Source organism: Rhinoraja longicauda, chromosome 7 (genome assembly GCF_053455715.1).
Source record: "Rhinoraja longicauda isolate Sanriku21f chromosome 7, sRhiLon1.1, whole genome shotgun sequence".
In the NCBI taxonomy this organism is placed as follows: domain Eukaryota; kingdom Metazoa; phylum Chordata; class Chondrichthyes; order Rajiformes; family Arhynchobatidae; genus Rhinoraja; species Rhinoraja longicauda.
The window spans coordinates 72187720-72259808 of NC_135959.1; the positions used below are offsets into that span (position 1 = coordinate 72187720).

General features: G+C 46.0%; 1 protein-coding gene and 1 pseudogene across 2 annotated transcripts; both read left to right on the forward strand.

Moving 5' to 3' along the window:
* The first annotated feature begins 22394 nt into the window (after positions 1-22394).
* ufm1 (ubiquitin-fold modifier 1) lies at positions 22395-53405 on the forward strand. Of its 2 annotated transcripts, none has more exons than XM_078403177.1 (6): positions 22395-22486; positions 26529-26585; positions 28458-28515; positions 41039-41078; positions 42011-42043; positions 53031-53405. In XM_078403177.1, coding segments are annotated over exons 1-6 (258 nt in total). In that variant the 5' UTR covers positions 22395-22484; the 3' UTR covers positions 53099-53405. The 2 variants fall into 2 exon arrangements, with proteins under 2 accessions (XP_078259303.1, XP_078259302.1); XM_078403176.1 differs by lacking the exon at positions 22395-22486 and adding an exon at positions 23299-23614.
* On the forward strand, positions 33730-36567 carry LOC144595401 (ubiquitin carboxyl-terminal hydrolase 35 pseudogene; annotated as a pseudogene).
* Positions 53406-72089: the final 18684 nt, after the last annotated feature.

Genomic DNA, 72089 nt, shown 5'->3' on the forward strand with positions numbered 1-72089 from the left:
GTCAATGACTCTTTAGGTAAAGAACTTCAATAGTCAATAGTCGTTTATTTGTCACGTACACATAAATGTGTAGTGAAATGAAACATTACCCGCAGTTGAAACATTAAGACCAATAAGAATAATCAATAAAAATGCAATAACACATACAATCATACACTAACACCAAACAAAAGTAACATCCATCACAGTGAGTCTCCTCCAGTCCCTTCTCACTATGATGGAAGGCCAGAATGTATTTTCTCTTCCCCTGCCGTCTTCTCCCGCGGTCAGGCTGTTGTCGTTGCCACGTCGGGGCGGTCGGGGCTCCCGACATTGGAGCGCCACGCCGGACGGTGAAAGGTCCACGGCCTACTCCAGGCCACGCCGGACGGTGAAAGATCCACGGCCTACTCCAGGCCACGCCGGACGGTGAAAGGTCCACGGCCTACTCCAGGCCACGCCGGACGGTGAAAGGTCCACGGCCTACTCCAGGCCACGCCGGACGGTGAAAGGTCCACGGCCTACTCCAGGCCACGCCGGACGGTGAAAGGTCCACGGCCTACTCCAGGCCACGCCGGACGGTGAAAGGTCCACGGCCTACTCCAGGCCACGCCGGACGGTGAAAGGTCCACGGCCTACTCCAGGCCACGCCGGACGGTGAAAGGTCCGCGGCGGGCCAACCCAAGCCCCGCGATTCGGGGCGGGTGAACACGCTGCCTCTGCCGGTGTTCCCGATGTCGGCCCCCACCCAGGGGCCTGCGGGCTTCCGACATCCACGCGGCCCGCGCCGGAGCCTCCGGAGATGAGTCGCAGCCGCACCCGCAGCATCCGAAGGCGGCCAGCGCCACATGTGGTGAGTCCGGGCCGCGGGCTCTGCGAACCAGAGCCCTAGGTGGTCCCAGGTGCATGGCCGCTGGTAGGCCGCAATGGGAACGGAGACACCACACAGAAACAAGTTCGTGTCTCCGTTCGGGAGAGAGAATTTTTTACAGTTCCCGTTCCCTCCCACCCCCCCCCCCCCCCCCCAAACATAACATACAAACACTACACCATATTAAAACTACAACTCATACAAAAACAACAAAAAACACAAAAGACAGACGGACTGCAGGCAAGCCGCAGCTGCGACGGCAGCGCTGGCTCCTCCTTTCCCCTCAAATCTCAGTTAAAACTCCTCCCTCTCCCCTTTAATCCATGTCCTCTTGTTTTTGATACCATGAGAAAAAGATTCAACACAACTCATGTTCCAAAACGTCATATGGTTTGAGAAATAGTTCTGATCCTAGTCTTAGCTTGCAAAACTTGCAGATGACAATATCTGGAAAGAGCTACCAGAAGACGCTATAAAAGCTGATACAGTTACAACTTTTAGAAGGCATTGGACAGATATATGCAGAGGAAGGCTTTTGAATGCTATGAACTTGGTCAGCATGGACAAGGTGGGCCGAAGGGTCTGTTTCCATGCTCCATGACTCTAGGTAACAGTTTGTTGCCAAGTTACACTCATTTCCTTTGTCTACACGTGATCTATATCTCGTTATTTTCTGCACATCCAATGGTTCAAGCGTTCTTTATTGTCACAAATGACCAGCACAGTGAAATTCTTTTGCACAACCACAAATGCACAGTTGTCATATTTTGGCGCACTTTAGAAGGAAAAAAAACAAAAGTCCAGCCCACGTTTTGGAGGTATCGGTGTGACTATCCAAAAGCCTCTTAAACGCCACTATCGTATCTGCCTTCACCACCACCCCAGGCATCACGTTCCAGGCACCCACCACCCTCTGAGTAAAAAAAAAACTTTACCTGAAAAGCAGAAATGGAAAAAAGCGGTCACCCTCATTGCCACTAAAGTTACGCTGAAAGATTGAGTTTTGTCCAAATTGCGGTCAGAAGCAATTGGCGCATCAGGTTTGCAAGATAAATTGCTGCAGAAGCAGGCTTCCAGTTTAAGACTTTGATCAGCACAATTCTGCAGGTCTGTCTACACCGACAGAGAGAAGATTCATGGTAACTATTCATGCACAGACAACACATCTACGTGGAATGGAGTCCTGTTTGTTCTCCTCGCAGAGCAGGCACGTCTGCTCAGTGTTGCCGGCAGCTGAGAATTCCATTTCCAATTCCCAGCAATTTGATTTTATAGTCGTTGGCATTGAGGCTACTCTTCACCTCTGGCTCACCCTTCTCCCATGTTCCCTTTTGCTTTCATCAGTGCTGGACGTCTATCCTGACACCTGTATGTATGAGATTACAATTGTGACATTTCATTTCCTTGTCCAAGTTTTTAAAATATATATATGTTTGTGCTAGATTCAAGAGGCAAAGAATCGAGTGTTTAATTACCATATGCCACGGCAAAGGAATAATGTAAATAGAACATAGGACAGTTCAGCTCCGGAACAGGCCCTTCAGCCCACAATGTCCATGCTGACCATGGTCCCAAGTTAAACTCATCTCTGCCTATGTGTGATCCACATCACTCCAATCCCTGTATATCAATCCGCCTATCTAAAAGTCTTTTAAATAGAAACATAGAAAATAGGTGCAGGAGTAGGCCATTCGGCCCTTCGAGCCTGCACCGCCATTCAATATGATCATGGCTGATCATCCAACTCAGTATCCCGTACCTGCCTTCTCTCCATACCCCCTGATCCCTTTAGCCACAAGGGCCACATCTAACTCCCTCTTAAATATAGCCAATGAACTGGCCTCAACTACCCTCTGTGGCAGAGAATTCCACAGATTCATCACAGATTCAAAAACTTTCTCATCTCGGTCCTAAAAGACTTCCCCCTTATCCTTAAACTGTGACCCCTTGTTCTGGACTTCCCCAACATCGGGAACAATCTTCCTGCATCTAGCCTGTCCATCCCCTTAAGAATTTTCTAAGTTTCTATACGATCCACCCTCAATCTTCTAAATTCCAGCGAGTACAAGCCGAGTCTATCCAGTCTTTCTTCATATGAAAGTCCTGCCATCCCAGGATTCAATCTGGTGAACCTTCTCTGTACTCCCTCTATGGCAAGAATGTCTTTCCTCAGATTAGGAGACCAAAACTGTACGCAATACTCCAGGTGTGGTCTCACCAATGCCCTGTACAACTGCAGCAGAACCTCCCTGCTCCTATACTCAATTCCCCTCGCTATGAATGCCAACATACCATTCGTTACTATGCTACCATGGTATCTGCCTCCACCACCACCCCTGGCAGCGTGTTCCAGCCACCCACCTGGACCTTCCCAGCATACGGTACAGAAGCTTGAAAGCATGCACCACCAGACTCAGGCACCCCATTGCGGAGGTTGGACTTTGTCTGTGGAACTGATGCGCTACAATGCTGAGAACTATATTCTGCACTCTGTATCTTCCCCTTTGCTCTACCTATTGTACTTGAGTTTGACAATTGTTTTTTATGTATAGTATTATCTGATCTGATTGGATAGCATGCAAAACAAAGCTTTTCACTGTACCTCAGTACACGTGACAATAATAAACCTAAACCTAGGTACAATACAATACAATACAATACAATATATCTTTATTGTCATTGCACAGGGGTACAACGAGATTGGGAATGCGCCTCCCATACAATGCAATAATTTAGTTAATTTAAACAGCAACCCAACGAAACAAATTGTAACAGTTTTCAGACAGAATAAAGTGCAAGTAGATCTGTGCCGGATCACTGTGCGATGTGACCATCCGGCTCAGCAGGACCGGTTCATAGCAGCTATGGCCCTGGGGATGAAGCTGTTCCTGAGTCTGGAGGTGCGGGCGTAGAAGGCCTTGTATCGTCTGCCCGATGGAAGGAGTTCGAACAGACTGTTGCAGTGGTGTGAAGAGTCTTTGTGGATGCTGGTGGCTTTTCTGAGGCATCGTATGTTGTAGATGCCCTCCAAGTCTGGTAGCTGTGTTCCGATGGTCCTCTGAGCTCTATGGACTACCCGCTGAAGAGCTTTCCTCTCTGCCTCCGTGCAGCTGAGATACCACACAGGGATGCCATGTGTTAGGATGCTCTCTATGGTGCAGCGGTAGAAGGTCGTCAGCAGCTGTTGGGGTAGACCAGACTCAGTTGTGGTTATCAATTTCTTTGACAATTGTTCCTGAGGCCAATTTACTCAAAGTGCTTAACAAATGAAAATTATTCCATATTGTGAACACTTACTTCGAACAGTTAAAGCAGAGTTGTCAAAATCCCCAATAATTGCCTGATTGAAATCATTCATAATTATATGCATTGATGCAAACTATTGAACTGTTCTGCGATATGCCTTAAAAAGAAAAGTTGTGAATGTTGTTTTGTTAAGCTGCAGCATTAATAGATTCACTCTGTGTGCATGTCTTTGTTAGCTTCCACATACAGCCTGTCCTGCTGGCAATTTAATCTGTAATTACTGCAGTTATTACTGAACATTCTCCCTCACTGGAACACCTTTCTTGCAGACAAACATGGTGTTTATTCTGAGATCCATCTTATCAGGCAGCACAGTGGCACCACTAGTAGAGCTGCTGCCGCACAGCGCCAGAGACCCGGGTTTGATCCTGACCTTGGGCGCTGTCTGTGTCGAGTCTGCACGTTCTCCCGGTGACCGCATGGGTTTCCTCCGGCTGCTCCGGTTTCCTCCCAAATTCCAAGGACCTGCAGGTTTGTAGGTTAATTGGCCTTCTGTAAATTCTCTCTAGTCCAAAAGTGGGATAACAGAACTAGTGATCGATTGTCGGCGTGGACTCGGTGGGCCAAAGGGTTTGTTTCCATACTGTTTCTCTAAACTAAACTAAACTTAACCAAGTCTAATTGCAATAAATATAATGCAAAATTTGGAAGCCACGAGGTTCAATAAACTTCAAACTGCCCCTGCTATTATCGAGAATCATAACAAGTACATTTGTGTATTATTTGGTATTGGTATTTTTATTGGTTTACTTTGTAAATGTACCAAGAAACAGTGAAGAGCTTTGGCAGCATGCTTATTCAGTCAAATCATATTATACATCAGTACAATCATGCCATACATAATTACAACAGGTAGTGCAAAGAGAAAATTAGCAGAGTGCAGAATATCATGTTACAGTGTTATAACACTAGAGTTACAGAGGAAATCGATTTATTCAAAAAATGCTGGAGTAACTCAGCAGGTCAGGCAGCATCTCGGGAGAGAAGGAATGGGTGACGTTTCGGGTCGAGACCCTTTTTCAGACTGGACCCCCTCCTCTTGGACCCCCCCCGTTTGGCCAACTAAATGGACCCCCTCCTCTTGGACCCCCCCCCGTTTGGCCAACTAAATACTCGCTACCCCAGTTACAGAGGAAAAGTCCACAAGGAGGTAGGTTGGAAGATCAGGACTACAGCCTTGCTTAGGGAGGGGAGGACCCATTCAGTAGACACAGAACAGCGGGGAAGAAACTGTTCCTGAATCTATTGGTACATGCTTTCAAAATATTGTATCTTCTGGCCAACAGGACAGGAGAGAAGGTGTGACCAGGGTGGAAAAGGCCCTTGATTATGTTGGCTGCTTTCCCGAGGCAGCATGCAATGTGTAGATGCGTTGATGATAGAGATGTGTGATGGACTGCTCTGTGGTGGTATTAATGATAGATTGCCACACGACATTGACCTGTAATTCATTTGATTAAGTATATAACTGGTACGTACTGGAATCTATAAAATATAATAAAGACAATGCAAGGTTGGAAGTTAAATTGTGCCAAAATGCATCAATTCAAGTTGTCATCATCTGTTTCGCTTGCCACTACTCAAATCCCCTATTCAGTATTCTGACAATAGAACGCATGTCTGATGATTAGACTATCTTAATTTCTCATTAGATATTATTTCCTATTGTCAATATTACACAGTTCATTAATTACAGTGATAAAGTGTATCTTTGGGTAAATTGAAGGGTGAAATATGTCCCCAAGGACATTATTCACAATATTGCTGTATGTGTCTTGACATTCAATTTCATTAGGAATTAGAAAACTAAGAATGTATTAGAATTGCAGTTGATTAAAACTCTGGAGAGTGAACACTTCAGGTCGGTCACAATTGCCATGTCCAGTTCAGGTCCATGATTTGTGTTTTTATGCCAGGCTTTTCCAGTTCCATCCATTATTTAAAAACCAAAGTTCAGGTGCTTAATTTGGTAAATGTCTTGTGATGGTGACTGAAGATAATAATCTGGATAGAAATGTCTAAACATAGCTTTCCAACGTATGGGCAACAAACTGACAGTTTCCAAAAAGAATCTGCGAGTCAATTATTTGAAGGATTAATCTTGGCGGATTTTCAAATTGAAATACACTTGGACAGATATAAATAAGAACAGTTTAATTAAGAGTCATAGAGTCATACAGCATGGAAATAGACTCTTCGTCCCAACCAACCAAGTTGCCCAATCTAAGCTAGTTCCATTTGCCCGCGTTCAGCCCATATCCCTCTAAACCTTTCCTATCTATGTACCTGTCCAAGTGTCTTTTAAATGTTGTTATAGTACCCGCCTCAACTACCTCCTCTGGCAGCTTGTTCCATACACCCACCACCCTCTGTGTGAAAATGTTGCCCCTCAGGTTCCTATTATTTGGGCAGCACAGTGAAGGACAGTACCTTAGCTTATGGAAGGACATTCAGAAGCCTGATAACAGAGGGGAAGGAGCTGATTTTACTTAGAGATACAGCTTGGAAATAGGGACCTTCGGCCCACTGAGTCCACGCCAACCAGCGATCCCCATACTCTAACACTATCCTACACACTAGGGATCATTTACAATTTTCACCGAAGCCAATTAACCTAGAAACCTTTACGTCTTTGGAATGTGGGTGGAAACCCTAGCACCCAAAGAAAACTCACGCGGTCAAACTCCGTACAGACGGCACCCATAGTCAGGATCAAACCTGGGTCTCTGATGCTGTGAGGCAACAACTCTACCGCTGTGCCACCGTGCCACCCTGTTCCTGATTCTGGTTGTGCCCACTTTCAAGCTTCTGTACCTTCTGCCAGATTGGAGCAGGGAGAAGGAATGACCGGGGTGGGACAAGCATTTGATTATGTTGGCTGCTTTTCTGTGACAGCGTGAAGTGTATATGGAATCAATGGTGGGGAGTCTGGTCTGTGTGATGGACTGGGCTTCATCCACCACTCTCTGCAATTTCTTGCGGTCTTGGGCAGAGCTGTTCCCAAACCAGGCTGTGATGCAACCTGACAGTGCGCTTTCTACAGTGCATCTGGAGAAGTTTGCAAGAGTTGCTGGAGCCATGCCGAATATCCTCAGTCTCCTGAGGAAGCAAAGGCGTTGGCGAGTCTTCTTGACTGTCGTATCAGTCTGGCTGGTCCACAACAGATTGCTGGTAATATTAACGGCAAGCAACTTGAAGCTCTCGTCCATCTCCACTTCGATACCGTTGATGCTGATAGGGTCTTCTACTCCACCATGCTTCCTGAAGTTGATAACTAGCTGACGTTGAGGGAGAGCTTATTGTCCTGACACCATGTCTCCTGTTTGTACTCCAACTCGTCATTGTTCATGATCCGATCCACCACACTGGTGTCATCTGCATACGTGGATGGAGTTAGAGCTGAATTTGGCTGCACAGTCATGAGTGTACAGGGAGTGTAGCAGGGGACTGAGAATGCAGCCTTGCGGGGCACCGGTGTAGAGAGTTATTGTGGAGGAGGAGTTGTCACGTGTCCTCACTGATTGAGGTCTGTGGGTCAGAGATCACGATCCAGTGGCAGAGAGGGGAGCTGATTCATAGGTCTAGGATTTTGTAGATAGACACAAAATGGTGGAGTAACTCAGCGGGGCAGGCAGCATCTCTGGAGAATGCCATTCCTTCTCTCCACAGATGCTGCCTGAACCGCTGAGTTACTCCAGCATTTTGTGTCTACCTTCGGTGTAAACCAGCATCTGCCGTTCCTTCCTACACATTTCGTCTAAGATTTTGGAGGCGAGCTTGGATGGGATTATGGTGGTGAAAGTAGAGCTATAGTCGATAAATAGGAGTCTAACATATGAGTCCTTGTTGTCTGGGTGTTCCAGAGCTGGGCTTAGGGCCAGGGAGATGGTGTCTGCTGCAGATCTGTTGCGACGGTCAGCAAACTTCCTTCAGGGCGACACGGTGGCGCAGCGGTAGAGTTGCTGCCTTACAGCGAATGTAGTGCCGGAGACTCGGGTTCGATCCTGACTAAGGGTGCTGTACTGTACGGAGTTTGTACGTTCTCCCCGTGACCTGCGTGGGTTTTCTCCGAGATCTTCGGTTTCCTCCCACACTCCAAAGACGTACAGGTTTGTAGGTTAATTGGCTGGGCAAATGTAAACATTGTCCCTAGTGGGTGTAGGATAGTATTAATGTGCAGGGATCGCTGGGCGGCGCAGACCCGGTGGGCCGAAGGGCCTGCTTCTGCGCTGTATCTCTAAATCTAAAAATAAATAAATCTAAAAACTGCTGTGGATCAATGCTTGCTGGGAGGCTGGAGTTAATCACCAGTCTCTCAAAGCCTTCATGATACCAAGATGAACAATCATATTCTGCAGTACCCTTGCTTAGGAAGGAAGTATGAGACACTCTCCGTCTTCTACAAGTACCATTCTGTGGGATTTTTGAATGCCATTGACAATTACTGCCAAATTAAACCATGAAGTTGTTCTCATTGAAAGCTGATTGGAAAGCAGTGCTTACAGTAGTAGAACAATATTTCACTTCAAAATCACATTTTTAGAAATGCAATTAACACAATTAATGCCAAAATTATGTTGAAAACATCCTTTCAACATAAAAGGCTTCATACTTTAGTCACAAGCCTTCTTGGGAAAATCTTGGGCAAAGACCTGGAGCCAGTTCTATCCGTCAAAGAAAATGAAAAAGATTGGAAAAAAAGGTTTGATATCCAAGCAGAATAAGAATCTATCAAAGGTACAGGAGCTTGAAAGCCGTGACCTCCAGGTTCAAGAACAGCTTCTTGCCAATGGGGCAGCACGGTGGCACACCAATAGAGTTGCTGCCTCATGGTGTCAGAGATCGGGTTGGATCCTGACCACGGGGTGCTGTCTGTGTGTGGAGTTTGCACGTCCTCCCTGTGACTGTGTGGGTTTACTCTGGGTGCTCCCGGTTTCTCTCACATCTCAAAGATGCAGCAGATTGTATGGGTGATGGCTTGTTGGCGCAGGCTCGGTGGACCGTAGGGCCTGTATACATGCTGTATCTCTAAAAACTAAAAATAAATAAAAACCATCAGGCTCTTGAACACTACACAACACTAACCTCAACAACTATGAGTCAAACACAAAGTGTTGGAGTAACTCAGCAGGTCAGGCAGAACAATAGACAATAGGTGCAGGAGGAGGCCATTCGGCCCTTCGAGCCAGCACCGCCATTCAATGTGATCATGGCTGATCATTCTCAATCAGTACCTCGTTCCTGCCTTCTCCCCATACTCCCTGACTATCCTTAAGAGCTCCATCTAGCTCTCTCTTGAATGCCGTGGAGAACATGGATAGTCAGGATACTCAGAACCTGTGGAGAAAATGGATAGTCTTATCCATTCTGCCTGACCTGCTGAGTTCCTCCAGCACTTTGGGTTTTACTCAAGATTCCAGCATCTGCAGGTCCCTGCATCTCCAACCTTGGCAACTTTGATATTCTACGGACTGTGCCTGTTGTTGCACTATAGACTTTGGTTTTGCATTATTATTATCCAGTTACTTAATATTAATAATGATCAATTTAACATTATCAATTATTACCTATTAATCTGTGTGTTATTGCATTAATGTGCCCGTTAAGCTGCCGCAAATAAGATTTTAGGAAAAAAACTGCAGATGCCGTTTTAAATCGAAGGTAGACACAAAATGCTGGAGTAACTCAGCGGGACAGGCAGCATCTCAGGAGGGAAGGAACGGGTGAATGTTTTGTCTCCTGAGATGCTGCCTGACCCACTGAGTTACTCCAGCATTTTGTATCCACCTGCAAATAAGATTTTCATGGCTCCGTCGTCGGTACATATGAAAATTAAACACTCTTGACTCCTGACTCCACATTTCCATGACAGCCAGCATCGGCAGTTCCTTCCTACACCTTCCATTACAGCCGCTGAAGATCGGAAGTACAAACACTCTGAGCCAGGAACATTGAGCCTCACGAATGTAAGAGAAATGTGAGAGTTCCAAGAATCCAACATTTTTATCTCTTATCTCTAGCTTTGTATCTCCAGTGCTAATTCCTCTTTATCAAGGTCTTACTAGGTTAATTCCCGGAATGGCGGGACTGTCATATGTTGAAAGACTGGAGCGACTAGGCTTGTATACACTGAAATTTAGAAGGATGAGAGGAGATCTTATCGAAACGTATAAGATTATTAAGGGGTTGGACACGTTAGAGGCAGGAAACATGTTCCCAATGTTGGGGGAGTCCAGAACCAGGGGCCACAGTTTAAGAATAAGGGGTAGGCCATTTAGAACGGTGATAAGGAAAACCTTTTTCAGTCAGAGAGTTGTAAATCTGTGGAATTCACTGCCTCGGAAGGCAGTGGAGGCCAATTCTCTGAATGCATTCAAGAGAGAGCTAGATAGAGCTCTTAAGGATAGCGGAGTCAGGGGGTATGGGGAGAAGGCAGAAACGGGGTACTGATTGAGAATGATCAGCCATGATCACATTGAATGGTGGTGCTGGCTCGAAGGGCCGAATGGCCTCCTCCTGCACCTATTGTCTATTGTCTATTAACCGCAGCATAAAATTCACATCTCCCTGAGGCACAGACTCGATGGGATCTTTGTAAATCCTAATGATATTTGCTAATCTTTCTCAGAAAACCACTGCCGTTATTAGAAATGCGTCAGGGCTCACAAAACAAAGAAAAATATTCAATGTCAATAGCCTTACTTATTTGTCATTGTGCCAATAACTCCATTCTACGCATTCATCTACTCCCTTCATGATTTTATACACCACGATAAGATCACCCCTCAGCCTCCTGCGCTCCAAGGAACAAAGTCCTAACCTGCCCAACCTCTCCCTATAGCTCAGGCCCTCGAATCCTGGCAACATCCTCGCAAAGTCTTGTCTGCACTCTCTCCAGCTCGATGTCAGCTCTCCTGCAGCAAGCCCTCAGCCTCCTGCGCTCCAAGGAGGGGTTGCAATAACTGTGCCAGGACATTGATTCTCTCAACTTGCCAGAGTTTGTCTCCAACAACTTTTATGGACAGATGGCATGATTCGATGACTTGGTTGTGTTCCGATTGACAATTTTTGCAATGCTACAAGTTGCCGTTTCTTGTTTGACAGTTCTCGATGGTTTTTTTTGAAGACTTTTAAAATAATGAGTCATCATTGTCACACTTCTAGTGTTGCTGGCCCACGCAATGGAACAGCAGGTGGCATGACTGGAGCAGGCTCACTGGAGCAGGCTCACTGGAGCAGGCTCACTGGAGCAGGCTCACTGGAGCAGGCTCACTGGAGCAGGCTCACTGGAGCAGGCTCACTGGAGCAGGCTCACTGGAGCAGGCTCACTGGAGCAGGCTCACTGGAGCAGGCTCACTGGAGCAGGCTCACTGGAGCAGGCTCACTGGAGCAGGCTCACTGGAGCAGGCTCACTGGAGCAGGCTCACTGGAGCAGGCTCACTGGAGCAGGCTCACTGGAGCAGGCTCACTGGAGCAGGCTCACTGGAGCAGGCTTGCCACCTATTAAAGCCTCTTCCATATTTGATCATTTAGAATGAATTTTATTGAATTATCGTTTCCTTCTTTATTTTTGCTCTACTGTTCTATACATCTATAACCACTAATTGACCGGTACATAGTACCCATGGGACAGACAAACCAAATGTATTGGCAGACACCAGCAACTTGGTGGCACGGTGGCGCAGCGGTACAGATGCCGCCTCACAGCACTTGGAGACCCGGGTTCGATCCCGACTACCGGTGCTGTCTGTACGGAGTTTGTACGTTCTCCCCGTGACCACGTGGGTTTCCTCCGAGATCTTCAGTTTCCTCCCACTCTGCAAATATGTACAGGTTTGTAGGTTAATTGGCTTGGGTTTGTATACTTGGTATCAGTGTAAATTGTCTCCAGTGTGTGCAGGCTTATGTTAATGTGTGGGGATCGCTGATCCGTGTGGACTTGGTGGGCCGAAGGGCCTGTATCCGCATTGTATCTCTAAACTAAACTTCCACAATTGTATCAGCATTCGATGCTCCCGATGTGGCCTCCTGTACATCAGCTGCACCAAGCTGACCACTTCACCAAATGCTTGTGCATCATGCAGGGGTGATGAAGGAGCCACATACGATAATGGCATTTAAGGGGCTTTTAGAGAGGGACATGGATATGCAGGGAATGGAGGGATATGGATCACATGCAGGCAGAGATTAGTTTAAGTTGGCATCATGTTCGGCACGGACATTGTGGGCCGAAGGGCCTGTTCCTGTGCTGTACTGTTCTATGTTCTAGGTTTATCTCTTGACAATCAGGTGCTGCATAGTCACATTTGTTGACTACCACATCATTTCAGAACATGCTGATCTGATTTCAGAAGTTCACTTCAGCCCTTTGGGGAAAGCAATTGCAGGGTTCAGAGTGCACATTTTCATTGCGCTTTCAGTGTCACCACTGACGTAGGCCAGTTTCTGTCCAGATCCCAGTTTTAGGCCACTTAGAGGGCGGTGTGTATGGAACGAGCTGCCAGAAGACACAATTGAGGCAGGTATTATAGCAGCATTTAAAAGACACTTGGATAGATACCTGGATTGGAAAGGTTGAGAGGGATATGGACCAAATGCTGGCAGGTGAGAAATGCAGATGGTGCATCTTGGTCGGCAAGGATGAGTTGGGCCGAAGGGCCTGTTTCAATGCTTTATAAATCCCTGATTTTATAAGCGAAATCTGCATGAAGGGGACATTAAAACATTTGAAAATGGAAATCAAGGGGTTTTAAAGACTGAAGGTTCCCCCTGACTATAGGGATAAAGTGATTGTGGTGTTCGTTAATCTTTTTGCACGTGATCTTTCCCTTCATTTAGATGTCTGTAGGATGTTATTTGTCCTGCTACCATTGTCCTGGTACCATTGTTTCAGGGTTCTGCCTTGACTTTGAGCCAGTACTTTAGTTCAGTTTAGCTTAATTTCGAGATACAACAAAGAAGCAGGCCCTTCAGCCCATCGAGTCCACGTTGACCATCAATCACCCGTTCACACCGCAGGGAGTTGTGGATGCAACCCAGTCCATCACACAGACCCGATTCCCCACTATTGACTCCATCTACACTTCACGCTGCCTCGGAAAAGCAGCCAACATAATCAAATACCTGTACTCATGTATACCTGTACATATGATCGATGTTTAATTGTCATATGTATTGAAAATGGAACAATGAAATTCTTACTTGCTGCAGCTTAACAGGCTTGTAAATACAATGACACACGCAATAAGCAATAATATAATAAATTATGAAATATAACGGTAGGTAACAGTAATTGTGCAAAACAGAACTCCAAAGTGCAACCAAAGACACAGTCCATAGAAGATCACAATTGCTGAGGTTAGTGTTGTGCAGTGTTCATGAGCCTGATGGTTGCTGGGAAGAAGCTGTTCTTGAACCTGGAGGTCACCTTCTTCCCAATGGTAGCAACCAAATGAGAGCATGGCCAGGGTCTTTGATGAAGCTGGCTGCCCTTTTGAGGCAGTGCCTCCTGTAGATCCCTTTGATGGTGGGAAGGACCTGTGATGGACCTTTGATGGTGGGTAAGTCAGTACCTGCGATGGACCTTCGATAGTGGGGAGGTCAGTACCTGTGATGGGCCTTCGATAGTGGGGAGGTCAGTACCTGTGATGGGCCTTCGATGGTGGGGGGGTCAGTACCTGTGATGGACTGGGCAGTGTCCACCACTCTCTGTAGTCTCCTTCGTTCCTGGGTGTTTGAGTTGCTGAACCAGGCCGTGATGCAACCAGTCAGTGTGCTCTCCACCGTACAGCTGGAGAAGTTCAATAGAGTATTTGTTGACATCCTGAATCTCCTCAATTTTTAGTTGTCAACCAATACCATAGAAAAGAAATTGGTAATTATTTTAGCATGACAGCTAGCTTTGTTCAAATAAGCTGCACTAATACTTATCTTTTCAAAATTGTTTTGATTGGCACGTGCTTTGGAAAGTTCAGAAAACATCACAGGAGATAGACGATCAACTGACATCTATTATAGTCCAAGAAACCTCACGTGCCTTTCGTCTCTTCCTTTTTCCAGGCCCCCACTCCCTCATCTTTACTACGAAAGTTCAGTCACTCTACACCTCCATCTCCCACCAGGAAGGTCTGAAAGCCCTCCATTTCTTCACTCTCAACAACTACTCCTTCGACTCCTCCCACCTCCCCAAATCCAAGGCATTGCCTTGGGCACTCGTATGGGCCCCGGTTATGCCTGCCTCTCTGTAGTGTACATTAAACAATCCATGTTCCAGGCGTACACTGGCCCTATCCCCAAACTCTTTCCCCATTACATTGATGACTGCATCAGGGCTACCTCCTGCACCCATGCAGAACTCATGGACTTCATTAACTTCACTACCACTTTCCATCCTGCACTCAAATTCACTCGGACACCTCCCTCCCCTTTCTTGATCTCACCATTTCCATCACAGGAGACTAACAACTGACATCTATTATAAACCTATTGACTCCCACAGCTATCTAGACTACATTTCTTCCCACCCTGCCTCCTAAAAAGACTCTATCCCCTACTCCCAATTCCTCCGTCCACATCCATCTGTGCCCAAGATGCGGTGTTCCATACCAGGACATCTGAGATGTCCGCATTCTTTAGGGAACGGGGGTTCCCTTCTTCCATCATAGATAAGGCCCTCACTCATCTCTTCGGTGCCCCGTACCTCTGCTCTTGCTCCCTCTCCTCCCAGTCGTAACAGGGACAAATTCCCCCTTGTCCTCACCTTTCATGCCATACAACACATAATCCTCCGACATTTCCGCACCTCCAACGGGATCCCATCACGAGTCACATCTACCCATCGCCACCCTTTTCCGCCTTCCGCAGAGACCGTTCCCTCTGCAATGCCCTGGTTCAATTATTCCTTCTCACCCGAACCACCCCCTCCCCAGGTACTTTCCCCTGCAACCGCAGGCCACGCAATACCTGTCCCTATATCTCCTCCCTCGACTCCGTCCAAGGACCCCGACAGTCTTTTCAGGTGAGGCAGAGGTTCACACACCTTCTCTAACCTCATCTACTGAATCCACTGTTCCAGGTGTGGACCTATATATCGGCGAGACCAAGCACAGGCTAGTTTCACTGAACACCTCCACTCAGTCCGCCTAAACCTACCTGATCTCCCGGTTGCTCCACACTTTAACTCCCCCTCCCATTCCCACACTGACCTTTCTGTCCTGGGCCTCCTCCCACAAATCGGACAAACAGCACCTCATATTTTGCTTGGGCAGCTTACACTCCAGTGGTATGAATATTGATTTCTCTACCTTCAAGTAACCCTTGCTTTCCCCTCTCTTTCAGTCCCTCCCCCACCCTAGTTCTCCAACTAGTTTCACTGTCCTGACTAATTTTACTGTTTGTATGCCTCCGTGTCACCTTCCCCTCAGCCAACAATGAATCATTCTACATTCCCTCATCACCGTCTGCTTTGATCGGTCGTTTTCACACCTTACCCTTCCATATCTCTGATCTCCCTCTCCCCTGACTCAGTCTGAAGAAGGGTCTCAACCCGAAACGTCACCCATTCCTTCTCTCTAGAGATGCTGCTTGTCCCGCTGAGTTACTCCAGCATTTTGTGTCTATCTTCGGTGTAAACCAGCATCTGCAGTTCCTTCCTACACAAGGGCACAGTGATTTTTTTTTTTGAGACATAAGGATAATGCTGGTTTACAAAAAAAAGACACAGTGTTGGAGTAACTCAGCAGGTCAGGCATCATCTCTGGAGAACATGGATCGGTGATGTTACGGATTAGTTCTAAAGAAGGGTCCCGACCTGAAACGTCACCTATCCATGTTCTTCAGAGATGCTGCCTGACCTGCTCCAGCACTTTGTCTTTACTTTTACGTATTAACATTACGTATTAACATATTAACATTAAAGCAGCTCCAGATCCCCTTCCATTTCAATTGTTGGCTCCCTGAGCAAGCTCCAGAGCTGAGATCAGCATCTCTCTTTATTCCCCCGATTTACTTTGGCTGCGTTGCAAAGCCCTGAAAAGATTGGATGTGCTTTGCCGTATTTCACTGCTGTTCCCTTGGTAACTGTCTTTGTGAAGTAAGCGAGTGCCCATAATAGGGCCTGGGTAAGTGTACACGGATTCTATTTCAGGCAAAACCTGGAAATAGAAGAGATCAATTGTGAAGGTGCCTGAACAAACTGTGATGGAGACCTTTGATATATCTGCTAAATTACTCTTCCAATGCCCTTTGGAAAGGATCTGGAAAATCAGGTTAATTTGTTCACTCCCCCACGCGTTTTTAATTATTTCTTCTCTGACGCGTTGCAGTAAATAGTCGAGGTTTAAGTGAACAAAATTCACGGTTGACAAAATAAAACAACATCGGAGGAAATAAATAATGCAAGAGCCTTCAATTTAGGCTCCACAGCACTGTCGACCTTCCGTGGCGTTGGGAGCTGGATTAAAGTTGCAAAAGGGTCATCTAGTACTAACATACACGTTATACAACTAAATCACAATTTAAATAAAAATTAGCAATATCTATGAGTCATAGAGCACAGAAACAGGCCCTTCAGCAGACACAAAAAGCTGGAGTAACTCAGTGGGACAGGAAGCTCGTTCATGCCCCATCTCAGCTAGTCCAATTTGCTGGTGTTTGGCCCATATCCCTCTCAACCTTTCCCATCCATGTACCTGTCCAAATGTCTTTGAAATGTTGTTATAGTATCTGCCTCAACTACCTCCTCCGGCAGCTCGTTTCATACACCCACCACCCTCTGTGTGAAGAAGCTGCCCTTCAGCTTTCAGTTTTGCGACAATTATTAGTATTACTGATTATTAATTTATGGTATTATTAACTATTGTGCATCTATTTCTGTAGAATATTGTGCTGATGGGCTTGCACATAGAACACAGAAGAGTACAGCAGAAAAAACGATGTCACGAAGCATCTCACACACTCAACCTTTTCAATCAGGAATCTTCATAGAACATAGCACAAGAACAGGCTCTTCAGCCCACAGTCTTTGCTGCACATGATGCTCAGACTAACTCTTACATGCCTGCATGTGATCCATATCCCTCCATGTCCATCACCACCCCCCGCAGCATGTTCCAAACACCCACTAACCTAAAAAAAACTTGCCCCACACATCACCTTCAATCTTTGCCCCTCTCACCTTAAAGCTATGCCCTCTAGTCTTTGACATTTCCACGCTGGGAAAAGTTTCAACCAGGAAGAGTTTCGTTGTTCCATTACTGGTATACATGATGATTAAAAATGTGTGACTCTTGGGTGGAACACAGAGTGCTGGAATAACACAGAGGATGAGGCAGCAACTCTGGAGGACATGAGTAGATGGCGTTCCGGGTGGGTCCTGCAAACCGAGGACGTGCGGGTTTGCAGGTTGATTGGACTCTGCAAATTGACCCTCGTGTGTCGGGAGTGGTTATGAAAATGGGATGACATAGAACTAGTGTGAATAGGTGATTGATGGATAGTGTGGACTCATTGGGCCGAAGGGCCAGTTTCCATGCTGTATCGCTGAACTAAATGAAATATTAAGAGGCGGGAGCATGAATTAAAGTTGCTTCGGTGGGGTAATAAAGTATAGATCAGGAAAGTTGGTCCTAAGAAATCCCACGCAAAAAGACAATAACAAATTGTAACGTCATATTTTAATGCATAAATTACTTGCTTGATGTACAAATGTTACCTGCTCTAAGTGCTCTAATCATTTAAATAGGAGTCAATGTGCACAACAAAGAAAATCATGCCTTGTAATTTGTGGAAACCAAGCACAGCTCCAAATTGTTACAGTGCTACACGGCAGAATTTAATAAAATTCGTCTTCCCTAATCACAATCACAATCATACTTTATTTGCCAAGTATGTTTTGCAACATATGAGGAATTTCATTTGCCTATTCATAATGATGCCTATTTTTACATGAGGTGGTTTGAATAAATTCAATTAAAGTGTCCATGGGCTCTGGAAAACAATGAATTGATCTCCCCACCATCGAAGGCCCATCACAGGTACTGACCTCCCCACCATCGAAAGGCCCATCACAGGTACTGACCTCCCCACCATTGAAGGGATCTACAGGAGGCGCTGCCTCAAAAAGGCAGCCAGCATCATCAAAGACCCACATCACCCTGGCCACGCTCTCATCTCGCTGCTACCATCGGGAAGCAGGTGCAGGAGCCTGAACCTCCAGGGAGGTCATGAAAACCATGGAGACTCTTCCGAGACTGAAGAAGGGTTCAGACCCCAAAACATCACCTATCCATGTTCCCCAGAGATGCTGCCTGACCTGACCCACTGAGTTACTCCAGCTCTTTGTGCCTTACTCTGTTTGAATTTGTGAATGCAAGTCACAGTTCCAGGTAACAAACCTATTTTTGTCATATTGTTGTTGAGGCACTGCTTACTGGTAGTCTGTGCAGAAGTTCTACATTTGGAGAGAATGTGAAGATGGTAACAAATAAAGCTTGTCACGAACAATATCCGTCACTTGGCTACATCTCACCATCGCATGAGGAAAGTCCGGGAATTATCCATTCAATGTTTACTGGTTACTGGATACAATATTAAACTGTGGTATTGGTGGTCGCTTACTAATAGGGAGACAATATCCTGGCTTGTACAGACTTTGTTTTAAGTATTAACAATGACAAGTGAACGTTTCTGTTATCCTTCGCACAGCTGCAGGAGTCTCTCCTACAACATTTTACAGTCGCACGTTTCTTTTTTCAGACTTGACAGCCCTGGAATATTTTAAATCAAACGACACAGAACTCTTTGGATTTGCGTTCCAGATTGCCATGGGACTGGAAATTTGCTGCATCACTTTGGTGAAAGATGTCAAAGAAAACATGGGCATATAAAGTGACTGGAAATGTGGAATGACTACTGTTAGAAGATTGCTACAGACATAGCATTAAAAAAAAAGGAAATATGAAGCCCTAAGCTCCCCTCATTAGATACTAGAAGTCACGATGCAGCTTTATAGGACTTTGGTTAGGCCGGATTTGGAGGATTGCATGCAGTTCTGGTCACCCTCTTTACAGGAAGGATGCTGAGGCTTTGGAAAGGGTACAGAGGAGATTTACCAGAATGATGCCTGGATTATATACCACCACATATACCACGAGGGGGCGCCGTACGATGGCTGCCTCGCCAACGGTCTATCTTGTCTTTTACCCAACAGTGAAAATAATTGGAGTTATTTAGTGTATAGTTCAGTTTGAAAGCTATTATAATTATCATTAGTAAGTTCTCATCTGCAGTGGAACTGGTCATCTGTTATGGTGTATATTTAATTAAGTGGTTGCCAGGCCTCCTATTAACACTTAGACTTGATAGGCACTTAATAGACACATAACAGACTTAGATAGACACTGTTGGGTTTCCATTCAAGAGAAAGTAAAGAACAGTCACCAAAACCATTCAGTGTTCCATTAAAATGGTTAATCAGCACTTAAGAACACATTCGATAAATTATAGTGAAGACGAGACCAAGTGGACCCGTTGGGCCCACACCTCTCCTGCATTGGTGCAGCACCCTCTCTTCACCTTCCCTTCCCTTCCCCTCCCCCCCCCTTCCCCTCCTCCCCCCCTCCCTAGGAGATAGATTTAAACTTTAAAATGTGAATAACTTGAAAAATATAACATCGATTTCAATGAAACTTCTTCCATTAGCACCAAAGGGACGACGGTGAGTAAGGTGGGCCTAAAACTATCGCGCTATCGTGTACCGTTTTGGCTGTAGTTCAGGAACAAACAAATGAGAATTTTAGTATATAGATAAATACAAAAAGTTGGAGTAGCGGTTATACAGCATCACTGGAGAACAGGAATAGGTGATGTTTTGGGTTGAGACCCTTCTTTATAGCATTTAGAGTAATTGAAACATCAGATATGCAGCAGAGCAAAAGGCCCTTTGGCCCATGCCATTCTAGTTGGCATACAAGGCTAATGCCATCTGGCTGCATTTGGCCACAGCCCTCTAAACCCTTTCTATCCATGTATCTCCAAATTTCTTTTAAAGTTAGTGATTATGTCCTCTGGCAGCTCATTCCAGATACGGACTGCCAACTGTGAAAATGTTAGCCCTAAGGTCCCTCTTAAATCTCTCCCCTCTCACCTCAAGCCTAAGCCCTCTGGTTTTAGAATCCTCTATCCTGGGAAAAAAAGACAGTGAGCATTCATTTTATCCGTGGCCCTCATGATCTTGTACACCTCAATAAGGTCACCCCTCAGCCTCCTAAGCTACAAACAAAAAAGTCCCAGCCTATCCATCTCCCTGTAACTCAAGTCCACAAGCCCAGGTAACATCCTGGTGAACCTCTTCTGCACCCTTTCCAACTTAATGGCATCCTTCCTGTAGCTCCAAGTGAGGTCTCAACAATGCATTCAATGAATCATACCCCATAGTAACAGCTACATGTTGGTATTTTGTTCTTTTGTAATTACAATTAGACTGAGCATCCATTTCTAGAATACAAAACCTGCCTCCTCTCCAGGAACCAAGAAATAGCAGCATCGGCAACAATGCATGTGCTGGACATTCCCAGAGTGAATTACAAAAAGATACACTTACACCAGGTAGAAGCATGTAGAAGTGAGGAACAACACAAAGTGCTGTAGGAACTCAAGAGGGTCAGGCAGCAACTGTGGAGGAATGGACAGGCAACATTTTATGGTGGGACCCTTCTTTAGTCAGATGCTGCCTCAACCAATGAGTTCCTCCAGCACCTTGGGCTTTGCTCCAGATATAAGCATCTGCAGTTTCTGGTGTCTTTGTTACCTACCAGACCCTTCTTGTGTCTTTGTTACCTAATTTACCAGAATTATGTCTGCATTCGAGGGTATCAGCTACAGGGAGAGGTTCGGCAGACTTGGATTGTTTTCTCTGGAATGTTGGAAGTTGTTGGGAAACCTATAGTGGTATATAAAATTATGAGGCATAGATAAGGTCGACTGACAGAACCTTTCTCCCAGGATGGAAATATCAAATAGTAAAGGCAAAGCTTTAAGCTGAGTGGGGAATAATTTGGGATATGCAGGGCAAGTTTTCTTATACAGAATTCGCTGCCGGGGATGGTGGTGGAGGCAGAAACGATAGTGGTGTTTAAGAGACTTTTGGGTAGACACATGGATGCAGGGAATAGAGGGATATGGATCATATGCAGGCAGATAATAATTGGCCGGCATCATGTGCAGTCAGAGGAGATTAGTTTAACGGCATCATGTTCGGCACAGACTGTGGGCTGAAGGGTCTGTTCCTGTACTGCACTGTTCTATGTAAGATATGACAATAGGTTTAACTGTGGTTACACCCACACCATGTGTGGGGGGGGCTGGTGTGTGTGGGGGGGTGGGCTGGTGTGGTGTGTGTGGGGGGGGGGTGGGGTGTGTGTGGGGGGGGCTGGTGTGTGTGGGGGGGTGGCTGGTGTGTGTGGGGGGGTGGGGGGGGGGCTGGTGTGTGTGGGGGGGCTGGTGTGTGTGGGGGGGTGGGGGGGTTGGTGTGTGTGGGGGGTGGGGGGGCTGGGGTGGTGTGTGTGGGGTGGGGGGGGCTGGGGTGGTGTGTGTGTGGGGGGGTGGGGGGGTTGGTGTGTGTGGGGGGTGGGGGGGCTGGGGTGGTGTGTGTGGGGTGGGGGGGGCTGGGGTGGTGTGTGTGTGGGGGTGTGGGGTGTGTGTGGGGGGCTGGGGTGGGGTGTGTGTGGGGGGGGGGGGGCTGGGGTGGTGTGTGTGTGGGGGGGTGGGGTGTGTGTGGGGGGCTGGGGTGGGGTGTGTGTGGGGTGGGGGGGGCTGGGGTGGTGTGTGTGGGGGGGGGGTGGGGTGTGTGTGGGGGGGTGGGGGGGGCTGGGGTGGGGTGTGTGTGTCTCCCTCTCTCTCTCCCCTGACTCTCAGTCTGAAGACGGGTCTGGACCTGGATGCTGACCCATTCCTTCTGTCCAGGGACGTGGCGAGCCCCGCTGAGTTACTCCACCATCTTGTGTCCGTCTCCCCCGGCGACCAGTTGACGGTTTGTTTTGGGCCTGCGCCTCTGCGGCCACGTGAGCGCAGCTCGCGGCTGCGGTGACGTGTCCTTGCGCGCCCATTGGCTGGGGCCGCCGTGTCCCACGGATTACTGATTGGTTCTCTGTTTCTGTGCCGTGATTGGTCGCCGCCGCCGATTGGGTCCTGGCTGCGGGGACGCGAGGCGCGCGATTGGTCGGCGGTGCGGAGACGTGCTGACGTGCTGACGTGTCGTGAGGCTGGTCGGCGGCGCGGAGACGTGCTGACGTTGAACAGCGCTGCTCCGGCTGCCGCTCCGGGAGGCAAAATGTGAGTGAGGGAGGGAGGAGGAGAAGGCACTGGTACTGGCACCCCCTGGGGAGTGAGTGAGGGAGGAGGAGGAGGCAGAGGCACTGGTATCACCTGGGGAGTGAGGGAGGAGGAGGGAGGGAGAGAGAGAGAGAGGGGAGGCACTTGTACTGGCACCCCCTGGGGAGTGAGTGAGGGAGGAGGCAGAGAGAGAGAGAGAGAGAGGAGGCACTGGTACTGGCACCACCTGGGGAGTGAGGGAGGAGGAGGAGGAGGCAGAGGCACTGGTACTGGCACCACCTTGGGGAGGAGGGGAGAGGGAGGAGGAGAGAGGGAGGAGGGGAGATGGGGGAGGGGAGATGGGGAGAGGGAGGAGGCTGCACTGGCACCACCTTGGGGAGGGAGTGAATGAGGAGGAGGAGGAGGCACTGGTACTGGCACCACCTGTGGAGTGAGTGAGGGAGGAGGAGAGAGGGATGAGGAGGAGGAGAGAGGGAGGAGGAGCAAGCGGTACTGGCACCAGCACCACCTGGGGAGTGAGGGAGGAGGAGAGAGGGAAGAGGAGGAGGCGGAGGCAGCACTGGTACTGGTACTGACACTGCCCTGGGGAGTGAGGGAGGAGAGAGGGAGGGAGGGAGGAGAGAGGGAGGAGGAGGCGGCGGCACTGGCACTGGTACTGGCACCGCCTGGTGAGTGAGGATGGAGGGAGGAGGAGGAGAGAGGGAGGAAGAGAGGGGGAGGAAGAGGAGGCGGCTCTGGTACTGGGGAGTGAGTGAGGAGGAAGGAGGAGGGAGGGAGGGCGAAGAGGGGAGGGGGAGGAGTGGGAGGAGGAGGAGGCGGCACTGGTACTGGCACAGCAGCACCGCCCTGGGGATGGGGAACACCAGACCAGGGACAGGCCCTGGGACAGACCCAGGAAGCTGGCGGTCCGGAAGGTAGAGGCCGGTCGATTGTGGCCCAGCAGGAGGAGGAGAACCGTCCTGTGGGAGGTTGGAACCGCAACGGGTGACAGGATCAGATGATGTAGAATCCTTGTGGGTTGAGCTGAGAAATTGTAAGGGTAAAAAGACCCTCATGTTTGGATAGGAAGAGCTTAAAGGGCAAATGCAGGCAAATGGGACTACCCAGTATGCCAACGACATGGACAAGGTGGGTTGAAGGGCCTGTTTCCATGCTGTACAGCTCCATGGTGACCATGATGGGTCCATACACCCTATCTATGCTAGTTCCATTTGCTTGTGTTTAGCCCATATCCCTCTAATCCTTTCCTATTCATGTATCTGTCCAAATGTTTTTTAAATGTTGTTGTTATACCTCAAGTGTACCACCTCGACAGCGCAATCCATTTGGTTTAGTTTAGAGATACAGTATGGAAACAGGCACTTCTGCCCACTGAGTCCGCGCTGACCAATCTTCATCTATACTCTAACTATCCTACACACTAGGGACGGTTTACAGAAGCCAATTAATCTACAAACCTGCACGTCTTTGTGAGGTGTGAGGAAACCAGAACACCCAGACGAAACGCATGCAGGTCGCAGGAAGAAAACATACAGACTCCACACCGACAGTACGCAAAGTCAGGATTGAACCCGGGTCTCTGGCGCTGTGAGGCAGCAATTCTATTGCCACGCCACTGTGCTGCCTTAGTTTAATTTATCATTGTCACGTGTACTAAGGTACAGTGAAAAGCTTCTTTGTTGCATGCTATCCAGTGAGTGAGAAGACTACAGAGGATGAGTATATTCATCACCCTCTGGGATTCATATCAAATTCATCCCTCTCACCCTAAAGTTAGACACAAAATGCTGGAGTAACTCAGCGGGTCAGGCAGCATCTCGGGAGAGAAGGAATGGGTGACGTTTCCTTCTCCCCCGAGATGCTAGCTGACCTGCTGAGTTACTCCAGTATTTTGTGTCTACCTTCGATTTTAACCAGCGTCGGCAGTTTTTTTTCTACACCTCTCACCTTAAACCTATGTACTCTGGTTCTTGATTCCCCTACTCTTGGCAAGAACCTGTATGTTTACCTGATCTATTCCTCTCATGATTTTGTAAACCTCTATATGATCACTCCTCAGCCTCCCTTCTATTCTAAGATGTAAAGTTCTAGCTTGCCCTATCTCTCCCTGCGCTCCCTAAGATGGTGTGGCCTTTCCTTCCGGTGCTCTGGTTTCCTCCCAATGATGAGCAGGTTGGTGGGATCGCGGAGCCACTTTCCTGATTCACCCAATATCACTCGAATCCCATATTACTTAAAACAAGAATCAGTCAGTGTCTTGAATATATCATAGATTCATTCCCATCCATATGAAGCATTCAATCAAACACCAGCCATTGCTTTCAATGCTCCTACCTCATCCCTTTTTTCCTTGGTGACCCCTTTGATCCCCATTGAGTCACAGAGTCATACAGCATGCAATCAGGCCCTTCGGGCTACCTGGCCCACGTTGACCAACATGCCCCATCTACACTAGTCACACCTGCCAGCATTTACTCCATATCTCTCTAAACCTGACTATACATGTACCTGTCTAAGTGTCTCTTAAATGTTATGTTAGTACCTGCCTCAATTAACTCCCCTGGCAGCTCATTCCATTTACCCACAGCCCTTTGTGTAAATAATTTAAAAAAGTTGCCCCTCAAATTCCTATTAAATCTATCCCCCCCCCACCTTAAACCCATGTCCTCTGGTTCTTGATTCCCCGGCTCTGGGCAAAAGACTGTGCATTAATCCGATTCATTCTCATGATTTTGTCCACCTCTATAAGATCACCCTTCATGTAATCCAAGGAATAAAGTCCTAGCCTGCTCAACCTCTCCCCAAAGCTCAGGCCCTCGAGTCCTGGCAATATCCTCGTAAATCAACTCTGCACGCTTTCCCACTTGACAACATCTTTCCAATAAATATGGTGACCAAACCGGAACACTGTACTCTAAATGTGGCTTCATGAATGTCTTATACAACTGTAACATCATCTCTCTACTTCTATACTCAATACTCTTGACGAAGGCCAAAGTGCCAACGGCCTTCCTGACCACCCTATTTACCTGTGATGACACTTTCAAGAAACTATGTACCTATGGGTGGGAATTTAATTTACAAACCAGCAGCACTGGTGGAATGATGTTACCAGATACAATTAGAGAGGGCTGGAGTTAGAGAAATATGTTGAAACACATTGAAGTGACAGCCAAGAAGCCAACGCCTGGACTTCAGGAGACTGAGGATGTTACGTATGTCCAACGACTCTTACAAACTTCTACAGATTCACTGTAGACAGCATACTGTTGAGTTGCAATCCTACTGTCCAAAAAATGATAACCGATCCCTTGCTTTGGGAACAGCTCTGCGCAAGACCACAGAAATGTACAGAGATTTACAGAGAGTTGTGAATGTAGCCCAGTCCATCACACAGACCAGGCTTCACAACATTGACATCAGCCACACTTCACGCTGCCTCAGAAAAGTAACCAACATCATCGAAGACTTGTCCCACCCCAGTCATTCCTTCTCCTTCCCCACTTCCAACTGACATGGTACAGAAGCTTGAATGCTTGCACCAGCAGACTTGGGAACAGCTTCTTCCCCTGTTATGGGGCTTCTGAATGGTCCTTCCATGAGCTAGGGTGCTGTCCGATTCACCTCTACCCCATTACAGACATTAGACTTCATCGATGGAACTGGTGCACTACAATGCTGAGAACTATATTGTGCACTTTGTATCTTCTTCGAGTTTGACGTGATTGTATTTATGTGTAGTATTATCTGAACTGATTGGGTAGCATGCAAAACACGCTTTTCATTGTACAATACACTGTACATGACAATAATAAACCTAATCTAAAAAATGTGCGTAGAACTAATGGGCGATGTGCTGGTGATATTCTAAACTTTACAACTAGAACGCACAAACTGAGTTGTAAGAATTGATTAACAGCTGCGAACTGTAAATGCCACACTTTAGTGAATAGCAACTTTAGTAATTATCGTCTGATTAATTATTTTAACAGAGGCATATCAGCAGCAGGTCGTGACTGATCAATTTTCTCTTTTCGTTTAGGTCTAAAGTTACGTTCAAAATCACGCTGACATCTGATCCAAAGTTGCCCTACAAAGTGTAAGTGAATGTGACTGAAAGTGCGAGCTTTGGCCTAGGTTTTATCTTCTGAATCCTTTATTGTACTTTTGTAACTCAGTTCTTGAAATACTCCTTGCAATTGTGCCACAGAACTCATTGCATGCTGTGTTGTTGGTTATTTTAAATTCACTCTTTCGAGTTTCCTTCGGGCAATTTTTCAAGTTTGGATTTATTTATATTATTATGTCCAGTTATTCAGGTTAGATTTGCAGATAATAAAAATGGTGAGGATAAAGAAAATGTTTAAGACTTTATCAAACGTAGGATTCCCTCTTCCCCTCCCCCTTCCCAGATCTCCCACTGTCTTCCTGTCTCCACCTATATCCTTCCATTGTCCCGCCCCCCTGACATCAGTCTGAAGAAGGGTCTCGACCCGAAACGTCTCCCATTCCTTCTCTCCTGAGATGCTGCCTGACCTGCTGAGTTACTCCAGCATTTTGTGAATAAATACCTTCGATTTGTACCAGCATCTGCAGTTATTTTCTTACACTTATTATACTTCTCCCCTAGTGCGTCCCACTCGATGCCTTTAATGTTAGTCTGTGCACTATCAGGAATAACTTGAACAATTACAGAATGAGAGATGATTTGATGCCAAGAAAGAGCTGCAGAATTGAGTATGTAAAAATTGATGCAAAACGGTACTTCCGAACACAGTGAATAATAAACGAATGAGGGAACGATACGTTATTGTCACGTGTTTCTAAGTGAAGAGCTTTGTTTTGCATTCAATCCAGGCAGTACACGTGTGTTGCCACGTTTTGGCGCTGACAAAGTTACAAAAGTACCGAACGATGTACTGCCTGCTGACGCACGTTGGGATAAAATATGGCAGCAAACACATGGCAATAAACAATATAACCAGGTTATTTCTTTGCCCAAGTGATAATGAAGCTTTGGAATTCTCTCCTCCAAGAGGAAAGGGTGCGGAAGAGATTCATCAGGGTGTTACCTGGGCTTCAGTAAAAGGCTGGGTCATTTTTCTTTGGAGTGAAGGAGGCCGAGGGGTGACCTTATTGAGGTGTACAAGATCATGAGGGGCACGGATAAATGCAGTCTTTTTCCCAGAGTAGAGGATTCTAAAACTTGAGAGCACAGGTTTAAGGTGATAGGGGATAGATTGAAGAGGGACATCGGGTCAACGTTTTCACTCAGAGGATAGTCCGTATCTGGAATGAGCTGCCAAATTTTCTTGCTATCATATTTCCACTCATTAGATGCTTCAATAAATGTAATTGAGTAAGAAATTTAATTTAAATAGATGACTGCATTTGGACTATTGCATTCCGTTTTCATCATCCCGCTACAGGAGGGAAGTTGTTAAGATGGAAAGAGTGGAGAGAAGATTTCTGATGATGTTGGCAGGACATGAGGGCCTGAGCTACAGGGAGAGGTTGGGCAGGCTCAGACTTTATTCCTTGGAGCGCAGGAGGCGGAGAGGTGATCTTATAGAGGTGTATAAAATCATGAGGGCAATAGATAGGGTTAATGCACAGTCTTTTACCCAGGGAAAGGGGAATCAAGAACCAGAGGACATAGGTCTAAGATGAGAGGGGAAAGATTTAATAGGAACCTGAGGGGCAACCTTTTCACTCATATGGTGGTGGTTGCTACCAGAGGAGGTAGTTGAAGCAGGTGCTATAACACTTTTTAAAAGACATTTGGACAGGTACATGGATAGGAAAGGCTTAGAGACATAAGGGCCAAACGTGGGCAGGTGGGACCAGTGTAGATGGGGCATCTTGGTCATCGTGGGCAAGTTGCGCCAAAGGGATTGTTTTCATGTTATGGCTCTCTTTGACAGGAAATTGGCTTTGTGTAATAAAACATAACTTTTTTTTATTATGTTAGATTGAGTGTACCTGATGCCACCCCTTTCACTGCAGTTTTGAAGTTTGCAGCAGAAGAGGTAAACACTGTGTGTGTGTGTGTGTGTGTGTATATATATAACAGAATTGAGATGTGCAGGGGGAGGGATATGAAGTTATATTGTTCACCTTATCTGCCACTGTATGTTTCTTTTTTTCCTAGTCAGATGTGCAGCACTTTGGTCAACGTGGGTTGTTTTTAAATGTGCTATACAAATAAATTGACTTGACTTGACTTGACTTATCTGCTCTTTTCCAGTTGACTTTCAAACGCTCCTATCTCAAATTACTGGAAGCAGTGTTAAGATTGCTATGTACTACCCTTAAATAGGTTGTTGATGTGAAATTGTTCACTAATAATAATAATTACAGGATTTTACATTGCTTTTAACCATTTTAGTTGTAATTATGCCCAAATTTAGTTTAGTTTATTATTGTCGGGTGTACAGAGTAAAACGTTTTTGTTGCGTGCCAACCAGTCAGCGGAAAGACTACACATGATTACAATCGAGCCATTCGCAGTTTATAGATCCAGGATAAAGGGAATATCATGAATAACGTTTAGTGCAAGATAAAGTCAGTAAAGTTCGATCAAAGATAGTCTGAGGGTCTCCAATGAGGTAGATAGTAGATCAAGATTGCTGTTTAATTGTGGTCGGACGGTTCAGTTGCCCGATAACAGCTGGGGAGAAACTGTCCCTGAATTTGGAGGTGCTAAACTTACTGAGCAGCAGTGGTGTTTAGATTTAGAGATACAGCACGGAAACAGGCCCTTCGGACCATCGAGTCCGCGCCGCCCAGCGATCCCCGCACATTAACACTATCCTACACACACTAGGGACAATTTTTACATTTACCCAGTCAATTAACCTACATACCTGCACGTCTTTGGAGTGTGGGAGGAAACCGAAGATCTCGGAGAAAACCCACGCAGGTCACGGGGAGAACGTACAAACTCCGTACAGACGGCGCCCGTAGTCAGGATCGAACCTGAGTCTCCGGCACTGCATTCGCTGTAAGGCAGCAACTCTACCGCTGCGCCACCGTGCCGCACTGTTGAGACACCTGTTCTAATAGGATTGGAAAATTCAAACAGTATGTTTTAAGAGGTTTCTTTGTTAGTAAACACTTGAAGCACTTTATTGAGATGCTTTGTCACTTCATACGTGCAGTAGTTCTGTTTCCCTGGATGGGGAGGATATCATTGTATTCTATTTCAGTCATTTGAGGTTTGAACCAATTGTTGACATCAATGGGATTATATCTTTAGACGGAAGCGGCAGAGGGGAAACATTCAAATTGCAGTGAGTTTCTCTACACACGTTTCTTGTGTCATTATTAATGGGTTTAATCTGTTTTCAAAAGGTATCGTATGATGATGATAATACTTTATTGTCACACTTGCAAAGTTCATAAAAGAGTCGCCACAAAAGGGCCGAAAAAGTTACAAAAAGTACTCTTTAACTCAGGGGTGTCAAACTCATTTTAGATCACGGAATGGGCAAAATGCGACCTCATGCGGGCCGGATCAGTTGTGCAGCGTGAACGCACGCACGCGCGCGCGCTCCAACAGCTTTCGTTGCCTTCGTTTCTTTCAGCCTGCTCTCATGTGTCTGAGTCTCTGCTATAACTACAAAGTGTTTCACTTTATGAATTTCGTTTCTCATGAAGAAGATTGGCGAGCAAGTATTACTTTTATGATTGGTATCTAGGCCCTAGATAGGGTGGATGTGGAAATAATGTTTCCCGTAATAGGAGAGTCTAGGACCAGAGGTCACAGCATCAGAATAAAAGGTCATACATTCAAAATGGAGATGAGGAGGAATGGGTGGTGGATCTGTGGAATTCATTGCTACAGATAGCAGTGTAGGCCACGGCATTTGGGTATTTTTGAGGCAGAGATTGATAGGTCTTGATTAGCTTACAGGGAAAAAGAAGACTATAGAATGTGGTTGAGAGAGAAAATAGATCAGCCATGGTTGAATGGCAAAGTAGACTTGATGGGTTAAATGACCCAATTCTGTTTTATAGTCTTCCTACAGTGTTTATGTTTTCCCCACAATGGGCTGGCTGGCTGGTGAACAGCAGCTACCTGGCATGGTGAAAAATGGTCTGTCCATTATCTCACCTGAAGGCCCCGCTCCCCATCCTTCTCCTTATGTCTTCCTTCCCCTCATATCCTCTCCCCTCACCTCACATGTCCTTCTCTACCCCCACCTTCTCCCTCACCTGCCCTCTCCCTTTCCCAGCCTATCCCTTCTCTCATCCCCATTTCCTTCCTTCCATCTACTCCCCACTCCCCTCCCTAATTTCATCCTCTCTCTTTCCTTACCTCGTCCCTAAATCCCCTCCCTTCCCTCATCCCTAAACACCATTCATATTTCATATTTTCATATTTCATATCTCAGATACAGCGCGGAAACAGGCCTTTTCGGCCCACCAAGTCCGCGCCGCCCAGCGATCCCCGCACATTAACACTATCCTACACACACTAGGGACAATTTTTACATTTACCCAGTCAAATTAACCTACATACCTGTACGTCTTTGGAGTGTGGGAGAAAACCGAAGATCTCGGAGAAAACCCACGCAGGTCACGGGGAGAACGTACAAACTCCTTACAGTACAGCACCCGTAGTCAGGATTGAACCTGAGTCTCCGGCGCTGCATTCGCTGTAAAGCAGCAACTCTACCGTTGCGCCACCGTACCGCCCCATCTTCTCTCATCTGCTCCCTTCCTCAACCACTCCCTCCCTACTTCCCTCCTTTACCACCTACTTCCCCACTCCCCTCCCTCGACACCCTTTCTTGACTTCCTCATCCCTAAAAACCCTCCCTTCCCTCATCTACTCCCCCTCCCCTTCCTTTACCACCACCTTCTCTTCCCTATTCCCGCACAACTACCAGCACGTCTTCACATCTCACCTAACGTTAACCCAAACTCAGACCACCCAACGTTAACCCAAACCACCCTGGAGAGCAGCTGAGATTCTAGATCGCTAACTGCGACCCCATTCACAGTGCGGCGACTTCCCACCAGCCTCTATCCACGCACTCGCCTGGGTCTCAGGTGCATGGTGACGGTCTCTGTGGCGGCAGCCCAGGCACTTCCCGGTGTCCACAACAACACTGAGACACCCCACCTTCCCCAGAGCCGGTCCCTTCCCGCCTGCGTCACCACCTGGCCGGATATGGGCGTAGCGTCCACTCACCCCTGGGAGTGGGGAGGTGACAGCTGCAGATCGCACTTGCATTTTCCTTCTGTGCAAAATCCATATTTCCTGCGAGTTTAAGCGGTCATGTAGCTCACTTCCGGTGTATAATCTAACAGTGCTGGCTTTTCCTCAAGTCATCCCGCGGGTCGGATTGGACCCCTTCGCGGACTGCATCCGGCCTGCGGGCCGGTAGTTTGACACCTCTGCTTTAAGTAAAGCTGTGGTGGTTGAAGCTTTTGACTCTCTCCGCCATCGTCCTGCCGATATAGACATCTTTGTGGGTCCTCATCCTTCCTCTTCCATTGTCCACAATCGGGTCCTTGGTCTTACCGAAATTGAGAGTCAGGTTGGTGTGCTGGCACCATTTGGTCAGTCGATCAATCCTATTTCTATACTCTGACTCATCATCATCAGTAATTCATCCAACAACAGTGGTAGTAATGTTGGTCCCTTCTCCATCCCACTGCACGCTGGGTTCCTCTTTGTTCTCGGCGACCCCCCCCCCCCCTTACGCTGGGAAAATGTACACTCTTCAAATGGCCACTTTAGGGAGCCAAACTTTAGGAAAATTAGATGGTTTAAGAGAAGAGGCAAAAAAAATTACTGACAGCATTCTTGCGGTAAAGAATTTTGACTTTCTTAAGCAGGAGAACTGTGGTGGTTTTCTTTGGAGCAAAGAAGATTGGCAATAGATCTCACCAGCCATAGAGCTGTACAGCACGGGAACAGGCCCTTTGGCTCTCATTAGCCAGTTGGCGTGTCGGGCTAGTCCCATTTCCCTGCACTTGGCCCCCATCCCTCTAAACCCTACCTATCTATATATCTGTCCAAATATACACCGCTGTAATTTCTACATGTTGAAACCAAAATGTATAAAAATGGCCTTTAATAAAATCTGACAGTGTGCACTTTAACTACATGTGATGTTTTTCCTATTACAAATCTCAAATTGTGGAGTACAGAGGCAAATAAATAAATGATGGGTCTTTGTCCCAAACATTATGGAGGGCACTGTATGTTACAAGGGAACAGGTTCAAGGATTTGACCAAAGATCTAGAGGAACAAGATAAACCACTCGACCCTAGAAACAGTAGTATGTCATGATGCCATTTTAGTAGGCAGAAACTTGCAGAAACATTTAAAAAGAATAATAAGAAAAACCTGTGAATTGATAGATGAGATATATTCTGCATTTTAGCAGTATCATCACACGTACTGTTCCCCCAAAACACTGATTACACTGTGAGAGGCATAGCGAACGGCGGGTTTTGCCTACTAAAATGGCTCCTTTGCATACTACACTTCAGTATAGGCGATTTCAACGGAGTGGTCCATCTTGTTCCTCTAGTATCTTTGGATCTGACTAGTAGAACAGAAAAAGCCTCGCTCGTGTGTTTAGTTACAAATCAGTTTTATTGGCAAGGGAGAGAACAAAAACAATACTTGTCTTGAAGTTCTCCCCCTCTCTTCGACGATAGTTTAGCAACATGCTCTCTCGCTGCTCCAACTTCAGATAGTTCCTCTGTCCCTCTCTTCCCCTGCCCCTTCCCAGATCTCCCTCTATCTTCCTGTCTCCACCTATATCCTTCCTTTGTCCCGCCCCCCTGACATCAGTCTGAAGAAGGGTCTCGACCCGAAACGTCACCCATTCCTTCTCTCCTGAGATGCTGCCTGACCTGCTGAGTTACTCCAGGATTTTGTGAATAAATACCTTCGATTTGTACCAGCATCTGCAGTTATTTTCTTATACTACCTGTTGCTCCACTGCGATTTCTCCTCAAGGTATGTCCACTTTGAAGATGTTCTCCCCCTCTCTTCGACGAGAGTTTGGCAACATGCTCTCTCGCTGCTCCAACTTTAGATAATTCTTCTGTCCCTCTCTTCCCCTCCCCGTTCCCAGATCTCCCTCTATCTTCCTGTCTCCACCTATATCCTTCCTTTGTCCCGCCCCCCTGACATCAGTCTGAAGAAGGGTCTCGACCCGAAACGTCACCCAGTTAAAGGGTACCAGGATTAAAGGGTACCAGGATTGAAAAAAATATGGATAAGGTTTTAGAAGCCATGATGTTGTCCCACCATCCAACTTCCATGAAGCATGTTCTTGTATAACGTATTAAAGAAGCAGCAAAAGAATCTCTTGGCCATAAGCAGTGTATGGCCATGTTTGAGTTGCCTACAAAATTCATTCTGTCGGGTGACACGCAGTTCCAAAAGGGTGTGGGCAAGGAGGTTCTGGAAGCTTTTGCCCAGAACCACACAGCAGATTTTGTGATTTAAAAAAAATGTAAAATGTATCTTGAAACTGCTGCAAGATGGTTATGGACCACTGAGCAAAAGAAGCAGTGATATTTTGGAGTACATTCAGCTAGGGTTAAAATATATTCATGGTAATACGTCTGTTGATAAAGCATTTCACACCCTTCAGATTGAGCTTCTCTGCAGAGTGTGTGAGAAATCTGGATCAAAGCTATGTGCCTGCGTGAGTAAACGGCTTGCTGAATATCCTCAGCGCATTCCCAGTGGAAAGTTTCAAGTGGTGTTCCTGGATCAACTAAACAAAGTAAGCGGATTGTGCAACGAATCTGGCCGACGCAAACTGCAGCTATGATTTCATTGTTGCGGGAGCTGTTCACTGTTATTTCATCAACTATCAGGTCAAATTCATTGGCCTGTGTGGTCCAGTATGTTCCATTGGAAATAATGGATGAGGTCATTCAAAACCTGCCAAATGATGATTGCCTCACAGATGTCGAGATGAAGACTGCTTTGACCAATATGAATGATTGGCTTTCTTGACCATTAGCCAGAAACGCAGATAAGTGGGTTGTTGGCCAACCCGGAGGTTTGGCTGCTGTGAAAGAGTTAGCATTTTGATTGAAGTCACACTTTCAAAAATTGAGCAGGTGTTCTCCAGGCTATTTTACCCAATTGTAAGACCAGGAGCACTTTCTGTGCTGAAGTATATGCTGTTAAGTTTCCAACATTCACCGGAAGCTTTCCATCTGCTTGTTCCTCAAATTCTCTTGAATCTCTTCCCAAATTAATGGTGTCACTCTCCATTAGAGGCACTAAAGGATTTTCCTATTTAAAATGAAGAAAAAAAATAAAGCAATTGCTCAATCAATGCCTGGACATCGCAAGAAAATCAACTGGATCTGTTATACCCAAAGCTTGGTGCAAAATCAAATACAGGAAAAACAGGAGTAGCTAACCTGCTACATGAACAGTGTTATTCAGGCCCTTTTCATGGCTTCTGACTTCAGGCGGGCTGTCATGCTACTCAAGGATGGTGATTCACAGTCACTAATGATGGAACTTTAATGGCTATTTGCTTTCCCGGAACATAGTCAGAGACCAGCCATCTATCCCAGTAGCTTCTTGAAAGCTTCATCTCTTGCATGGTTTAACCAAGGAGCACAACATGACTGTTCAGAATATTTAAGACAGACTACACGAAGAAGAGAAGACTAGTAAAAGAATTACACATGGACCGAGACATTTATGCAGTGAACCTCGGATGGATTGTGGAGATCCAGGGAAAACATTAATAGAGAGAATGTTACAAGGGAACAGGTTGAAGGATCTGACTAGTAGAACAGAAAAAGACACACTCATCTGTTTAGTCACAAATCAGTTTTATTGGCAAGAGAGAACAAAAACAATACTTGTCTTGGTAAACGTGGGGTCCAGTTTACAGCAGCATCTCTTTCTCTCTCTTTTTTCTCTCTTTTTTCTCTCTTTCTCTTTTTTTCTCTCTTTCTCTCTCTTTTTTCTCTCTTTCTCTCTCCCTCTTCTCTCTCTCTTCTCTTTTCTCTCTCTCTCTCTTCTCTTTTCTCTCTTTTTTCTCTCTCTTTTTTCTCTCTTTCTCTTTTTTCTCTTTCTCTCTCTCCTTCTCTCTTTCTCTCTCTCCTTTTTCTCTTTTTTCTCTCTTTCTCTCTCTTTTATCTCTCTTTTTTCTCTCTTTCTCTCTTTTCTCTCTCTTTTTTCTCTCTTTCTCTCTCTCTTTTTTCTTTCTCTCTCTCTCTCCCCCCCCCCCTCCCACCCCCCGGGAACAGAGTGCTATCAGCCGCAGACTGGCGTGTAAAGCAATACACAGCACTACAGACTTGGTTCGCAAATCAATACACACAGTGCTACAGACTGGGTAATACACACAGTGCTGCTGGTTTGGCAGGCAAAGAGCTTTCGGCTGCAGTGCTATCGGGTTTAAACATAGCGCTACCGGCCACTGCGCTATGGGTCACAGACTGTTAGGGCAACATTCTCGTATAACAACACTTTCTGGATAAATGGGTTCTGGAAACCAGAGACTTATTTGGCGAGCGTGCTGACTGGTTCAGTATTTACGCATTTTCTTATCTACAATGGAGCAGGCATGCTTCGATTTGACTGAAGTTATCTTAACAAAGAGTGATGTAGTCAGTAAACGACACAAAGTGCTGAAGTAACTCAGTGGGTCAGACAGCATCCTGGAGAACATGGGTAGGTGGTGTTTTGTGTCGGGACCCTTCTTCATACTCTCGTGTTCAGTATGGCCGGAGGAGCAGAGACCATGGGTCTGCTGGAGCAGACATATTTGTGGATTTTGGGAGGGAGATAGAAACGGGCGGAATGGGGCTGGGAACTAAGGTGGGAGGCTGTGGAGGGGAGATGGCTGGAGGTGATGAGATCAATAACAGTCTTGGAGATGTTGGCCTGGTGTTAGTCTATGGAGCCATGGTCAAGGGGTTGGTGTGGGGAGATGTCTGTGAGCTGGCGTCTGGCCTCGGCACGGGAGAGGTCAGCCCGCCAGACTACGCCACGTCCCTTGTTGGTGGGCTTAATGACAATGTGCACTCAGTGGGGGTGAGATGGGAGCGGAGAATGCGAGGCTGTTGATGTCGCGGCAGCAGGTCCAGAGAGGGGAGAAGGCCAGCAGGGGAGAGGGGTTGGTCCCGAAGGAGGTGGAAGAAGGGGTCCTCAGTTACTGAGTTTGAAGAACATTGCTGATCCATGGTCTCCAGAGATGCTGCTGACCCACTCAGTTACTCCAGAACTTTGTGTCTATTTTTAATAAACCAGCATCTGTAGTTCCTTGTGTCCACACAGTAATGTAGTCAGACCTAGAGTATATTCCATTATTGGTAGAAATTACAGTATTTGGATAGAAAGCGTCGAGTCCTTTTTAAGGGCGGCACAGTGGCGCAGCGGTTGAGTTGCTTCCTCACAGCACCAGAGACACAGGTTCGATCCTGACTACGGGTGCTGTCTGTCGGGAGCTTGTATGTTCTCCCAATGACGGCGTGGGTTTTCTTCAGGTGCCCAGTTTCCTCCCACACTCCAAAGACGTACAGGTTTGTAGGCTAATTGGCTCTAATAAAAATTATAAATTGTCTTGTGTGTGGGATAGTACTGGTGTACGGGGTGATCGCTGACCAGCATGGACTCTGTGGGCCGAAGGGCCTGTTTCCATGCTATATCTCTAACGTCTAAAGTAACGCCTAAAAGCCACAGACTAATGACAACTTATAAAGCAGTCCGTATTTGTAAACAAAGGAATTTTGAGATGAGAAATTTTTTTTTTCTCCCGATGGAAATTCAAATGCCTTGATATAGAGATGCTGCGTTTCTCCATTACTAGTTACGAGTTCCAGCTTTCTGTGCTAGGAAACCTAAAGTACTAGGCACCAGATCTACTGCTTTTCACAAAGGAGTTATAGTCATAGAGTCATACAGCGTGGAAACAGGCCCTTTTCGGCCCACTCGTCCATGTTGACCAAGTCCCCATTGAAGCTAGTCCCATTTGTTTTATGTTATCCCACTTTCTCATCCACTCCCTACACACCAGGGGCAATTTAGAGGCCAATTAACCTAAAACCCTGCACGTCTTTAGAATGTGGGGGAACATCAGAGCACCTGGAGAAAACCCACGCCGTCACAGGGAGAATGTACAAACTCCGCACAGACAGCACCAAGGTCAGGATTGAACCCAGGTCTCTTGTGCGTGTGGTAGCAACCCTCCTGCTTGGCAATCTGCTAGAGTACCTCAAGTAGTCTGAAGAAGGGTCCCGTCTGGAAACGTCACCTATCCATTGAGTTTTAGTATAGTTGATTGTCATGTGTACCGAGGTACAGTGAAAAGCTTTTGTGGCGTGCCAACCAGTCAATGGAAAGACAATACATGATTCTCCAGGTGGGCGGCATGGTAGCGCAGCAGTAGAGTTGCTGCTTTACAGCGAATGCAGCGCCGGAGACTCAGGTTCGATCCTGACTACGGGTGCTGTACTGTAAGGAGTTTTGTACGTTCTCCCCGTGACCTGCGTGGGTTTTCTCCGAGATCTTCGGTTTCCTCCCACACTCCAAAGACGTACAGGTATGTAGGTTAATTGGCGGGTAAATGTAAAAATTGTCCCTAGTGGGTGTAGGATGGTGTTAATGTACGGGTTAATGTACGGGGATCACTGGGCGGCACGGACTTGGTGGGCCGAAAAGGCCTGTTTCCGGCTGTATATATATGATATGATATGATATGATAGCAGTAATTTAATTTCTATGCTGTGAGATTATAGTGTAAAATCTAGCAAAGTGGCGCAGCGGTAGAGCTGCTGCCTTAAAGCGCTGGAGACCCAGGTTCGATCCTGACCTCACCTGCTGTCTGTACCTAGTTTGTACGTTCTAGCTGTGACGGTCTGGGTTTTCTCTGGGGTGCAGAAACTGCAGATGCTGACTTATACCAAAGATAGACAAAAAGCTGGAGTAACTCAGAGGGTCAGGCAGCAGGAGTCTGAAGGAGGGTTCAATCCGAAACATCACCCATCTTTTTTCTCCAGAGATGCTGCCTGACCCGCTGAGTTATTCCAGCACTTTGTGTCTATTTTCAGGTCTGTAAAGGGCCTGTCCCACTTAGGTGATTTTAAGGCGACTAGGCTGTCGCCAAACTTTCGCCGGGCATGATCGTGAGGAGTCTTCCAAAGATCGTAGTGGATCGTAGTGGATCAAACGGTTTGAAATCTCTCGGCGACAGCTGGCTTGACGCCAGGTATCGTAGCTTATTGCGGTCGCTGTCGCATGCTGTCCCCAGGTTTGCTAGGTTCTCTTAAGATGCATTTAGAACCACATAATATTAAAATAAGTAAAGTAATTTCAAAATACCATAAAATGCTTGTGTTTAACCAATTTATTTACCGTCAGGATATTTGACAAGTCAAGTCAAGTCAATTTTATTTGTATAGCACATTTAAAAACAACCCACGTTGACCAAAGTGCTGTACATCTGATTAGGTACTAAGGAAAAAATGAAACATACAGTAGCACGCAAACATAACAGCACATACAGAACAGTTCACAGCGCCTCCTCAATGAGTCTCAAACGCTAGGGAGTAGAAATAGGTTTTGAGCCTGGACTTAAAGGAGTCGATGGAGAGGGCAGTTCTGATGGGGAGAGGGATGCTGTTCCACAGTCTAGGAGCTGCAACCGCAAAAGCGCGGTCACCCCTGAGCTTAAGCCTAGACCGCGGGATAGTGAGTAGCCCCAAGTCGGCCGACCTGAGGGACCTGGAGTTAGAGAGGTGGGTTAGATTTTTGATGTGGGGGGGGGGGGAATGTCCATTTAGGGCTTTATATGTGAATAGGAGGAGCTTGAAGTTGATTCTGTACCGTACAGGGAGCCAGTGGAGAGAGGCCAGAATCGGCGTGATGTGGTCCCTTTTACGGGTACCCGTCAGGAGTCTCGCTGCGGCGTTTTGGACCAGTTGCAGGCGGGACAGGGAAGATTGGCTGATCCCAGTGTATAGGGAGTTGCAGTAGTCTAGGCGGGAGGAAATGAAAGCGTGAATGATTTTTTCAGTGTCGTCGAATTGGAGGAAAGGTTTGATTTTAGCTATGGTACGAAGTTGGAAGAAGCTGGCTTTTACCACAGCGTTGACTTGCTTGTCAAATTTTAATGCAGAGTCAAATATCACGCCGAGGTTTTTGACATACGGTTTGACTAGGCAGGATAGGCTTCCAAGACTGCCTGTTATCAATTTGATGGAGTCGGGGGAGGGGGGGGGGGGGGCGAATAGGATGACCTCAGACTTGCTCTCGTTTAATTGGAGGAAGTTCTGTGCCATCCAACATTTTATGTCCTCAAGGCAGTGTAAGAGGCTGTTTAAATTTGACTGGTTGTTGGGTTTCAGGGGGAGGTAAAGCTGAGTGTCATCGGCATAGCAGTGGAAAGAAATGCCGTGCCTTTGAATGATTTGGCCAAGGGGGAGCATGTATAGAGAGAAGAGAATGGGGCCTAGGATGGAGCCTTGTGGAACTCCGCAGGAGAGGCTAGCTGGAGCAGAGGAATAACTGCCTATGTTGATGGCGAAACTCCTATCTTTGAGGTAGATTGGAGGCGACAGTTTGACGGTCATGTAAGCGTGGGAATTTTTGTGATGTTTTTGGCCTCGGCCATTACATTTAAAGTGAGCTCCAAACCCAGCTATGCAACCCAGAACTCAGATATACATCTCCCTTACATTTTCAAAGAATGCCTACATACTTTTCACAAAAATCCACTGAACCACTTTTAAAATTATTAGTAAACTGGAAGTAAATCCAGTTTATTCCTTGTTACAGTGAAGCTTGGTTTATAAATAACCCATACAAGGTGTTATAGTTCATAACTCTCAAGTACTTACCGACTTGTCAGTGATTTCAGCGAAAACCAGGACGCCGGAAAAGCATTGACAGTGTGGGAAATTTTGCGATGTTTTTGGCCTCAGCCATTACATTTAAAGTGGGCTCCAAACCCAGATATGCAACCCAGAAACCAGATATACATCTCCCTTACATTTTCAAAGAAAGCCCACACACTATTCACAAAAATCCACTGAACCACTTTTAGTGGGAATTTTCGCGATGTTTCAGAAGACGCTGTAATCTCGACCTGACTCGGCAGTGTTGTGGTGATTGTCATCGGGTAAAAGAAAAGTTCGGCGATCTGCTACGACTTTGACAGTCGCCGGCAGTCGCCAAAAAGATCGCCTAAGTGGGACAGGCCCTTTAGTCAATTAGTTTCCGTAAACTGTCCCTAGTGTGTGTGATAAACTGGTGTACAGGCGATTACTGGTCAGCGTGGATTCGATGGGCCATGGGGCCTGTAGCTCTAAACGAAGCAAAATCCCAATAGTGTAATATTACACTCTCCGACTTTTAAATGGTTTAAAAATCTTACTATGTCTTGAATCGGTGCAGAAACCTAAATATTAATCTTTGTAAACTATACCGTACATACGTTTATTGGTACTTTTTTGAATATAAGATTATCTCTCAAATGAGTGTTTGGGAACTGTTGTCAAAAACTTTGTTTTTCATTGAAATGATTTTCCTTTCTATTTAGTTCAAAGTGGCAGCAGCAAGCAGTGCCATTATAACCAACGGTAAGAAAACAAGCTTTTTATTACTGTGCATTTGCTCATGTTGTGGTTTTTAAAAAGAAGCCCGTGTCATAGCTGACAGAGGAAGCCATTTATAGGGCAACTTTTTCAGAGGTTGGTGGGCGTATGGAATGAGCTGCCGGAGGAGGTAGTTGAGGCAGATACTCTAACAACATTTAAAAGACACTTGGACAGGTACATGGATAGGGAAGGTTTAGAGGGATACTAGACCAAGTGGACTCGTTGGGCCCAAACCTGCATTGGTGCAGCACCCTCTCCTCCCCCTCTCCCCCCCCCTAGAATAAAGGGGAGGCTATTTAAAACTGAGGTGTGAATTTGTGGAATTCTCTGCCACAGAGGGCAGTGGAAGCCAAATCACTGGATGAATTTAAGAGAGAGTTAGATAGAGCTCTAGGGGCTAGCGGAATCAAGGGATATGGGGAGAAGGCAGGCACAGGTTACTGATTGTGGATGATCAGCATGATCACAATGAATGGCGGTGCTGGCTTGAAAGGCCAAATGGCCGCCTCCTGCACCCATTTTCTATGTTTCTACGGGTCTAAAATTGTCGCACTATCGTGTACCGTTTTGGCTGTAGTTCAGGAACAAACAAGCAAACAAACGAGAGTATTAGTATATAGATGGACCAAACGTGGGCAGGTAGGACTAACGTAGATGGGGCATGTTGGGCCAAAGGGCCTGTTTCTGTGCTGGATGCCTCTGACTTTCAAAAGTAAAGCAAGTACATTGTTGAAATGGATTTGCAAAAACATCGATCATGCGTGAATGATAGTTATAGATTGAGTGTACGCATGCATAATTATCAGTTAATGGAGTTCCATACAATGTCATGTACTGTCATTTCTGAGAGGGAGCAAATGTTTCTATTTCATCCTTCTCTACTTATAGTTTAACAAGAATTTGTTTCACTGCAGATGGGATAGGAATCAACCCAGCACAAACAGCAGGTGAGTACAATTTCACTAATAATTTCTGAAGGCATTGTATTTAATGTCTGTGACTAAATAAAATGTATGTTGTGAATTCCTTGCTTCCAAATGGCTTCAATAATTAGTGTTTGTCCGGCCATTCTTTATTTGAAATAAAAGCAGAATGTTGGAAATACTTGGGTTAGTCAGCATCTGTGAGGATGTGTAGGAAAGAAAACTGCAGATGCTGGTTTAAATCGAAGGTAGACACAAAATGCTGGAGTCTGAGGAAGGGTCTCGACCCGAAACATCACCCATTCCATCTCTCCAGAGATGCTGCCTGACCCGCTGAGTTACTCCAGCATTTTGTGTCTATCTGTGAGGATGTTTTGGGTTCAGAATCAGGTCAGGATCACAGGGAGGGACAATATACAAAGGCCAATTAACCTACAAACCTGTACATGTTTGGAGTGTGGGAGGAAAGCTGAGCACTCAGAGGAAACTCATGCGGTCACGGGGAGAACGTGCAGACTCAGTCTCGACAACACCCGTAGTCAGGATAGAACCTGGGTCTCTGGCACCGTAAGGCAGAAACCCCACCGTGCCACATGTTTTTTCCTATATTACCTGTAATATAGAAGGATGAGAGGGGATCTTATTTAGAAGGATGAGAGGGGATCTTATCGAAACGTATAAGATTATTAAGGGGTTGGACACGTGAGAGGCAGGAAACATGTTCCCAATGTTGGGGGAGTCCAGAACAAGGGGCCACAGTTTAAGAATAAGGGGTAGGCCATTTAGAACGGAGATGAGGAAAACCTTTTTCAGTCAGAGAGTTGTGAATCTGTGGAATTCTCTGCCTCAGAAGGCAGTGGAGGCCAATTCTCTGAATGCATTCAAGAGAGAGCTAGATAGAGCACTTAAGGATAGCGGAGTCAGGGGGTATGGGGAGAAGGCAGGAACGGGGTATTGATTGAGAATGATCAGCCATGATCACATTGAATGGTGGTGCTGGCTCGAAGGGCCGAATGGCCTACTCCTGCACCTATTGTCTATCACAATGTGTGTCAAATATGTGTCAAATTTCAGAAAACCCAAATAAAGATTTAGTAAGAAGAGATCTCAACCTGCTGCTAGAAGTGGGATTTAATGTGACCAGTCTGTATTGATTCAAGATGTAGCACGAATTATTTAATGGAACAGTATTTATTATAGGTTAAGGGGGAGAGTTGTGATCAATTGGGAAGATTGATTGGATTGTGTAAAATTATATTTTTGTGCCTTATTTAACTGTTTGCTGCCTTGTTCGGAAGATTTGTTGCCTAGAATTTGGCACAGGAGGGGTCAGAACACACTCCCCTGGGGGTGGGGTTACGTTAGTGTGGTTGAATGGAGAATGTAGGCAGTTGAAGCAAACAGAATTCAGTCAATCGCATCTATAATTACAGCATTTAAATCTTAATTTATCTTTCAATTACAGATTCCTTAAGTGGTGTTCATTAAGGAAAGGAATTGATCATTGGAATAATGTTTATGCCCATCATGATGTTTAATGTACGCAGACTCTTGTAGATTAATTACCTTAATAATAGGACGATAAACTAGGGGCTGGAAAAGGAGATCTGTTTTAGAGAAATCTTGTAATCTGCCACGTTTTAAAAATCAGAACTTAGAGTGATACAGTGTAGAAGCAGGCCCTTTGGCCCAACTTGCCCACACTGGCCAACAATGTCCCAGCTACACTAGTCCCACTTGCCTGCGCTTGGTCCATATCACTCCAAACCTGTCCTATCCAGGTACCTGTATAACTGTTTCTTAAACGATGGGATAGTCCCAGCCTCAACTACCTCCTCTGGCAGCATGTGAAAAAGTTACCCCTCGGATTCTGAATAAATCTTTTCTCCTTCACCTTGAACCTATTATGTCCTCTGATCCTCGATTCCACCTACTCTGGGCAAGAGACTCTGTGCATCTACCCGATCTATTCCTCTCATGATTTTGTACACCTCTACAAGATCTCCCCTCATCCTCCTGCACTCCATAGAGACCCACTCAACCTCTCCCTATAGCTCACACCCTCTAGTCCTGGCAACATCCTCGTAAATCTTTTCTGAACCCTTTCAAGCTTGACAATATCTTTCCTATTTCATGATGCCCAGAACTGAACACAATATTCCAAATGCGGTCTCACCAACGTCTTGTACACAAAGGATTGGACATTGTCTGCATTGCAGTTGTTTTTAATAGAATAAAAGGATGTAATTTAATGGAACATAGAACAGTACAGCACAGGAACAGGCCCTTCGGCCCACAATGACTGAGGTGAACATGATGCCAAGACCAACTCTAATCTGTCTGCACATGATCCATATCTTTCCATTCACTGCATATCCATGTTTAGTTTATTGTCACGTGTACCGCCGAGGTACAATGAAAAGCTTTTTGTTGCGTTTGTAACCAGCCAGCGGAAAGACAATACATGATTACAATCAAACCCGTTTATAGATAGTCCGAGGTCTCCAGTGAGGTGGATGGCAGCTCAAGACCGCTCTCTAGTTGTTAATAGGATGGTTTGGTTGCATAAATGACAGCTGGGGAGAACCTGTCCCAATCCAGAAGCCTCATAAACGTCACTGTTGTATCTGCCTCCACCACCGCCCCTGGCCTAGTGTTCCAGGGACCCATCACCCTCTGGGTTAAATAGAAACTTAACCACATGGTCATGCAACTCAAAAACGGAAAAAGCCACAAAGTCCTGGAGCAATTCAGCGGGTCAGGCATCATCTCTGGAGAATATGGGTAGGCGACCTTTTGGGTCGGCATCTTTTACGGACTGAGAAGGGTCCGACCTGAAACGTCACCCAGCTATGTTCTCTGGAGGTGCTGCCCGACCCACTGAGTTACTCTAGCACCCTGTGGGGTTTTTTTGCCACTTAACAAGGCAAAATAGTAACAAACTCCAAATTATATGTAAAGTGAACCTCTAGGCTTCCGATTGATCCATTATTTACCATCTTAATGATTGTGCATGGGAGAATTTATCAAACTGAAACCTAGAAGGGTTTTACTTAGAAATGAAATATTTGTGGAAATAAAGTATTAATGTTGTAAATAAATGACCCAGTGTAGTTTCATGTAGATATTCCATGGACTGATACTTGCAACACGATGTTGGTTTTAACTTGCATTGCAGTTTTAACAATTTCCTGCACCTGCAATCTATAAGTGCCTTTGTTGTTTTAGGAGCACGCACTGCCTTTAATATTTACGATCTCTATGGCGTGCGTGCAAAGTTTAGTTTTAAGATAAAGCTTGGAAACGGGCCCTTCGGCAGACTGTGCCCACACTGACCATCGATCACCCGTTTGCTCTCGTTCCATGTTATGCCACTTTCTCATCCACTCCCTACACACTAGGGGTCATTTACAGAAGCCCGTTAACCAACAAACCCGCACGTCTTTGGGATGTGGGAGGAAACACGAGCACCCGGAGTAAACCCACGTGGTCACATTGAGAACATGCAACAGATAACCATGCAGACAGCAGCCGAGATCAGGATCGAACCCGGGTCTCTGGACCTGTGCAGGCAGCAGCTCTACCCGTTGTGCCACTGTGCTGACCCTTAAGATTATCTGGTGGTTGTAAGCACAGAGCTCAGAGCTTAATATGTGGTATTATGCTGGCTGCTTACTAGACTGTTGGAAAAAGAATAAACGTGCAGTCCATCATTGTTATTAGTTTAGTTTAGAGATACAGCGTGGAAACAGGTGATTCACCCACCGAGTCCACGCCGACCAGCGATCGCCCATACATTAGTTCTATCCTACACACAAAAGATCATTAACAGAAGCCAATTAACCTACAAACCTATATGTCTTTGGAGTGTGGGAGAAAACCGGAGCACCCGGAGAAATTCCAGGTGGTCACAGGGAGAACGTACAACCTCTGTACACGCAGCACCCGTAGTCAGGATCGAACCCGGGTCTTTGGCGCTGTGAGGCAGCAACTCTACCGCTGTGCTGCCTTTGTATCTTCATTGTAGACCTTGCTATCATCCCCTAATCTGTACACAGATTGCCACCTTGACCAAAGGGGTCAGCAACTCTACCTGCTGCACCACCGTGCTGCCCAAAATGTTAAAGGAATGAAAATAAGTTACACTGTGCAGCTTATCACTGAAAGCCTATGTGGTTCATATGTAAAATCTAAAGTGTCACAAATGCAATCCTTTGCGATTCAAATTTTAAAAAAACTTTGATTATACGTTGAAGGAGGAATGATGTGGATGTGTGGGAGCAATTGGGAATAGATGTCAGAGTCTCAAATTGCCATCTTGTGTATTATGGGCTGTTTATAGGCAGTGATAAGAACAGCTGCTGGAGGCAGCGGTGTGAAAAATAGTCAAAGTCAAACTCCAAAGAACAAATGTTTCCAAATAGTGTCCCTAAAACTATGGCTGACAACGCAGGGCACAGTTTCAGATAAAAATGATGAGCGTTCGATTGATGTTGGGCAGTGATCTCAGGAATTTATTAAGCAGATTCATGAATAATCAAAAGCTGAACATTTTTTTTAAAAATGAGTGCAATTAAAAATGCCACATCACTAAAGTCAGAAACAATTAATTTTTAGGTTTGTATTAACAGGAATGTACAGAGCCGCTGATAGCAACATTGCTTGTATTTAGTTCTAATTAACGTTAATTCTAATAAGTGTGAAGAAGGCTCCCGACCCAAAGCTTTGTCGGTCCATTTCCCTCCAGAGATGCTGCCTGTCCCGCTGAGTCCCTCAGCAAGCCCTGAGGCACATCACTCATCACAGGCCTCCAGTCCAAAAATCACGTGTATTGCTTGCCTTCTAATTAGCTATTTTTGATTTCCTGGTACATAGAAAATAAAATAGTACAGCACAAGAACAAGTCCTTCAGCCCACAATGTCTGTGCTGAACACGATGCCAAAATCAACTCCTGCACGTTATACATAGGCCTGAATATCCATATGCCTGGCCAAAAATACATTAAACAGGACTTGGCGCCAGAGAAGTCGCCAGAAACATGGTGACTCTGTGTACTATCTAGAGGAAGTCTGCTGTATGGTTTTAACGAGTTGCATGTATTTCACTGTACCTAGGTACATGTGACAATAAAGTATCATCGTCACTGTCGTATCTGCCTCCTCCACCAGGCATCCACCAGTCCGTCTCTCTGTCCGTCTCTCTGTCCGTCTCTCTGTCCGTCTCTCTGTCCGTCTCTCTGTCCGTCTCTCTGTCCGTCTCTCTGTCCGTCTCTCTGTCCGTCTCTCTGTCCGTCTCTGTCCGTCTCTCTGTCCGTCTCTCTGTCCGTCTCTCTGTCCGTCTCTCTGTCCGTCTCTCTGTCCGTCTCTCTGTCCGTCTCTCTGTCCGTCTCTCTGTCCGTCTCTCTGTCCGTCTCTCTGTCCGTCTCTCTGTCCGTCTCTCTGTCCGTCTCTCTGTCCGTCTCTCTGTCCGTCTCTCTGTCCGTCTCTCTGTCCGTCTCTCTGTCCGTCTCTCTGTCCGTCTCTCTGTCCGTCTCTCTGTCCGTCTCTCTGTCCGTCTCTCTGTCCGTCTCTCTGTCCGTCTCTCTGTCCGTCTCTCTGTCCGTCTCTCTGTCCGTCTCTCTGTCCGTCTCTCTGTCCGTCTCTCTGTCCGTCTCTCTGTCCGTCTCTCTGTCCGTCTCTCTGTCCGTCTCTCTGTCCGTCTCTCTGTCCGTCTCTCTGTCCGTCTCTCTGTCCGTCTCTCTGTCCGTCTCTCTGTCCGTCTCTCTGTCCGTCTCTCTGTCCGTCTCTCTGTCCGTCTCTCTGTCCGTCTCTCTGTCCGTCTCTCTGTCCGTCTCTCTGTCCGTCTCTCTGTCCGTCTCTCTGTCCGTCTCTCTGTCCGTCTCTCTGTCCGTCTCTCTGTCCGTCTCTCTGCCCGTCTCCCCTTCCATCGCACGTCTTCTATAAACTTTGCCCCTGTCTCTTTAAAACTATGCCATCTAGTATTTCATTTTTTTCCCTCTCATCCTGGGAGAAGGTTCTGACTGTCTATCCTATCTATGCCTCATAATTTTATATACATCTATCAGGTCTAGTGTCATATGTAATTATATTGATTAATAATGCTCTTTATCAAGGCTCTATAAATCTATATAATTGTTTATAACACTATAATCCTTTTAGTACCAGTCACTGTCTTAAGGTTTGTATTTCTTTTAAGAAACAGTTTCGGATCTCCCAATAATACTTGTTTTATTTGCCTTGTTATCACGTTTGGCACAGACATTATGGGCTGAAGGGCCTGTTCCTTTGCTCCACTGTTGTATGGTTCAGGATTACACCCACAGCCAAAGAATTACCGAGCTGATGATGTGTATTGTTGATCTAATTTACAGGAGATTTATCAGTGAGTTAACGAAATGCGATTGAACAAACAAAATTTCTCAACACCATTCAGCTGTAACTTTCTACCCATAATGAATCTACTTTTAAACAAGTATATTTTTAACACTGCCAGTGTTTTCTTAGTCTGCAAAGAATTAAGAGCAGTAAATTATTGGTTATCTCAGAAAACAACCTCTCAACTATGAAGAAAAATATGCCTTACTAAAAATATATTGAAGATTAAAGGTTGTAGTCAACTTCTGACTGAATATTTACTCCAGAACGTAACAGCAGAGAGATATTAATACAAGTATATTTTAATGCATTGTAGATCTATTTAAATCTGCACAATGAGTCAGAGATGAAATATTTTGAAATGGAAAGGGTTGAGTGTATCAAGGGAGAGATAATTGAAAGGGTGTATAAATCTATATAATGATATAATGTCATGTAGGTTGTATAAACTTGTCAAGCTGGGCTGAATAAAATGCCTCAACAGACTTAGAGCTGGTACTGGTCATTGTAAAGCGATTCTCAAGAAGTGGGGTTATATAGGCAGTGAAGACGTCATCTGCATCTGTGGCACTGAACCACAAACTATGGAGCACCTATTGAGATGTCCTCTATTGCAGCACGAATGCAAAGCTGAGGACTTTGCAGAGAACAGTGATATTGCTAAGAGTTGTTTATTCACAAAATGCTGGAGTAACTCAGTAGGTCAGGCAGCATCTCAGGAGAGAAGGAATGGGTGACGTTTCGGGTCGAGACCCTTCTTCAGACTGATGTCAGGGGGGCAGGACAAAGGCGCCCGGGATGAGGTGTTTCACACTAGGGCGTCAGAGATGTCCTTTTCCCCTGCAACCGCACGAGATGCAACACCTGTCTCTTTACCTTCCGCCTCAACTCCATCCAAGGACCCAAACAGTCTTTCCAGGTGAGACAGAGGTTCACCTGCACCTCCTCCAACCTCATCTATTGCATCCGCTGCTCCAGATGTCAACATATTTACATCGGCGAAACCAAGCGCAAGCTCGGCGATCGCTTTGCTCAACACCTGCGCTCGGTCCACGTTGGCCAAACTGGTCTCCAGGTGGCCGAGCACTTCAACTCCCCCTCCCATTCCCAGTCTGACCTTTCTGTCATGGGCCTCCTCCAGTGCCATAGTGAGGCCCACCGGAAATTGGAGGAACAGCACCTCATATTTCGCCTGGGCAGCTTGCAGCCCAGTGGTATGAACATCGACTTCTCCCACTTTAGATAGTTCCTCTGTCCCTCTCTTCCCCTCCCCCTTTCCCAGATCTCCCTCTATCTTCCTGTCTCCACCTATATCCTTTCTTTGTCCCGCCCCCCTGACATCAGTCTGAAGAAGGGTCTCGACCCGAAACATCACCCATTCCTTCTCTCCCGAGATGCTGCCTGACCTGCTGAGTTACTCCAGCATTTTGTGAATAAATACCTTCGATTTGTGCCAGCATCTGCAGTTATTGTCTTATACTTGCTAAGAGTTGTGTTCAGTTTTGGCTGAAACACAATATCTAGCATGTGTGGACACGATAAGAAGAAGAATAAACTTGTCGTGTTCTGGGCTAGTTGACGGATTATATTCGGCTCTGTTCCAAATTGAAGAGCATTTAAGAGACTTTTGGATAGGCACATGGATATGTCGGGAATGGAGGGACATGGATCAGGTGCAGGCAGATTAGATCAGTTTAACCTGGCATCGTGTTCAACATGGACATAATGGGCCGAAAGGACTGTTCCCATGCTATACTTGATGTTCATATTTATCTACTTTATTTTATGTTTAGAGATACAACATGGCAACAGGCCCTTTGGCCCACCGAGTCCACGCTGATCATCGATCACCTGTTCACACTAGTTCTATATTATCCCACTTTCTTTTCCTAGTTTACTAACTTTTCATAGTTTTGAGAAAAAGTTGGCTTTCATTGTGAGAGGATTTGAGTTTAGGAGCAAGGAGGTCCTACTGCAGTTGTACAGGGCCCTGGTGAGACTGCACCTGGAGTATTGTGTGCAATTTGGTCTTCCAATGTGAGGACGGACATTATTGCTATTGAGGGAGTGCAGCGTAGGTTCACCAGGTTAATTCCTGGGATGGCGGTAATGACGTATGATGAAAGAATGGGTCGACTGGGCTTGTATTCACTGGAATTTAGAAGGATGAGCGGGGATTGGATAGAAACATATAAAATTCTTAAAGGATTGAACAGGCTAGATGCAGGAAAAATGTTCCCGATGTTGGGGGAGTCCAGAACTAGGTTACAGTTTAAGAATAAGGGGTAGGCCATTTAGGACTGAGATGAGGAAACATTTTTTCACTCAGAGAGTTGTGAATCTGTGGAATTCTCTGCCACAAACGGCAGTGGAGGCCAATTCACTGGATGTTTTCGAGAGAGAGTTAGATTTAGCTCTTGGGGCTAAAGGAATCAAGGGATATGGGGAAAAAGCAGGAACGGGGTACTGATTTTAGATGATCAGCCATGACCATTTCGAATGGCGGTGCTGGCTTGAAGGGCCGAATGGCCTGCTCCTGCACCTATTTTTCTATGTTTCTAAAAGACATTAACTATGTTTCTTTCTACAAATTCTGCTCGCTAGAATCAAGGGGCTGGGCAGCATGGAAATGGACCATTTGGCCTAAATTATCTAAGTTGGGAAATTGGTCCAGTCCGTGATCTTCCAAGTATTTAAAGCATTTTCAGACATAAGCAGCACAGGAACAGGTCCTGCATCCCACAATGTCCATGCTGAACATGATGTCAAGTTAAACTAATGGCCTCTGCCTGCATGTGATCCATGTCCCTCCATTGCCTGCATGTCCATGTGCCTATCCAGAAGCCTCTTAATGCCACTATCTGTCTCCACCTTTACCCTCTAAACATAGAAACATAGAAAAATAGGTGCAGGAGTCGGCCATTCGGCCTTTCGTGCCAGCAAAGCCATTCAATATGATCATGGATGATCATCTAAAATCAGTACCCCATTCCTGTTTTTTCTCCATACACCTTGATCCCTTTAGCCCTATGAGCTAAATCTAACTCTCTCTTGAAAACATCCAGTGAATTGGCCTCCACTGCCTTCTGTGGCCGAGAATTCCACAGATTCACAACTCTGGGTGAAAAGATCTTCCTAGCCATACATCATATGCATAAACCCTTCCTAGCCATACATCTGTCCGAATGTCTTTTCAAAGTCGTAATTGTATTTGCTTCTATCGTGTGTAGCATTCACTGATTTGTGTACCAGGTCTTGCAGATGATTCTTCAATCTAAATTCGATTGGAATCATTTTCTTTATATGGTAGAAGAATTTACAAAAAAGTCCATGATTACCGCTTGGTATTTATTAGGACATTTTGTACATTTTTTGTTTGCTGAAAACTCTTTATTTGGACCAAAGTTGTCACAAAGTATCTGAGTACATGCTGGTTAAAGGAAGGAAGAAATGCTAAATTTATACGCTTGACATGTCATGCAGTTTCACAATGATTTGTTTTCAGGTTAGCAAAAGTGTATCCGTGGTGACTGGTTTACCTTTTAGGCCAATGACACTTTCCACCGTTTACCGTTCTTGCATGTAAATAGTTGCATCACATGCATGCTGTGCCATACAGCACGGAAACAGGCCCTTCGGCAAACGTCCATGTCCCATCTAAGCTCGTGTTTGTCCCCTATTCATCTCAACATTTCCTATCCAGGTACCTGCCCAATAAATCTATTTTAAATGTTGTTATAGTACCTGCCTCAACTCCCTCCTCTGGCAGCTCTGTGTGAAAATAGACAATAGACAATAGGTGCAGGAGGAGGCCATTCGGCCCTTCGAGCCAGCACCGCCATTCAATGTGATCATGGCTGATCATTCTCAATCAGTACCCCGTTCCTGCCTTCTCCCCATACCCCCTGACTCCGCTATCCTTAAGAGCTCTATCTAGCTCTCTCTTGAATGCATTCAGAGAATTGGCCTCCACTGCCTTCTGAGGCAGAGAATTCCACAGATTCACAACTCTCTGACTGAAAAAGTTTTTCCTCATCTCAGTTCTAAATGGCCTACCCCTTATTCTTAAACTGTGGCCCCTTGTTCTGGACTTCCCCCAACATTGGGAACATGTTTCCTGCCTCTAACATGTCCAACCCCTTAATGTTGCCCCTCGCCTTCTTTTAAATCTTTCCCCTCGCACCTTAAACCTATATCCTCTGGTTCTTGATTCCCCTACTCTGGATAAAAGTCTCTGTGCATTCATTCTATTTGTTCCCCTCATGTTTTTATACCATATTTCTATGAGCCCGGGAGGATGAGGGGTGATCTTATAAAGTCCTCGCCTGTTCAACCTCTTCCTATAGCTCAGGCCCTCAAGTCCTGGCAACATTCTCATAGTTTTTCGCTGTACTCTTGCCAACTTGACGTCACCCTTCCCGTAGCAGGGTGACATAAACCAAACAACACTCCCCAAGTACGGCCTTGCCAACTCTGGCCCTCGGGTCCTGGCATCACCCACGTAAATCCTCTCTGCATCCTTTCCAGCTTAATGGCGTCCTTGCGAGAACAGGGTGACCAAAACTGAACACAAATATTCCAAGTGCATTCTGTTGGTGTTACTAACCAGTTGTTCTGTTTTAAAATCTTATTGTAGGCAATATTTTCATGAAACATGGGTCAGAACTGCGACTGATTCCCCGGGACCGAGTCGGCTGCCAATAGCCGGGTGTCACCAGGAACCTGCCCCTCCGCTGAAGAAACTATTTATAGATTTGTTTTGAATATAAGACTTTGCTGCCACTAATGTGCATTCCTTCTAGTTTCTAGGAGGATGCCAAGAGCCGATGAAGTTTCTAGTCATTTACAATTTAAATGAAACGCATTGTAAATGCCCTCCGATGTTTAGAATGGTGTACAGAAACACAAATCTAAAAGTCTCTCTTCCAAAGTATTGTGATCATCATGCAAGGGGTTTTTCAAAGCATTCTTCACAAAGTCTGTTGTAAAATTCCTGGCAATAAATTACATTCCCAAGTATTTTAAACATTCGTGTCTCCTTTATTCAAAGTGCGAATCCTGAAATTCGTTTAAATAAAAGTAGGCTGTGGAAATCTCCTGACGGTATCCCATCCTGGAACTATAAGGTTTGAAATAACTCTTCAAAGAAAAAGCCTATGTTGATCCTCAGTGCAGTCGTCTAGGCAAAATGTTCTGAGCTGTTGCTTTTTATTGTGGCAAGGCAATGGAGTGATAGACTTGCATGTTATCAAATTTCCCGACCCTAAACGTCACCTATTCATGTTCTGCAGATACAGCCTGACCCGCTGAGTTACTCCAGCACTCTGAGAAACGTCACCTGTCCGTGTTCTCCAGAGATGCTGCCTGACCCGCTGAGTTACTCCAGCACTCTGAGAAACGTCACCTGTCCGTGTTCTCCAGAGATGCTGCCTGACCCGCTGAGTTACTCCAGCACTCTGTGAAACGTCACCTATCCATGTTCTCCAGAGATGCTGCCTGACCCGCTGAGTTACTCCAGCACTCTGAGAAACGTCACCTGTCCGTGTTCTCCAGAGATGCTGCCTGACCCGCTGAGTTACTCCAGCACTCTGTGAAACGTCACCTGTCCATGTTCTCCAGAGATGCTGCCTGACCCGCTGAGTGACTCCAGCACTCTGTGAAACGTCACCTATCCATGTTCTCCAGAGATGCTGCCTGACCCGCTGAGTTACTCCAGCACTCCTGACCCGCTGAGTTGCTCCAGTACTTTGTGCGTTGCATGATATCAAGCTTGTCTTGCCTTAATTACTAGCAAGAGTCACATCCTTGTCTATTTTGTTCTCCAAATAAAGGCCAACTGTCTTCATCTATTCGGTAGGCACACAGAACTGTAGATGCTGGTTTCCAAAAAAAGGTGCAAATTGCAGGAGTAACAGCGGTTCAGGTAGCATCTCTGGAGAACATGGATAGATGACGTTTTGGGTCGGGATCCTCCTTTTGTGCTTAAGGAGCTTTTAGACAGGCACGTGGAAGTGCAGGGAATAGAGGGATATGGGTCATCTACCGGCAGAAGAGATTAGTTTAGCTTGCATCAGGTTCAACGCCAACATTGTGGGCCAAAGGGCCTGTTCCTGTGCTGTACTGTTTTATGTTCTATGTTTATCAGGAGAAAGAAGGGTCACGATCTGAAACGTCACCACTCCACGTTCCCTGGAGATGCTGCCAGACCGCTGAGTTACTCCAGCGCTCTGTGAAACGTCACCTATCCATGTTCTCCAGAGATGCTGCCTGACCCGCTGAGTTACTCCAGCACTCTGTGAAACGTCACCTATCCATGTTCTCCAGAGATGCTGCCTGACCCGCTGAGTTACTCCAGCACTCTGTGAAACGTCACCTATCCATGTTCTCCAGAGATGCTGCCTGACCCGCTAAGTTACTCCAGCACTGTCCTCTGCAAATACTTGATACATGTTTTGATTGGTGACGATTGAATCAAAGTTTTGTCCATCCTTATTCACATATCAAACTTTAAAGTTTAAAAGATAAGCCTTTAAGGTGCAGCTTGGAATTGTGAAGTTAAATTTGCTTTTCCAAAATAAAAAGATTGTGTACGGCATTGATTGGAGGAATAATAGACACAAGATGTAGGTCGATGCAAGCTTTAATTAATGTAATCTGTGTACTATTTATCGAGATTGTGATTAACGTTTAGAGTGCAGGTTCAGTTAACAAACTGGATGAGAGTGAATGAATGAACGATCCTTTATTGTGAATGTACCAAGGATACCTAAGTAGAGTGAGAAGCTTTGTTGTGCATGCAACCCAGGCAGTACACAAATGTCGCCACGTATTGGCGCCGACAGTTACTTAAGTACCGGATAGTCCTCTCTACTGCTTGCAGCCGCACGTGGTAATAGTCCCCCATTCCCACTCTGGGTTCCCCATTGTTCTCGCCTCCCCCCCCCCCCCCCGGATTCCCCGCATTGCTCTCGACAGTCCTCCTCGCTCTCGGTCCCTCCTCCCTCTCTGAGGCGTGGTTTCTGCCGACGGTGGTGGCTCTGGGACGATTCGGAGACCATCGTTGGTCCACAGCGAGTGGTTCCTCGTCGGTCGTTGGTCTGTGGAGTTCGAGGAGTCGTCGCTCATCGTCCACTGTTGGTGAGTCGGGCCTGCTTGCCGGGAGCAATCCGGCCCCCTGTGTGGAGCCACAATGTAGGGAGCTATACAGAATGTATACCTTTTTAATTTGCAATTTCATTGTATTAAATTTGTTGCATTTCACAAGTGATTGCATTTTCCTCTTAAATAACATGTTAATCTTCTGCTAAATGGGAGAGGTGAATGCCATCTCGGGTTCCCAAGGGGGCTTGCTCTTCGTGTGGCTGCCCTCTTACTGCTAATAAATTTACAAAATGTCTTTGAATCCTTCATCTTACATGCAAGGTCAATTCTCGATTACTTTTTCCCCTTCTATTTTCTTTCTTAAATTCTGTCCTAAGTGGTGCTGTGGGTCGATCTGCTGCCTCACAGTGCCAGAGACCCGGGTTCAATCCTGACCTTGGCCGCTGTCTGTGTTGAGTTTGCACGTTCTCCCTGTGACCGCGATGGTTTCCTCTGGGTGCTCCGGTTTCCGCCCACCCTAGAAGGACCTGTGGGTGTGTAAGTTAACGTGCCTCTGTAAATGGCCCCTAATGTGCAGGGAGTGCTTGAGAAAGTGGGAAACGTAGAACTAGTGTGACCGGAAGATCGATGGTCGGCATGGACTCAGTGGGCCGAAGGGCCTGTTTCCATACTGTATCTCGAAACTAAACTAAATTCAAGACCTTAACTTGATGACGTGCCTTATCCCTTTACATAGTTTCTTTGAAGCTTTAAGAGTTCTGGACATTGTGCCCATCCACAGGGAGATGTTGAGCGGGCTAGGACTATTCCTTGGAGCGCAGGAGGCTGAGGGGTGATCTTACAGCAGTGTACGAAACTATGAGGAATAGATCAGGTAAATTATCTATCAGGACTTAAAGAGTCTATTTCCCAGAATAGGGGAATCGAGAACCAGAGGACATAGGTTTAATGCGAGTGGGGTGGGGGGTTGCAAAGGGTGGTGGGATTTGTAACGGGGGAGCTAGTTGAGGCAGGTACTATCATAACATTTAAGAGACAATTGGGCAGGTTTAGAGGGATATTTGCCATGTGAGGGCAGGTGGAACTAGTGTAGACAGGGCTTTAAGTTGGCATGGGGCAAGCTGAGCTGAAGGGCCTGTTTCCACGCTGTATGACTGTAAGTGCTTCCCCACCAACACTTCTAGCACTTGTCCAGTTTCATTTCCTAACTCTGGCAATGGAGGAGGCCCAGGACAGAAAGGTCATTGTTGGAATGGGAAGGGGAGTTAAAATGGTTAGTAACTAACTGTGTGATCCAGCAGGCCTTGGTGGACTGAGATGGTGTTCAGTGAGTCTAAGCGTGGTCTTCCCGATGTACAGGAGGCCACATCCGATGCAGTGGATGGGATTGGAGGAGGTACATGTGTAACTCTATCTCACTTGGATGGACTGCTGAGGTTTCTTGATGGAGGCGAGGGGGGAGGTATAAGAGCAGGTGTTACATCTCGCGGTTGAGGGGGAAAGTACCTGGGGAGGGGGTGGGTTGGGATGAGTGAACCAAGAAGATGCGGAGGGAGTGGTCTCTGAGAAGGGAAGATGTGACTAGTGATGGGATCACGTAAGAGGTGATGAAAATGTCAGAGGCTGATGTGGTGGATGCGGAGGCTGGTGGGATGAGAGGACCAGGGGAACTCTATCCTTGTTCCATGGGAGGGGGGGAGGGAGGGGACTGGGTGAGTGTAGAACTACGGGACTCAGAGGAGATGTGGGTGGTGGATCAATCTATGACAGAGGGGGAAACCACAGTTAGAGGACATCTCTATTATCCTAAAGAGGAAAGCATCATCTTTGCTTCTACAAAGTATATAAACGAAAGTATTTTGTTCACGTTTCTATAATTCTGACAAATGTGTTCCCTTAGCTCGTCATCTATTTTGATGTTAAATATGATTTGCATTAAGATGTGGTCTTAAAAATGAATACAGTACCGTACGCTTCAGTAATATCCAAAACAATGCCATCCTGATTGATTCTGATGTTCAGAGTAACTGATGAGATTTTGTGCTATCATAGATTTACGTCGCAACATATTTGATGTAGCCATTCAACAAAACCATGCCTGACTTTTTAATCTTCCTTTCTGCCTACACTGGATACATGCCCCTCAATCATTAGATCTCTGAACTCTACCAGCTTTTACCCTCACTGTGCCCAGTTACCGATCATCCACTACCCTCTGGAATGAAGACGTACAGGTCCACCACTGATTTTCCGACAGCTGGTGGTCGGACAAAAAAAAAACCGGACAAAATTACCAGAGCACACTTGAAATCTCCCACGGAGGTCCCCCTGAAAATGTGCTTCCTCGGCCGGGTGAGGCAGCCGATCCCGACCTCATCGGGACTACCGCGGCCGATCGGCAGGTTGTATTTGGCACCTGCGACCGGGGCTCTGGGACTCTGGGCTGACCGGAGCCGGCAGATGTTCCCATAGCTGACATCTGAGAGCGACTTTGCAGGCCGGTGTCTCGGCCCCTCAGCGGCCTAGGTGGGACGGATAACCCGGAAAGGCTCTGGAATCAAGAGTGCTGGAAAATCGGTGATGGACATGTGCTAATCTTGCAAATTTCCCCGTTGTGGGACGAATAAAGTAGTAGTTATTAATATTATTATTATTATTATTAAAATCCACACTCTTTTGATTGCATCTCAGTCCTTGATAACCATTTCTTCCTTTCCATGCAATGGGATATATTCTCTCTGCATTAACCCTGTTAAGTCAAAGAGTCACACAGTGCAGAAATAGGCCTTCACCCCAACTTGTCTATGCCATCCACGATGCCCCATCTAAGCTATACTCACCTGCCCGCGTTTGGTCCATGTCCCTCTAAACCTTTCCTATCCATGTACTTGTCCAAGTGCCTTTTAAATATTGTTATAGTATCTGCCTCAGCTACCTCCTCTGTCAGCTCGTTCTACATACCCATCTGAAAAAAGTTCCTCAGGTTCCTACTAAATCGTTCCCCTCTCATCTAACAAGCTATGTCCTCTGGTTCTTGATTCACTTACTGTCAGTAAAAGACTCAGTGCATTCACCCTGTCTATTCCACTCATGATCTTCTACACTATAAGATCATCCCGTAGCCTCCTGTGCTCCAAGGAATAAAAGCGAGACTGCCCAACCTCTCCCTGTAGCTCAGGCCCTCAAGTCCTGGCATCATCCTCATTCCGGTACGTATCCTGCAAGTAAAATGCCCCCAGCATGTCTTCAGGTAAAATGGCAAGCAATTGAATCTTGATATTGTTATTTTCCTTGATTGGTAGGGATAGGGAGTTAATACTGGCCTTGTCAGCAAATCCCAAGAAATGTGAATAACTAAATTTAATAAGATGTCCAAGGAAAATAAGATTTTTGCATTACGAAAAAAACTGCTGGCTTCATCTTCAAATAAATTTGAGTGAAAGCTTGAGCATTTATAGCTCACAGGGCAGCACGGTGGCGCAGCGGGTGGAGCTGCTGCCTCACAGCATCAGAGACCCGTGTTTGATCCTGACCCCGAGTGCTGTCTGTGTGGAGTTTGCACGTACTCCCCGTGACCGCGTGGGTTTCCACCGGGTGCTCTGGTTTCCTCCCACATCACAAAGTCGTGCGGGTTTGTAGGTTAATTGGCCCTCTGTAAATTGCCTGTAGTGTGTCGGGAGTGGACAAGAAAGTGGGGTAACATAGACTATGAACAGGTGGTTGATGGTTGGCGTGGACTCATTGGGCTGAAAGGCCTGGTTCCATGCTGTATTTCTAAATTATCAGTTTTGCTGTTGCGGGAATAGGTGCAAGCAAAATAAGTGAGAAAGGAATAAACTTTTTCAATCTTCACATACCCGCTATTTAAGGCTCATTAGGTCTTGCTGGTTTTGAATTCTACATTATAAATTCTGCTAAGGAAGCAATATTATGAGTGCATTTGGTTTTACATAAAGTGGAAACATGCCTTTGAGTTTTTTTAATTACTGAGAGGCTGAATTAATCCAACAAACGAATCCTGAAAGTAGAACATAGAACAGTATAGCACAGGAACAAGCCTTTCGGCCCACAATGTCTGTGTTGAACATGATGCCAAGCCCAAGTCTTATCTGCCTGCACGTGATCTGTGTCCCTCCATTTCCTGCATCCATGTGTCTGCCCAAAAGTCTCTTTAACACCACTATCGTATGTGCCTCCATCGCCACCCCTGGCAGCACGTTCCAGGCACTCACCACCCTCTGTGTAAAAACATGCCCCGCACATACATCTCCCTTAAACATTGTCCTTCTCACCTTAAATCTATGTCCTCTAGTCGTTGATATTTCCACCCTGCAAAAAAGGCGCTGACTGTCTACACTGTCTGTGCCTCTCATAATTTTACACACCTATCAGATCTCCCCTCAGCAATCCAAGTCTGTCCAACTTCTCCCTGCAGCTAATGCCTCCAAGCCCAGGCATCACTCTGGTAAACAACTTCTGCACCCTCTCCAAAGCCTGCACATCCTGTAATGGGGTGACCAGAAATGCACACAATACCTCAAATGCAGGCTAACCAAAGCCCTTTCAAGCTGCACCATGACTTCCTGATTCTTATACTCAAAGCCCCGACCAATTAATGCAAGCACATCGTACGCCTTCCCAACCTAAATAGACAATAGACAATAGATGCAGGAGGAGGCCATTCGGCCCTTCGAGCCAGCACCGCCATTCAATGTGATCATGGCTGATCATTCTCAATCAGTACCCCGTTCCTGCCTTCTCTCCATACCCCCTGACTCCGCTATCCTTAAGAGCTCTATCTAGCTCTCTCTTGAATGCAATGTTGGGGGAGTCCAGAACAAGGGGCCACAGTTTAAGAATAAGGGGTAGGCCATTTAGAACGGAGATGAGGAAGAACTTTTTCAGTCAGAGAGTGGTGAAGGTGTGGAATTCTCTGCCTCAGAAGGCAGTGGAGGCCAGTTCATTGGATGCTTTCAAGAGAGAGCTGGATAGAGCTCTTAAGGATAGCGGAGTGAGGGGGTATGGGGAGAAGGCAGGAACGGGGTACTGATTGAGAGTGATCAGCCATGATCGCATTGAATGGCGGTGCTGGCTCGAAGGGCTGAATGGCCTACTCCTGCACCTATTGTCTATTGTCTATTGTCTAATTGGCCTCCACTGCCTTCTGAGGCAGAGAATTCCACAGATTCACAACTCTCTGACTGAAAAACATCACCTTTCCACATTCTCCGGAGACGCTGCCTGACCCGCTGAGTTACGCCAGCACTTTGTGTCTGTCTTTGGTATAAATCAGCATCTGCAGTTCCATTTTATTACATTGTAACAAAGACCTTCCTTGGAGAATTGCTTTCCATTGTGCTTTTGCAATCTTGATTCAATCTCTATCTGCCAAAGTGAATTGTCTTTGCAGCAAGGAGATCAGTTCCAGTTTTGTAGAGAGCTGTAAAATACAGTCGGGCTGAAAACACTTTGATGAAAAAGGCACATTGAGTCAAAGTACAAAACACTGCAGGGAGATTGGAAATTGGGTTCTACTAGACATCAAATGGCTATGTGACTCAGTGTGATGGAATCTCAGGCTGTTGAAAAATAGGCAGAAAGATCTCTGGAATGTAAATTGAAATCTATTGGGTATGGTTCATGTTTATAATTTCATAAATGATAGGAGCAGAATTAGGCCAATCGACCATCAAGTCTACTCCACCATTCAATCATGGCTGATCTATCTCTCCCTCTCCAACCCCTTTCTCCTGCCTTCCCCCCATAACCCCTGACACCCGCAGTAATCAAGAATCTATCTATCTCTGCCTTAAAAATATCCATTGACGGCCTACAGAGCCATCTGTGGCAAATAATTCTACAGATTCGCTACCCTCTGACCAAATTAATTCCTTCTCATCTCCTTGCTAAAGGTACATCCTTTAATTCTGAGGCTATGATCTCTGGTCCTAGATTCTCCCACTAGTGGAAAGATCCACTCTAGCCAGGCCTTTCACTGTTTAACTGCAGTTTGTCATAAAAATAATATCCCTCTATGGTTTAAATGAAATTGGGTTGTGTCTTGTCACTTAACTTACTTGGTACAACATGAAGAATTAGCCATGTCCCCATCAGAGACAACAGGTGCTTTGTAATTCCCTGCTCCCATCCAGCACACGGCACAGGAGCTTCAAAGCAGACAACACCAAACTGAGACTCAGGAAGATTCTTCCCCTCTGTTATCAGGCTTCTGAATGATCCTTCCATAAGCTGGGGTACTGTCCGATTCACCTCTACCCCATTGGGGACATTGGATTTTGGAATGAATGGGAGAGATTTAACGGGAAATTTAACTTGCCACACAGTGAAAGGCCTAGATAGAGTGAATGTGGAGAGGGTGGTTCCATTTGTGGGAGAGTCGAGGACCCCGAAGCCAGAGTATCAAAATAAAGGACGTACCTTCAGAAAGGAGATGAGGAGGAATTTCTTTGGTCAGAGGATGGTGAATCTGTGGAATTCATTGCCACAGATAGCTGTGGAGGCCGTCAATGGACATTTATAAGATGGAGATTTACGGATTCTTGATTAGGGTGTCAGGGATTATGGGGAGAGGGCAGGAGAATGGGGTTGAGAGGGAAAGATAGATCAGCCATGCTTGAATGGTGGAGTAGACTTGAGGGACAACAGTTTTTATAAACTGCTCCTATCACTTATGGGCTTGAGGGACAACATTTTCACACAGAGAGTGGTGGGTATATGGAACGAGCTGCCAAAGGCTGGTAGTTGAGGCAGATACTATAACAAGATTTAAAAGACAATTGGACAGATACATGGGTAAGAAAGTTGAGAAGAATATTGGCCAAATGGGAGTAGCTTTTATTTATTATAAATGATCTGTGCGCACCATGTTTATAGCCCCGTTAAACTGCAGCATGTAAGAATTTCACTGTTCCATAGTCACTGCAAATTACAAACACTCTTGACTCTTAGAAATGAAATTGAATTGTTAGATAAGGTAGGTTTACCTCTCAGCTGGAAGTAATTGTCGGATTTCCCAATGAGGGAATATTTTTATTCTTGCGGCGTCTGGAGAAGATCGCGGTGAATGACTTGTTTCTGTTTGGTAATTAATATAATTCAATGTAAATTTCCCTTGTATATGATTGATGTTCGTACTACAGGTTTCAGTCTAAAACTGCTTGAACATTCGCTAACTATTACATTAAAAGGTTGTTTGCAGTTATTTGAAGATGAAGGAGCAATTATCACAGAGGTTAACTTTAATCTTCTGTTCCATTATCACTTCTGAGCCACACATTCTATAATCATCTGAACGTTAAAATGAATGACATCCTTGCATGCTTTAACTAACAATCCAAGCTCGCATTAGTAACACCAATCATCTCAATTAACAACACAACTGTGAAAGTCAGAGTTTCAAAATATTGCGTAAGAAACAAACCACTTTAATTTGCATTTTTATTGATGCTTCAAAACATTATCTATGATTGTCATCATAGATGTTGAGGAAATTGTCTACTGCTATATTTCTTCCTTCAAATATTTAGGTTTCGGTTTATTATTGTCACGTGTAGAGTGAAAAGCTTTGTTTTGCATGCTATCCAATTAGATCAGATAATACTAGATATAAATACAGTCAAGTCAAACTCAAGTACAATAGATGGAGCAAAGGGAAACAGCAACTCATATTCTGCTTGGTCACCTTACAACCCAAGGTATAAACATTGAATTTTCCGTTTTCAAATGACTCCCTTCAAATGAGAAAGTGGGATAACATAGAACAGTTGTCCTAGAGAAAAATAGACAACTACAGGATATAGTTCTCAGCATTGTACAACATCAGTTTCAGACACAAAGTCCATTGTTCACAATGGGGTAGAGGTGAATCGGACAGTACTCTAGCTTATGGAAGGACTGTTTACAAGCCAGATAACATGGGAAGAAGCTGTTCTTGAGTCTGGTGGTGCGCGCTTTCAAGCTTCTGTACCTTCTGCCTGCAGGGAGAAGGAATGACCAGGGTGGGACAAGTCTTTGATGTTGTTGGCTGCTTTTCCGAGGTGTAGACCGAGTCAATGGTGGGGAGTGTGGTCTGTGTGATGGACTGGGCTACATCTACAACACTGCAATTATTAGTGGTCTTGGGCAGAGCTGTTCCCAAGCCAAGCTGTGATGCAAACCGATAGGATATGTACTTCGATTTAAGGTGAGAGGGTCAAAGTTTAAAGGAGATGTAAGGGGTGACTTATTTTACACTGAGAAAGGTGGGTGCTGAAATGCACTGCCAGGGGTGAGGGCAGATACGATAGTGGTGCTATCCCGTTTTCTCATCCGCTCCTGACACGCTAGGGGCAATTTATAGAGGCCACTTAACCTACACACCCCTCCTGCACATCTTTGGGATATGGGAGGAAACCGGAGCACCCAGAGGAAACCCACGCGGTCACGGAGAACATGCAAACTCCATACTGACAGCACCCGTGGTCAGAAGCAAACCCGGGTCTCTGGCGCTGTGAGGCAGTGGCTCTGTCTGCTTTAGCTCCTTTCAATCTCAATTAAGTCAGAATACAATTACCAAAAAAAATTTAGGTACGACATACCTGCAATAGACTGTATAAAGTTGAAACGTAAAGATCCTAAAAATAACCACTTTTTTTTTGGTGTCATCGATTCAGTCTTCATGTAAGTCTCATTTCCAATTATGCCGTGAGAAAGCTAAGATGATTTTAAAATTAAAACGCTATTGTGAGGCTTTGCTTTCTTTGACACAAGATGGACATGTATTGGGAACTTTTACTTGCTTGAAACACACACATTGCAATCAGGTAGGAAGCCCTCAACAAATAACGAGCCTGCTGATGAGGTGAAAGTAATTATTCTACAAAATGAAGCAATTAATAATCACAAAATGGTACTTCAGTATTAGATCCAATATGGTATGATTGTTCTTTTCATACCAATGGTTTCTTGTACATTTTATATTTTCTTTCGCATTAGTTGAGTTTAGTTTAGCTTAATTTAGTTTCGTTTAGCTTAGCTTAGTGTGGTTTTGTTTATTTCATACCAATTGTTTCTTGTACATTTTATATTTTCTTTCGCATTAGTTTAGTTTAGCTTAGTTTAGCTTAATTTAGTTTAGTTTAGTTCAGTTTACAGCGATACAGCATAGAAACAGGCCCTTCGGCCCACCAAGTCTGCCCTGACCAGCAACCACCACCACACTAGTTCTGTGGTATCCCACTTTCTCATCCACTCCCTGCACACGAGGGGCAATTTACAGAGGACCAATTAATCATGCTTAATGCCATTGTTTTAAATCTTCATCAGAGTTTTTTGCAAAAAGATTGATTCCAACCAGTCACTGTTGGATTTCGAATATGTCTGTTGATTTATCAGGAAGTTTCTTTGAGAAGATGATTGAGTCTGATAAAGTCTTCAATCTACTTGCATCATTTATTCCCTGTAATGGTTATCTAGCCCACTTATAAGTTGAAATATATAATCCATTAACTGCTTGCAAACTAATTTATTTTTTGTGCATTCTCCTATTACCTCAACCAGACATATACTCCCTCTTTCTTACGCATTGCGACAACTTCAGGCAGTGACACAATCTCAAATATGAATGAGAACATGGAACAGCACAGCACAGGAACAACTCATAATATCTGTGCCCAACATAATGCCAAGACCACCTCTTACCTGCCTGCACGTGATCCATATCCCTCCATTCCCTGCATATCTAAAAATCTCTAAGATACCACTATTGTATCTGCCTCCGGGCGGCACGGTGGCGCAGCGGTAGAGTTGCTGCCTTACAGCGAATGCAGCGCCGGAGACTCAGGTTCGATCCTGACTACGGGCGCCGTCTGTACGGAGTTTGTACGTTCTCCCCGTGACCTGCGTGGGTTTTCTCCGAGATCTTCGGTTTCCTCCCACACTCCAAAGACGTACAGGTATGTAGGTTAATTGACTGGGTAAATGTAACAATTGTCCCTAGTGTGTGTAGGATAGTGTTAATGTGCGGGGATCGCTGGGCGGCGCGGACTCGGTGGGCCGAAGGGCCTGTTTCCGCGTTGTATCTCTAAATCTAAATCTAAATCCATCACCACCCCTGGCAGCACATTCCAGGCACCCACCACTGTGTAAAAAACTTGCCCCCCGCATCTCCTTTAAACTTTGCTCTCACTTTAAAGCTATGCCCTCTAGTATTGGAGATTTCCACCTTGGGAACAAGGTTCTGACTGTCTACCGTATCTACACCTCGCATAATTTTATATACTTCTATCTGGTCTCCCCTCAACCTCCATTTTTCCATGGAAAATAACCCAAGTTTGTTTAAATTATTCAGCTCTTTTCTGTCGCGACAAGGTTAGCAGATAGAATAATCATTGAATGGGTAGGAAGGAACTGCAGATGCTGATTTATACAGAAGATAGACACAAAATGCTGATGTAACTCAGCGGGACAGGCAGCATCAATGGAGAAAAGGAAAAGGTGGTGGTTTGGGTCGGGACCTTCAAATAATCATTGAAAATGGATTCACTTAATTCAATCTGTACCATTTATCTACATAGAAATAAATCAAGTAGAAATGATCCTCATAAGATCATAAGTGATAGGAGCAGAATTAGGCCATTTGGCCCATAGAGTCTACTCTGCCATTCAATCATGGCTGATCTATCTTTCGCTCTTAAACACATTCTCTTGCTTTCTCCCCATAGCCTCTAGATTCTGAGATTCTGTACTACACATTACTGTTTCGGTCTGAAGAAGGTTCCCGATTCAAAACTCTCTGGGTGAAAAAGTTCCTTCTCACCTCAGTTCTAAATGGCCTCCCCTTTATTCATAGTCTGTGGCCCCTGGTTCTGGACTCCCTCAACATTGGGAACACTTTTCCTGCACCTAGCTTGTTCAGTCCTTTTATAATTTTATATATCTCTATAAGACTGTCATCCTTCTAAACTCCAGTGAATACAAACCTAGTCTTTTAGTAGGTACAGCAGGCAGTGAAGAAAGCTAATGGCATGTTGGCCTTCATAACGAGAGGATTTCAGTATAGGAGTAAAGAGGTTCTTCTGCAGTTGTATAGGGCCCTGGTAAGACCACATCTGGAGTATTGTGTACAGTTTTGGTATCCTAATTTGAGGATGGACATCCTCGTAATTGAGGCAGTGCTGAGTAGATTCACGAGATTGATCCCTGGGATGGCGGGACTGTCATATGAGGAAAGATTGAAAAGACTAGGCTTGTATTCACTGGAGTTTAGAAGGATGAGAGGGGTCTTATAGAGACATATACAATTATAAAAAGACTGGACAAGCTAGATGCAGGAAAAATGTTCCCAATGTTGGGCGAGTCCAGAACCAGGGGCTACAGTCTTAGAATAACAGGGAGGCCATTTAAAACTGAGGTGAGAAGGAACTTTTTCACCCAGAGAGTTGTGAATTTGTGGAATTCTCTGCCACAGAGGGCAGTGGAGGCCAAATCACTGGATGAATTTAAGAGAGAGTTTAGGTTTGGATTTAGAGATACAGCACGGAAACAGGCCCTTCGGCCCACCAAGTCCGCGCCGCCCAGCGATCCCCGCACATTAACACTATCCTACACACACTAGGGACAATTTTTACATTTACCCAGTCAATTAACGTACATACCTGTACGTCTTTGGAATGTGGGAGGAAACCGAAGATCTCGGAGAAAACCCACGCAGGTCATGGGGAGAACGTACAAACTCCGTACAGCGCCCGTAGTCAGGATCGAACCTGAGTCTCCGGCGCTGCATTCGCTGTAAGGCAGCAACTCTACCGCTGCGCCACCGTGCCGCCTACATAGAGCTCTGGGGACTAGTGAAATCAAAGGATATGGGGAGAAGTTGGGCACAGGTTACTGATTGTGGATGATCAGCCATGATCACAATGAATGGCGGTGCTGGCTCAAAGGGCCGAATGGCCTCCTCCTGCACCTATTTTCTATGTTTCTATTGTCTGTCCATTCCCTCCACAGATGCTGCCTGACCCGCTGAGTTCCTCCAGCACTATTTGCTTTACCCGCTTATATTTCCCAACTCAAGAAACAAATCTTTATCTCCATGTGCTTGCAGGCTAGGAATAAAGGATTTCTAAAACCTTGTGTGAATGTTTTTTTTTCCCCATTAGATGAACAAGCTATCTATATCCTCAGAGTGGCAAGTTCCATTTAAAATGAGAATGAATGCACTTCTGAAGAAAAACGATAATGACAATAGGCTTTTCTCGGAAAAGCTGAGACATGTCTGGCATTTTCAAACGCTTTCTCTAAAATAATGAGGGAAAAAATCCTGGATGGATCAATGATTCTCGAGCATCTAATCTAGGCACCAGCTGAGGAACACTTCATGCAGTTTATTCAGAATTCAACTGCTCATCTGTGAAGGCTGGGGTCCCAACCTCCCTGTGGCAACTGGTAAGCTGATGGGACAGACAGCTTTTATCAACAGCAGAGCAAAGGAGAAGGGGTTCAGAATCTGCCCCCTTTGGTCAAAGTGACAATCTGTGTACAGGTTAGGGATGATAACAAGGTTTACAATGAAGATATAAGGACGGCACCTAAGATACTAGAGGAGCAAGATGGACCACTCCGTTGAATTCGCCCTTACTGAAGTGCAGGAGCGTGACATCCGCCATTTTAGTAGGCAAAACCCGCCGTTCGCCATGCCTCTTGCAGTGTAATCAGTGTTTTGGGGGACCAGTATGTCTGATGATACCATTAAAATACAGAATATACCTCATCTATCAATTCACAGATTTTTGTTATTTTTCTTTTTCAATGTTTCTGCAAGTTTCTGCCTACTAAAATGGCGCCGTGACATACTACGGTTTTTAGGGTCGAGTGGTCTATCTTGCTCCTCTAGTATCTTTGTACGGCACAGTGGTGCAGTGGTAGAGTTGCTGCCTCACAGCGCCAGAGACCCGGGTTCCATCGTGACTTCAGGCGCTGTCTGTACGCAGTTTGAACGTTCTCCCTGTGACCGCGTGATTTTCCTCCGGGTGCTCCGGTTTTCACCCACAATCCAAAGGCGTACAGCGTGTAGGTTAATTGGCTTTGGTAAAAAACTGTAAAATCCCCCTGTGTGGAGGATAGTTATAGAGTACAGGGTAATTTCTGGTGGCGTGGGTTTAGTGAGCCAAAGGGCCTGTATGTCTAAATCTAGAACAAGATTGCAGATGCTGGTTTACATACTGTAAAAAGGGCACAGAGTGCTGGAGTAACTCAGCGGGTCAGGCAGCATCTCAGGACAACACGGATATGTGACGTTTCTGGTCAAGACCCTTCTTCAGTCTACAGTGAACGCAGAACATAGAAAATAGAACAGTATGGCAGCGAAACAGGCCATATGGCCCACAATGACCATGCGAATTGGCCCCTTGCGCATGCCCTGTCCTTTCATCAGTCAAGTCAAGTCAATTTTATTTGTATAGCACATTAAAAAACAACCCACGTTGACCAAAGTGCTGTACATCTGATTAGGTACTAAGGAAAAAAAAATAAAAAAAATGAAACATACAGTAGCACGCAAACAGTTCACAGCGCCTCCTCAATGAGCCTCAAACGCTAGGGAGTAGAAATAGGTTTTGAGCCTGGACTTAAAGGAGTCGATGGAGGGGGCAGTTCTGATGGGGAGAGGGATGCTGTTCCACAGTCTAGGAGCTGCAACCGCAAAAGCGCGGTCACCCCTGAGCTTAAGCCTAGACCGCGGGATAGTGAGTAGCCCCAAGTCGGCCGACCTGAGGGACCTGGAGTTAGAGAGGTGGGTTAGATTTTTGATGTAGGGGGGGGGAATGTCCATTTAGGGCTTTATACGTGAATAGGAGGAGCTTGAAGTTGATTCTGTACCGTACAGGGAGCCAGTGGAGAGAGGCCAGAATCGGCGTGATGTGGTCCCTTTTACGGGTACCCGTCAGGAGTCTCGCTGCGGCGTTTTGGACCAGTTGCAGGCGGGACAGGGAAGATTGGCTGATCCCAGTGTATAGGGAGTTGCAGTAGTCTAGGTGGGAGGAAATGAAAGCGTGAATGATTTTTTCTGTGTCGTCGAATTGGAGGAAAGGTTTGATTTTAGCAATGGTTCGAAGTTGGAAGAAGCTGGCTTTTACCACAGCGTTGACTTGCTTATCAAATTTTAATGCAGAGTCAAATATCATGCCGAGGTTTTTGACATGCGGTTTGACTAGGCAGGATAGGCTTCCAAGACTGCCTGTTATCGATTTGATGGAGTCGGGGGGGCCGAATAGGATGACCGAATCAGGACAGGACTGGCAGAACATTGGCCCTCGGCACCTTAACACCTGGCCATCAGCCTATAATGTCTATGTGAAACAAGATACCAAGTTAAACTAGTCTCCTCTGCCTGCACATAATCCATACCCTTCCATTCTAACCAAGCAGACTAACCACCTGAAGTCCTCTTCCCATTCCCTTACTGACCTCTGTGTTCTGAGCCTTCTCCATTGCCAGAGTGAAGCCAGTCTTTGTCCAATCATTTATCCAAAAAAAAACCCTCACCTGTATCCACCTATCGCTCACCAGGGTTTGTCCTGCCCTCCTCTTTTCTCGCTCTCTTCCCCACCCCCACCCCACGACAATCAGTGTCTCGACCCGAAAGGTCTCCTGTTCATGTTCTTCAGAGACGTTGACGTGACAATATTATCTAAATTATAATAAATTATTTAATAATTATTTAATATTAAATAATAATTTAAGCTGAATAATCCCCCAGGGTTTCCGTGGACAGCGCGTAGACAATAGACAATAGGTGCAGGAGTAGGCCATTCGGCCCTTCGAGCCAGTAGTCCCTCTCTAACACCTGTGAATCCAACAGCACATTGTGTCTTTGTACGTAAAACAGCATTTGCAGTTCCTTGTTTCTAAGCTTTATTGCACACTGCTTAACTTCACATCATCTCTTTTGTTTGTGAGATACAGCGTAGAAACTGGCCCATCGAGTCCATGCTGACCATCAATCACCTACGCACACTCATCCTACACTAATCTAATCCTCTCAGTGTGGTCATTGACTCTGGCAGATTCTACCAGTCCCCACACACTTTTCATTTATTTATTAATCAAAAATGTTTATTCAAATATTAAAATAATATATACAGTATAATAAAACCAAAACAGAACCCACCACCATAATACAAGACAAAAAATGGATTACTATACAACTATCTTACACTCCTTGTCACGGATGCATTCAACCCCACAGCGACCCCGGAAATCCCCCAGGGTGCCCGTGGACAGCGCGTAATCCCTCTCTAACACCACCCGGGCGCGGACGTAACTCCGGAAAATGGGCAGGCAGCTGGCTCGGGCAGAGCTCTCTTCCCGCCTGGCGCCGTGACTCGTGGATGGCCAGCTTGGCCAGGCCCAGGAGCAGCCCAACCAGGACATATTCAGCCCTACCCTCTCCCCTACGCACAGGGTGTCCAAAGATGAGGATGGTGGGTGTGAAGTGCAGCCAGAAGGCAAGGAGCAGCCCCTTTAGAGATTTGAGCAGGGGCTGCAACCTCACACACTCCATGTACACGTGGAACACAGACTCTACCAACCCGCAACAGTGGCAGGCGGCTGGCGAGTCTGTGAACCGCGCGAGGAACAGGTTCCAGGGGACTCCTCGGGGCAGTGCCCTCCACCACAGGCCCCCAATGGAGAGGAGCAGAATCCCTACGTAGAGGGACCCCCACCGCCGGGCCCCCTCGCGACCGGAAGGCAACACCGACCGCCACTTAGTGTCAGGACGGTGGACCAGGGCGAGGAAGTGCAGGGTGTGGAGGAGGAGCCCGTACAGGACACGCCTCCCTGCGTCTCAGAGGGAGATGAAGGGTGTCGAGGAAATGCGGCTCCTGTTGTGTGGGACCGGCTCCCGGGAAGGATTACGGCACCTGGGACCGACGAGTACTTCCGGCTGAGTGGGGGTTTGCTCAGCCACACGCCCGGGCCCCCCGACACCCAGTGGGGTGGGACAAGGGGGGGCGCTCTCACACCCGGCCCCCCCGACACCCAGCGGGGCGTGACAAGGGGGGGGGGGGTGCTCTCACACCTGGGCCGCTGGCCTCTGCCAGCGGGGGGGGGGCTCGGTCGACAGCAACCAGGTTCCAGACTCTCAGCAAGTCCCGGTAGAAGCCGGGCATCCCCAGCAGGACGGCCCGGCTGACGCCCACCATCGGCATCCGCGTACCTCCTTGAAGGCCGCGGCCCTGATGGAAAAAGTGCGTCGCCAGCACGTGCCACCTGGGAGGACGCCCTGAGTACAGGTATCTCTGCAGAGTCCTGAGGCGGAGAGCCACCAACTGGGTGCGGATGCACACCAGCGACTGACCACCCTCCTCAATCGGGAGACTCAGGACCGCTGCACAGACCCAGTGCCTTCTGTTGCCCCAGAAGAAGTCCCCCACCTTCTTCTGGATGATCCCAGCAAAGGTGGCTGATGGGACCAATGTGGTCAATCTGCACCAGAGCAGGGAGGCCACAAGTCGGTTAATGACCAACACCCTGCTCCCTCCCTACACACTTGGCGGTATTTTTATAGAGGCCAATTAACCTACAAGCATCTGGTTAG

What these genes read in the sequence shown, in the direction of transcription:
- ufm1 (XM_078403176.1), top strand. Translation starts at nt 23,580, where the DNA reads ATGGGACTACCCAGTATGCCAACGACATGGACAAG. An exon ending in ATGCCAACGACATGGACAAG is followed by an intron (nt 23,615 to 26,528) that starts GTGGGTTGAAGG and finishes CTTTTCGTTTAG; the next exon opens with GTCTAAAGTTACGTTCAAAA. An exon ending in CAGTGCCATTATAACCAACG is followed by an intron (nt 41,079 to 42,010) that starts GTAAGAAAACAA and finishes GTTTCACTGCAG; the next exon opens with ATGGGATAGGAATCAACCCA.